This window comes from Euphorbia lathyris, chromosome 6 (genome assembly GCF_963576675.1).
Source record: "Euphorbia lathyris chromosome 6, ddEupLath1.1, whole genome shotgun sequence".
NCBI classification, from domain to species: domain Eukaryota; kingdom Viridiplantae; phylum Streptophyta; class Magnoliopsida; order Malpighiales; family Euphorbiaceae; genus Euphorbia; species Euphorbia lathyris.
Genome location: NC_088915.1, coordinates 30115481 through 30187569, shown reverse-complemented (window position 1 = coordinate 30187569; position 72089 = coordinate 30115481). Strand labels below are relative to the sequence as shown.

General features: G+C 35.8%; 3 protein-coding genes and 1 long non-coding RNA gene across 5 annotated transcripts in view; 3 read left to right on the top strand and 1 right to left on the bottom strand.

The window, feature by feature from the left end:
* The window catches only part of LOC136233389 (protein DGS1, mitochondrial), a 7502-nt gene extending 3390 nt beyond the window's left edge, over positions 1 to 4112 (top strand). The window contains exons 8-14 of one of the 2 annotated variants that reach the window (XM_066023029.1): positions 123 to 212; positions 901 to 973; positions 1059 to 1087; positions 1166 to 1289; positions 3122 to 3232; positions 3478 to 3578; positions 3672 to 4112. In XM_066023029.1, the coding sequence (XP_065879101.1) occupies positions 123 to 212; positions 901 to 973; positions 1059 to 1087; positions 1166 to 1289; positions 3122 to 3232; positions 3478 to 3578; positions 3672 to 3795 (652 nt within the window). In that variant the 3' untranslated portion in view covers positions 3796 to 4112. Of the gene's footprint in view, positions 1 to 122; positions 213 to 900; positions 974 to 1040; positions 1088 to 1165; positions 1290 to 3121; positions 3233 to 3477; positions 3579 to 3671 lie in introns of both variants that reach the window. The other variant, XM_066023028.1, reaches the window with a different exon arrangement.
* Positions 4113 to 22587: 18475 nt separating this feature from the next.
* Positions 22588 to 26967, top strand: LOC136232873 (uncharacterized). The gene is made up of 5 exons (XR_010690636.1): positions 22588 to 22754; positions 23812 to 23889; positions 23978 to 24063; positions 24203 to 24256; positions 26427 to 26967. It is a non-coding gene; the product is annotated as an uncharacterized lncRNA (long non-coding RNA).
* A 19344-nt stretch (positions 26968 to 46311) lies between these two features.
* Positions 46312 to 49647, bottom strand: LOC136233975 (pentatricopeptide repeat-containing protein At4g14170). Its single transcript, XM_066023715.1, has 2 exons — positions 47612 to 49647; positions 46312 to 47490 (listed from the first exon to the last, which is right to left on the bottom strand). The coding sequence occupies exon 1, from the start codon at positions 49171 to 49173 to the stop codon at positions 47704 to 47706; it is 1470 nt and encodes a 489-aa protein (XP_065879787.1). The 5' UTR covers positions 49174 to 49647; the 3' UTR covers positions 46312 to 47490; positions 47612 to 47703.
* A 212-nt stretch (positions 49648 to 49859) lies between these two features.
* Positions 49860 to 53542, top strand: LOC136233976 (cysteine proteinase inhibitor-like). Its single transcript, XM_066023716.1, has 3 exons — positions 49860 to 50135; positions 50215 to 50390; positions 53344 to 53542. Exons 1-3 carry the CDS (start codon positions 50034 to 50036, stop codon positions 53345 to 53347), a joined length of 282 nt encoding a protein of 93 aa, XP_065879788.1. The 5' UTR covers positions 49860 to 50033; the 3' UTR covers positions 53348 to 53542.
* The last annotated feature ends 18547 nt before the right edge of the window (positions 53543 to 72089 follow it).

Below are 72089 nucleotides of genomic sequence, written 5' to 3'. Positions count from 1 at the left end.
GAACTTTTATGTTCGATTAATATTATTTATTTTTCAAATTTGCAATCTTTTAGCAAATATTTCATCTCAACTCCTTGATGAGCTCATTTTCCATATTTGCCTATTTATTTTCTTGGCTACAGAATGCTATTGGAATTTAGTGAGCAGACAAAAGGTCAAAAGTTCCCAGAGAATGCATCAGACCATGAAATGCTTGAAATGGTTATGGCCAGGTAAGTCCTTTTTGTTTTTAAGCATCTGGTTTTACTTTTATTGTGTTTAATGAGGAGGCTGTAAGATGGCACAAGCATTGGAACGTGAAGAATGGTCAAAGTTACTAATAGTTTCAGTCTCTGTATTTTTCATGCCTTTTCTTTACCTTTCTCACCAATTACATACTACTACGAACAATAAAATGACTTGAATCCTGTACTTCATAGGCATGTCAGTGTACTAGAGTCATATATATATATATATATATATCATTAAAGGTATTTAGCAGGCAGTTGTACATAGAAAAGTACTAGCAAAAAAACAGGTATGTCTGGGTGAAAGGTTCACTCGCTCATGTGCTACTACTCTCAGTATATCTAGATTACAGCCCCAATGTGAGTTTGTGAGTGTGTATATAGTATTCGGTGTTATTAAAGATATACCTGGATTACAGCCCCAACCTGTTTTCTCTCCTTTTTACTCTGTTTGTGTATGTATGGGGTGTTCGGTATTATTAAAAATATTCCTGGCAAGTTAGTTGTACGCAGAAAATTACCAACAAAAAAAGCACTCTTTATGGAAGGGTGCAAAGTCCACTCATGTGGTACTTCTCTTAGTAAATCTAGAAATCAGCCCCCAACCTGTTTTCTTTCTCTCTTTTTTTTTTTGGTCTTGAATGAATACAATTTGTTGGTTTTCTAAATCTAGGTATGAGAAGGAACTTGTGCATCCCATTCAAAATCTTGTAAGTGGAGAGCTTGGTCGTGCGTTGCTCATCCAGGTACCACAGTGCAAAAGCTAGTTAATTTGTGATTGGTTGGTGCTAGTGATTTTACTCATTTTGACAGGATTTCTCATCATTTCAGGTCCAGAAACTAAAATTGGATATTAAGACGTGAGTTTTAGGATTGGAACCCTGGATAATAAAATCTTAACTTATATTTTAGTTTGTCTCATTTCCTTACTTGAACAGGGCAATGCTTGAGCTGGATCAGATTGTGAGGGCAAATCAAATCAACTTTGCTGTGCTTGCTGCCTTGCCGGCCTTTTTCCTCTCAGTTATTCTGTTTATGGTCACTCGTGCATGGTTTAAAAGGGTACAAAATTCTAAATTTCTGTTTATTGTTTCTCTGCTAGTTCTGGAATCAAAATATGTGTTGCTTTGGTGAAGGACACTGGATGTTGTTGTATCCTGCATTTGTATTGCATATATTTACTTTCTATTTGGTTCCGTCCACCTGTAACTCAGTTCATTCTTCTCTAACTTTAGTTATTATTAAGTTACTTGTATGATTTTGGATGTTCATAATATAAATTTCTGGTTATGTTGCTTGATTTTAATTGTCATGCTCACTTTATCAACAAAAAGGTTACAATATGCTTATTCATGGTTTAGTTGTGTGACAAGGATTCATCATTGCTTGTGAGTTTGTGACTTAACTAGTTCTAGTGTATGCAGCAAACTTTAATTGAGAGGAGAGCTACCTAAAAGGTGTCTAACTAAACCTCGAACCGATCAATTGGATTAACTTGCCAAAAATGCTATTGTTTTGACATAAACATTTTGCTCTTTCACAGCCAGGCAAACAAGGTTCACGCCTATCCTACCAACTTAGACAATATTATTTTAGGAAAGTAATAACATCAAGATGGTGGAAATTATGTGAATTTAAAATTATTTGGTTTGATTATATTAACATTAAGAGAGTCCACTGGCATTTTCTTTGATGAGTTTGTGTGGTCTATTTTATATGCTTTATTTATTTATTTATTTATTTATTGTTCCTTTCTAATACTTTCCGAAGAATGGCTCAATGGTTGACATGTTTAAGTCCATATGCAAGGATGCCTAATTTTTGTTTCTAACCCTCTTGGATCCTTTTTTTTTTCTATGCTTAATCGAAAATTTTCTCCGTTTCTACCTTGAAATATTTGAATGTTATGTAGTTTCAACTAATTTCTGGAGATAATTGTAGTAACAGCATTTATATCCAATGTAATTAAAGTATTGTATTTAAGGGGGACCAAAGGTTAAATCTGCATGTCCTTGCCAACCTTTAATAGATATTATTGAATAAAAGATAACAAAATGCTTATTATCAAGATATAACAAGTTCTTGTTATAGGCAATATCTTAACTGATGTGATTGAGAAATTTCTATTTTACTAATTCATGTTATGAAGGTTTGTTGAATTACATAATGGCTCCTAGAGACGGACTAAAGTAGATATCTGATTCTTTCTGGCAAAGAGATGATATCTATGAGTATTCTTTTGTGCGGAATAGAATGAAATAAAAAGGACAGTCCACACTACTTGTTTTTTTGGGAGCGATTCAAGTGTTTTTACTTTGATAATCTATATCATATGAACAGGCTTAAAATACTTCCAGTTTAGAACAGTGAATAGAGATAAATTTCATGTGTATATGAGAACTTTTCTGAAGAAAAATGAAAAGCACCTAGATTGGGGTTTATTAGCAGCTCTTGATGCAAGATTTAAGTTGCTTTCTCTTTTATTGAAAAGACTACTTTCTTTTTCTTCAGCTTGAACATGAGTCCAAGATACTGAAGAAAAGGAGTAATTATCTTTTCTAGGACACAGTTGGTAAACACAAAATCAAATCTTAGGTTTTTGAAAATGTATGTGTTTGTAATTTACTTGAGAGCTCTTTTATTGTGTTGCTTTCATTTCTTTCCTGATTCAAGTTACCTTTTTCTTTAAATAATTGAGACATTTAAAGGGCAATACTCTTCTAGAATTGGATTTTGTGGACCTTATTTCTATAACCAAGATTCCTATTAGATTTCAGCACTGTCAATATTTCTCTGTTACAGACAGTACCATTTTTTAAAACTTTTTCTGATGGAAGGTCTTTAATGTTTTTTATTGTGTTTATATACCATCTCATTTTTCTTGCATCAATCAGGATACTAGAGCACAAGGAAGAGGGAGAATTGCTCGGCACCAAAGGAGGTTGCTCTTAGGGGACATTGACAGACAAATTGTGCAGTACCAAATATCTATTGACAATGGATTGGTAAGAAACTAGATTTGGGATTTGGTTGTTCCTAGTTTTATTCCTATATCTTAACTGCACCATTTTTTTCGAAATCCAATGGTCGTAGGGTTAGTAGAATAGAATTATTTATCATACTGTCTTTTTGTTATTCTTATTCGTCTCTCTAGTCATCTCCTCACTTCAGTGGTATAGGGTAGGTAAACAATAGATGTATTAGTGGAATTAAGTGCATAATTTTTATTTTTATTTTTGTAATTTTTCAGGAAAAAGAATCACATTTCTGGTTTGGGTTGATGTTATACTATATAGATCGCCTGTCTCATGCTGTCAAGTGGCATGCACAAGAAACCGGTGAATGGCCACGGTTAGTATAGCGTACAAAACTGACATAAAACTTGTTGCGGTTGCATAAGCTATAAATATATTTGGAGCTAACCAGTAGTATTATATGGAACAGTGTGAGGCAGGATATTATTGGTCTTGGAAAACCCAGCCTTCAAACTACTTACAAACTTACGGCGACATCGCGAATGAGGAAAGACTACGCGTGCCTTGCTCGCCCTTCATTAAAACGACACTAGTTTTTCTGAAATTCAGGACAAAAGAGAAAAACTGCCGCTTGATGTTGCTGGATAATTTAATTTTGCAAAGAGCATACCTACAACATGCATTACCACCATAATCATTTTTCCGTCTGTATACTTGAATATTGTTGATTCATAGGACTGTTAAAAGTAAGTGGAAACATACACAGGATGAACTGATCGGATTAAAAGTATCAATCAATCACTTAAATCCGAAGAAAGTTTAATGAAGATTTTTAAACTTTATTGTGTCAATAAAATAACTCAATTTCTATATTGTTTGAATAAAGTAATTTTGCCTGTTTTCTAGCTAATTTTGCACAGTAAATAAACATGACGTGGCTGTCGCAGGCATGCATTTATTGGTTCTATATGGCTTAATGATTTCTAGAGGGGGAGAGGAATAGTTTTCTTAATTTTATTTATGAAATTACTAAATTATAATATAGACCCTAAAATCAGTAAGAAAAACCTACTAAGATTATGCAGAAGCTTGCTTTCTCAGGACATTATGTAATGTGGGTACACTAGCTGTAATTTGTAACGAGCTCATATGTGAACTGTTATGAAAAGAACACTTATATTGGAAAATACAAATAGTTTAATCAAATCAAGCCGACAAGATTATTTGTACAGGCTTATTTTACCTCAATACAAACAAGCTCGTTACAAGCACATTACCCCCTCAACTCTTTTTTATAAGTTTCTCGATATTGAACGCACTTCTAAAACTTATTCCACTTTTGGAAGACCTTGTATTGTATCGCCAGATCTCGATTTTTCATATATAAATGTAACTAATGTATCTCCTTCGTAAAGGATTTCCCCATAATAGCCATGAACGGTTGCTCCTGGAGTGGCCAAATAAGGCTTAACCGATCTTATTACTACAGAGTCAATGTGAACAATTATAACTTGATCCGATTTTAGACCCGATGCATATTTGGCTGAGTATTAGTAACAGTTTTAGTCTAGGGCCTTTACAAAGCCAAATTAGCATAGTAAGTATTTATTTTAAATTTTAAAATTTCTTAAATTTCGTCAATACATTATATACTTTTATTCATTACATTAACAGTTCATTTTTCTCCGTTCTAAGCAAAATTTTCAAACTTTTACAGTTTAGAATTCCTATATATATATACTCTAGATTGCACGATTTGTTTGTTTTTATGGAGAAAAATAAGAATACTTGAGGCATAGCAAAGAGAAAACTGATTAGTCTTGAAGATCAATACTCATTTTTAGAATCATTCTCAACGAAAATTGCGTTTGTAAGTTTCCATTTTTCCTTTGTCTCTTTTTGTCTAGGGTTTTCATGTTTTTCTTTTAGGATTGTATCTTTGTCGGTTGATGCATACGAAATCATCATATATTTCTTTTTTCTTTGCAATTGTCTATTGAAAAAAAATACCGGTCTTTGTTTTTTTTGGGTTCGGTTACTTCTACAAATTTTTGGGATCATTTGTTAATTTTGATTTGAATGTTTTCAAGATTATTGGAAAAATTCTAAGGTTCTTGCAGATGCAATTTTCGATAAGGATAATTCGAAAGTGAGTATTAAACCGTTCATAATTCATTTTTTTTGTGTTTGTATTTGTTTAAATGTAATTTCTTTTGTCCTTTGATGAAGTATGGTATTTTTTACGTGTTTTTCTATATATATGAACAAAGATCGTTGAGGTGCGTGCTGAACCTAAGCAGCCATTGAAACGATCTTGATCAAGAAGTACATCATGATGATATTGTTATCGAAAGATATGCAGAATCTAACTCAGTTTAAAGGGAAAACTCAAACTCTTCATTTATGAAATGAGATTAAATGCAACATTCTACAGTTTGACAGATATTGAAGTCTTGCAAAGAAGATGGTTCAAATGTAGTTGATTTAGGAACAAGATGCTTAAATTTTTTAGTTGATTTTGATTTTACCGTTGCAACAACTTCTGTTGAAAGATATTCAGATGGTTTGGTGTGTTACATTGAGAAAAAAAAATTTATGGTTATAAAAAATGAAGTGATTTTTTAACATTTTCACAATATGACATCTCCGAGGGGTAATTGCCACATGTTCAGTGGCGGAACCAGAACCCAAACTAAGCTGGGGCTTAAATATTTAATAATAAATTTTTATAACGTTAAAAATATTATATCACGTAAAATTCAATAATTTTTAACACAATAATTTGGGGGGCTAATTTTAACCGTGCGGGTGACGACAAATTTTCAAAGTCCAGCCCGTTAGGGCTAGGCAAAATTTTTTAGCCTCCAATGCATAAAAACTGTAAAAATGTTATCATTTTTTAGAAACTAGCATTTAACTAATAGAAAATTAAACATGGGGAGTTGAATATAGAACCTCTCAAATAGAAGTAAGCATCCTTAACCATCTCATCTACTTTTAAACATTAAAATAATACTACATAGAGTCAATATAATTTTCTCCAAAATATTATCAGACGTTATTACTAAATTTTTTTTTCTCAATTCTCCGGCGGCAGGGCCGGCTCTAGGGGCAGGTCACATAGGCGGCCGCCTAGGGCCTCCAATTTACGGGGGCCTCTTATCGGAATTTGTTTCAAATTGATAATTATTAAAATTTATGTGGTTAAAAAGTATATAGACTTAGATTTATAACAAAAAATAGTGCTAGACTGAATGGTAAAGATATAGTGGAGGTGTTTGTAAGGGTGAGAGGTTTGATTCCCTGGATTAGCATTTTTTTGTTCACTTTTTCTCTTATTTTTTATTTCTTTCTTTTGACAACACCTGTATTAATTTTTGTTGAACTTTTTTTTATTTCGAAACAATGTATAAACTATTATTTTGCCATTGTAGTGATTTTTAAATTTTTTATTTTTTATAAATTACAAAGACGAAATTCACTTATGAATTATAATTTGTAATTTGGTGTAAAATGTTATTTAGACTCTGATTTATTTAAAATTTTAATATTTTGCTACTAATTTATTATTTGGTCACATTTAGACCATAAACTATTTAAATTCCAGAATCTGGAAATTCCGAAAATCTGGAATTTCCAGAAATCTGGAAATTCCAGAATTAAAAAAAAAATTAGAAAAAAAAAGAAGAAAAATAGGAAGAAGAAGAGAAGAGAGGAAGAAGAAGAAAAAAGATGAGGAGGAGGAGGAGGAGGAGGAGGAGGAGGAGGAGGAGAAAGAAGAAGAAGAAAAGATTCTAGGTGAAGGTGAAGAAGAAGAAAATCGTCGAAGAAGAGAATCAACGATGAAGGAGAGAGGAGGAGAGGGAAAAAAATAAAAAAATCGAATTTCCTAAATTGCCCCTGTTCCACGTCAGATTTTTAACAGATTTTTTGCCGTTTCCTTGATTTGTATAACGGCGACAACCACAGGGAGGTGTTTGTAACAAAAAAAACCACAGGTACCACATCGCAAATCGGCGAAACCACATGGTAGTTTTTTGTAATTAACCCTTTATTTAATTGGGGTAATTAAATTTAATCTAATTATAACTAATTGCATAGAATAAATACTATTGGTATTTATTTAAGTGATTATGTTAGGATTAGATTAGTTTTATAATTAACCAATTAACCCTAAACCAATTAGGTTTAGAAATAACTACACTATATATAATAAAAGCCTAAAACCTAAAACTATCTAATTAACACATTAGCATATTCGGCCAACCTATTTTCTTTGCAAAAGCAACAATGAAATTGGCGGCCATCAACTTTAAATTGTGAAGGATTTCTTGGCTAATTACGAATTCTCTCCAGTTCTTCGTCTTTCTTCGGCTAGCACCGGTTCTGGCTCAATAGCTGTTCGTGCACCTGACTACGGAGATCTTACTACCTTGTGGATTCTTCAGCCGTCTCTAGAAGAGGCAGTCCGGGTATGTTTATATCCTTAAACGGATCAAAAGGTTTTATTCAATCAATGGTTAACGGACAAAGATCAAGCTATAAGGGATTAGAAATAAATTTTAAACCGCAATTCCGCTGCGCTACAGTTGATTAACTGGCTTTAATCCCTAACACTAAGAGTATTAAGGGGCCCAAATTTTATTTATTGTCATTATACAATATCTAATTTAATTATGTAATTATATTTATAATGCTAAAAATCAATATTTTGGTGTTTCATTTTGTTGAAACATTGTTATTATATGAAAATATTAATTTTTTTTAATGAATATGGACCAATTTTTTTTCATTTAGCACAAGGCTCCAAAAATATTTAAGACGGCCCTGACTATCATGTATGCAAAAAGAAGGTAAATGTGTTACAATGGTTGAGTTTAGAGGGTTGAAATATTGGCCACTAAACTATATGAGTATAAATAATAAAAAAATGATAAGTTCATAGTGCTGGAAGGTATTGATTTTTTTTTATATAAAAATGCTTATATAATCTGGTTAGATGAAAAAATAGGTGTTTGGTTACTGCTTTTTATGTTCACTAGTTTTTGGCCCGTGCGATGCACGGATTCATCTTAATATATAAATATTAATAAAAATATAATCTAATAATTACAATTAATGACATAAATGTGTTATATAAATTAAATATTATTATTTGATTTTCACATTTACTTTAAATAATATTTTTATAGATAAATATAATAATAAAATAAAAACTAATATATGATATATTATATTATATTTTTTATCAGTAAAAAAGGAGGAAGTGACACCCCAGTTATATTATATATAGATATGTAGAGAATTAGAGAGATTTTAGGGTTTAATTTAAATTCTATAGTACTCTTAGATATATGGGATAAAATAAACTTTTTATAGATAAATATACATAATAAAATTAAAATTAATATATTAAATTTTTTATCACTAAAAAATGAGGAAGTGACACATCAGTTCCATCGTTACTGTTTTATATTATATATAGATGTGTAGAGAATTAGAGAGATTTTAGGGATTAATTTAAATTCTGTAGAACTCTTAGATATAGTACGGATAAAATAATCTTTTTATAGATAAATATATATAATAAAATTAAAATTAATATATTAAATTTTTTATCACTAAAAAAGGAGGAAGTGACACCTCAGTTCCATCGTTACTGTTTTATATTATATATAGATATAGATGTGTAGAGAATTAGAGAGATTTTAGGGATTAATTTAAATTCTGTAGTACTCTTAGATATATGGGATAAAATAATCTTTTTATAGATAAATATACATAATAAAATTAAAATTCATATATTAAATTTTTTATCACTAAAAAAGGAGGAAGTGACACCTCAGTTCCATCGTTACTGTTTTATATTATATATAGATGTGTAGAGAATTAGAGAGATTTTATGGATTAATTTAAATTCTGTAGTACTCTTAGATATATGGGATAAAATAATCTTTTTATAGATAAATATACATAATAAAATTAAAATTCATATATTAAATTTTTTATCACTAAAAAAGGAGGAAGTGACACCTCAGTTCCATCGTTACTGTTTTATATTATATATAGATGTGTAGAGAATTAGAGAGATTTTAGGGATTAATTTAAATTCTGTAGTACTCTTAGATATATGGGATAAAATAATCTTTTTATAGATAAATATACATAATAAAATTAAAATTCATATATTAAATTTTTTATCACTAAAAAAGGAGGAAGTGACACCTCAGTTCCATCGTTACTGTTTTATATTATATATAGATGTGTAGAGAATTAGAGAGATTTTAGGGATTAATTTAAATTCTGTAGAACTCTTAGATATAGTACGGATACAATAATCTTATCGTTACTGTTTTATATTATATATAGATGTGTAGAGAATTAGAGAGATTTTAGGGATTAATTTAAATTCTGTAGTACTCTTAGATATATGGGATAAAATAATCTTTTTATAGATAAATATACATAATAAAATTAAAATTCATATATTAAATTTTTTATCACTAAAAAAGGAGGAAGTGACACCTCAGTTCCATCGTTACTGTTTTATATTATATATAGATGTCCTATTTGCCTTTTCACTTCAAAATGAAGAATTTTATGTGTTTGGTTAGGGAGCTGTTATTTGACTTTTACACCTGAAAAATAGCATTTTACAAAAGCAATTCATGCTTTTTGGAAAAGCACATTTTCCCAACAGCAAACAGTAGATAAAACAAACGGGCTCAAAGTATAAGTACGACATGAAATAGTAAGGAATAAAACCTCACAAGCTAAAACCAATATAAGATTCACAAATAGAAGAAAAAGACTACAAAAGGCAAAAAAATCATAAAAGGTACAACATACACAAACAAAAGATAAAACAAATACTTCTCGTAAATCCAAATCTACAGAGAATCGGTTGCAATCTCATCTTCATCATTTAGATTCTTCTGAACATTCGGATTTGAATCCTTGCTTTTGCAACCATGTAGATTTGGTAATCTACGGACAAAGATCTACAATTTTCTCTCTTGCTAAATCCAAAAAGAGTATAAATGAAAAGATTACAGAGAACATATGCAGTTCAAATGGATTAAGAAATCTGAAAAATATATGAACTCTAACTAAAATAAAGTTAACAAACAAAGAAAACAATAAGGAGGCAAAATTAGTTGGAGGAGGGAGGAAGGAGGACGTAGATAAGTTTCCTTCTTCCTGCTCAAAGTAGATAGCAGTAACCTGAAGTTTGACGTCCGCGAGGAAGGAAAATTGAAAAAGTCGAAAGATGGAGGGTTGGGGTTATGATCTCAATGAAAATGGACTAGATTTAAGTTAGCAAAGAGATGGTAAATCAAATGAGAGGCAATGAATGGTGAGGAGGAGAGAAGGAAAGAGATGCGGTGGGCGGAGATAAGTTTTTCTTTCTTTATAAAAATGCATTTCAAAAATATCTTTTAACTTCAAGTGAGCAATTGAAATAACATAAGAACATCATAATTATTTTAATGTAATTGTTTTTTTTAATTTTTTATTTTAAGAGAAAATAGATTAATGAGTCTCAAAGGAGCAAACAATCAATATTACATGAGTAACAAAATTTGGAATATCACAATAAATTATGGGACAAGTAATAGAATGTGAAGACTGAACAAACACGTGAACCAACTTGTTAGCTTATCATCGGATGAAACAAACCGATAAAGATTCGTTGTGATGTAAGATCGACTTACATTGATCCAAACGACTTGGAGAGGCATAATGGCCATGACGATGATCCTTAAAAACCACCGGCAATTTCGCTATTCGCAAATCCTCATCACAAAGCAGCTTTTTCACCTAAGAAGGGTGCGGTTGCAACAAGCTGCCAACACGTAACTTTAACACATCTTTTCCAACTGGTAACAATCTAGAAGACCCGAAGTCTTTTTCGGTGGAAGACCACCAACTAGATACAACCTCACATGAATCACTGCGAGAACCAAGAAGTCACGAAGAAGTACTATTGTGAGCGCCCGAACCCTTTTTGAAAAAGTCTCTTTTTATATTAAACCATCACTTAACATTTTTAAGGACAATACGAGGTGTTTCCCTTCTAGTGCATTCACTACTTAGCCTTTTATCATGTTTTTAGGCTAATTAGATATATCAGAGTCGCCACCTGGGATAATATCCGGGAACATAAAAATTAGATGACATACAGGCTCACACTATGCCATCCCTTCAAAGACAGGTTCGTGAATTAAACATTTTAAAGGGTTTGATTAATAAAATCGTAAAATACCAAATATTTCAAATCTATTAAATCTGCAAAATAGACAACTTTTAGCTGCGGGACATTGGGACCCGTCTTTCAGATTTATTCTACAACACCGAACTCAATCAAATAGGACTTAAATAGATCCTAGAAATCTAGCACATCAGCATGGCAACGCGATCCGTGAAGTATGTCTATCTATTCTAATAGATTAATTTAATTTTTTTCGAGAATACCCCTTAACCCATAATTAACCAGATTTTACGTGCTGAGTAATTACATGCCTAAATATGCCTACTGGAACATAATTTTACCGAAATTAGAATTTAAGGCGTTATGTGAAGGAAAACTCTATCTTGTTTACTGTAGGTCTAAGATTTAGGTTCGAATGGACTACCTAATTGCATAAACCTTGTGTGGTTACTGTGAGGTTTATACCCAAATCCATTCCTACGATGTAAATAGAGATATAAAAATGGGAAAAGGTTAAGCTATGCTTTTAGTGATACATTGTGCGATAATATTCTTAGCAATACAAATCACCTATGTGAGAGTGAACTGGGATCGCTTCGAAGAAGACTAATGAGACTTAGTTCTCTAAAACTCTTGCAGAACTATAAGATGTCCATGACCATAGCGAGCATAACCATGAGAACCAATACCATGTTATGTTGGTATTTGCGTAAAGTATATCATCATTTACACGAACGAGAGATTAGTTCAAGGATATCACATCTACTAGTCAGTCAGTAAAGTAAATATACTTTCATAAGGGAAGGTTCAAAGATTGTTGCATACTTATCATATGCAAATATCGACTATAGAAAGTTATCACCATATTGCATTCTTTTCGCTTTCAATTTCATTCATGTGGGGGATTGTTGGAAATATGTCTTAAGAAAACTGCTAATGCAACCCTCAAATTTGTCTAATTTTATTCTTTTAATTCTGATTTTATTAGTTTTTACACTTTTTTATATTCGCTTTATTTTTTGGATTAATCACAAACAACACCCTGTACTTTATACATCGGATAAATAATTTATTAATTCTCCAATTTTTATCTAATACTTTAGTCATTCTCGTATTAGTAAATATAGCACAAGGTGATTAATTTTGTCTTATTCAATAACTAAATGTCTTTCACTATTTAGATTTTGATTAGATGTTAGGTAGCAAATGTTCGGGAGAGATAATAATAATTTTTATGAAATACAATTAATTTTGTTTAGCTTTATCTAACATTTCCTTTATTAACAACCCCCCTCCCCCTTCCCACCTTTCAAAACCTTTCATCTACTCTTATTTGTGAGGAATAAATTATATATATTATATCTGAACTTTAACATATTTTACATTTTAATACCTAACCAAAAATTTATAAATAAAAATATCATTATTTAAAAATAAAAAATTCACTTTATATATTTTATTTTATTTTATTTTTCATCTTGTTTTATCTTCTCTTTTCCTTTTCTATCATATTGTTATTAATAATTATTAAGAACTATCAATATCAGGGTAAATTTCATCTATCGTGTACAACCTTTGCTCCATTTCACACTTTGGTGTACGATCTTCATTTTGTCTCAGTAATATATACGACTTTATAGGTGACCTCCCAATATGGTATACAGCGGGTAAAAATGACCGGTCAACACAAAGTCAACATGCCACATCGGCAGTTTGACCGGTCAAAAAGTAAAAAATAGACCCACCACCTATACAATTACTAAAATACCCTAAATAATTACCCTATATTCATTTACCCATTTATTTACCATTTTACTTTATCTTTTTTCCTATTCTCCCATTCTCTCTCCTCTTCCCTTCTCTTATCTTGGTTTTGAACAATGGATACTGACCGAAAAATATTTGAGAGCCTGGATACGAATCGGCAAGGCCCGAGATCTGAACTATGGGAAACCCTGGTCTAATCATCGTCTTTCTTCCGTAGGTCAGCATGTTCTTAATTCTCTAACTGGCCCTTCTTTCAAAAACCAGTGGATTAAATGAATTACTGAGTCAATTGTTCCGATTATTATCAGGGGGGAATCAGATTTCAGTAGTGGAAATGTGAATAAATTGTCTATGAATGTTTTAGATGTGATTAAGGGTTTAGGGTTTTATAAAAAAATGTGATTTGGCAATGAGTGTGTTTGATTGGGTTAGGAATAGGGAGGGTTTTGAATTGTTCTGTTGTGGCAGTTGTTATTAGTATGCTTGGTAAGGAGGGGAAAGTTTCTGCTGCAGCTTCTTTGTTGAATAATCTGCGAAAAGACGGGTTTGAGATTGATGTTTATGCTTATACTTCGTTAATAACTGCTTATGTTAGTAATGGGAGGTACATGGATGCTGTTATGCTATTCAAGAAGATGGAGGAAGAGGGCTGCAGACCGAATTTGCGAACTTACAATGTTAGTTTGAACGGGATTTGCAGTACCAAATGACCCTAAATAGGTGAAAATGGAAAGAGATTTGCAGTACCAAAGAAAGAGATTTTTATGAAAATTATGGTGAAAATTCGCTACTGAGTTAGAGAGAGAAAGGAGTTAGAGAGGGGGAAGAGTTAGAGAGAGAAATGAGTTAGAGAGGGAGAAGAGTTAGAGAGAGAAATGAGCCATGGGAGAGAGAGTTTAATGATGGAGAGAGTTTTTTTTTTTTGGATAAATGGTATTTTGGTAATTGCATAAGTATTGTGTTTAATTAAAGTTGAAAAATGGTGAGGTGGCGCGTTGACTAGCGTTGACCGGTCATTTTCAGCGGCTATACACTATAGTGGGAGGTCACTCCTAAGTTTGTACATATTAGTAAGACAAATTGAAGGTTGTACACCAAAGTGTGAAATAAGGCAAAAGTTGTACACCATAGATGAAATTTACCCATCAATATCAATATTATTATTTTATCGATAACTAACCCCTATCACTCAGGTGCCTTCTATAGTTACTTTGTTTTTGACAAAGTAATCATTACTTTGTGTTTTTCACCATTGGATGATGGGGTGTAAAATTCATCTAATGATAAAAACACACAAAGTAAAACTTACTTTGTTAAAAACAAAGTAGGTATAGCCTAACCCCTATCACTCATATTAACATAAAATATTTTGTTCATAATTTATCTATATTAATGTGAATATTTACACCACGTCAATATTAACATCCAAATATGAGGTAATAAAATCTAATATTTTATTTACTCGTATTTGAGTTTTAATATTGATATCGTGTAAAACATTAATATTAATAGTTATCAAATATTTTATTAAAATAAAAATATCAGATTTCTGTTTTCAAAATATTTAAAATATTAGAATTATATCACTACAAGAAATTTGGTCTTTTATAACGCACATAAATTGTCATGAAAACATGATTTTTTGTCACAATATATAATAGGTGACAAATTTTTGTCGTTACAGAGATCGTCATGGCAGGAGCGTGGTATTATGTATATATGACGAATTTTTTATTTGTCATAAGTAATTTACTTTTATATGACAAATAATAACATGTGTCACTATTCTATTTTTATATAGTGATGTTTCTTTTGTCACGTAATATTTCATATTGTCATGAATTCTAAAAAATTAAATGACATCATTCAAATTTCGTCATCTAAAAATATCGCTAAAGTGACGAATACCAATATTAGATTGATATTATAAAGCTCATGTGACATTCGAACTATCATAATTTTTGTCACATTATATTTAATTTCGTCATAAAATATAAAAACTAAACTGACAATTAATATTTTGTCAAATATGTTAAGGTGATGAAACATGATAGTTGTGACCGAAATTTTGATGGCTAACTTCTATTAGTGACCAACTTTTAATCCCAAAATTGGATTACCGAAAATTAATTTGTTTTGTAATTTACTGGAAATTACAATATATTTTAATAGATTTTTATTTTTCTTATTTTTATTAGTAATTTTAGAAAAAATTAAATATGTATTATTATTCACCATTTAACTGTATAATCAATTCAGCAGTGCAATAATATTAATTTAACAAAAAAACATATATATTTATAAAATAATAATTAGAATTAACAATACGATACAATATGATACATAATTACATGAAAATGTTATCAAAATTTAAAGAAATAATTCTCTATGAAAAGACGTATGTAAGAAAAACAAAGTTATACATTGTTACTAACATACGAAGGCAAAGCACCACAAGTTAAGCATCCAATAGTTTTGGGGCATTGATTTGAGCCTTTTTAAGTTTTTCTTCAAGCCTCTTGCCTGCAATCTACCATAAAAACAAGCACATTAATCTTCCAACAAGTAATAAATCTTATGTTGTTATACAAGAGAAGAGATGGCAGTAAACCATTCAAAAGCCTATAACATAAAAACTTGAACTTCATTTATTCCATAGAAGAAGCAGAGACAGAGAGATAGGTGTGACCGTATTTAGAGAACTTTCTGATTCCAAATAGAAAATGTGAATTCCTAATTCCTGCATCCCAGTTGAATAAAATAACAAAAAAAACCAAAAAACACAATAGAATCGCAAATTAGAATTACATTGAAGGAATTAGAATCGAACTTACAGTAGAAACTCCGACGTAGAAAAAATCTTAGAAATTTGGCAGAGTAGCAAATGATAGAAGTGAGATGAATGTGAAAGCGAAAGGGAGAGGGAGGGAGAGGGGTAAGGGAGAGTGGATTCATGTGGGTAGTGGGTTGTTATATTTTGGACTGATTTTGTAGGTGTTAGTGGAAATTGGAAGGATAAAACAATAGGTTCCTGATTTAAAATTGAGGGAGAAGTGAGTAATTTCTTCACTCTTTTTTTATATAGTATTAGAGAAATAATGTACAAAAATATCCCAAATATTTACATTCAAGAATAATTTTACCATAACGTCTAAAATGATGTAATTTTACTTCTAACATTGGCATCCAAGAGCAATTTTACCTTTAACATTGACAAGGTAGGTCAGTTTGAGAAATAATTTACGAAAATGTCTTTTCGGTTATGAATCTTGTCATGTGCACTTCACATGTGCGTTATTTTATCACTAATTAGTAACAAATCATAAACATATGATCAGACGTGAATAAAAAAAATATAATTTTATATTATACGAGTTGGATAAAAAAATCAGATATTTTACCGGATTTAAATTCTATTATTAAATAACAAAATATATGGATCTTTTTTTAAGAACCAATTGTTATGCAATTTGTGTATAATAAGAAATAAAATATCTGTGTTTTATAATGATAACTGAAATTAATCTAACTTGTCAACGTTAAGGATAAAATTGCTCTTGACTGCTACCTTTAAGAGTAAAATTGTACAATTTTAGACGTTAAACGTAAAATTACTCCTGTCTATATACGTTAGGGGTATTTTTATACTTTATTCCAATATTGAGTGAATATTGGAATATATTGTATAATAATTAGAGAAAATTCTTATAATCAGTTCTAAATATTTGTTGTTTATATTAGGATTTAAATTTGATATCTAATTAAGTGACTTGAGATATCTAACTTAAGGAGATAAGATTTTTAACCATTCAAGTAATTTTTTTATTGGTAGACATAATAAAGCCCTGTCCATGAAAAAATATAATTATTTCTTATTAAAAAAAAATCTTATTATATAGTATAATTAATTATTAAATTTTTACTTTCAATCAAAAAATTTATTAAATCTTTACATAAAAATTATTTCAAATATTATAAATATTATAATATATAATCAATATGAGATATGTGCAATGTAAATAAAGTTAACTTCATCCACATATATGCCAATATATTAAATCGTCACGATAATAAAAAATTATGACCTAATTTAATTAATCAAATATTTTACACTTTTTTCTTGACAAAATCAATATTTTACACTTGATTGGTATAAATTATCATAGGAAATATTATATTTTATAGACATAAAAAAATTATCAACTAATATGATTTCATGGGCATTTACACATTGTAACAAAAATATTCAAATACACAACAATATCTTAAATATAGTCGCAAAATATAAATGACGTTATATATTTTGTCACTGTTTTTAATTATTTTATGACTTATTACAATCGTCATTAATATATTTTGTCCCATGCTGAAAAAATTAAATTGCCATCTATTAAAAAAATCTCTAATTTTAAATTACTAAATTAATAGTAAATTTCATGGTGACAATCATGCATAAATCGTCACAATAATATCCAAATATGTGACGATATTTAAATAATATCACAAAAGATAATAACATATGACGAAATCTAGTTTGTTGCTGTTTGTTCAAATTAGATTATCACGAATACAAATTGTCATAAAAAAATATTTGTAACCATGAAAATAATTTTGTCACTAATTATCATTATTTCGTCAAGAAATTTGTATCTCTCCAAATTTATAATACTAAATTTTACCTCCATAACTATATATTACACTATTTTGTTTGTCGTCACAAAATGTATTTAATGGTGACGAAATGGAAGATCAATAGAGACGCACTTAAACATTGTCACGAAATAATTTACAACTATGACAAAAAATAAAATTCGTCATTTTTAAATGATCATCGGTGACAAAATTATGTTTGTAGATAATAAAATCGTCATAAAATGTTATATTTCTTGTAGTGTATTTTATTGAAATTAGGAGATAGAAAGAAATGAGGGAGAAAAAATCAAATATACAAAAATGTATTTTCAATATTAAAAACAAGTCTTTTTATATATAAAATTAAAATTCAACTGTCTTAATGAACAACACACTAGAGTTCGGGTAACATAAATGTAATTTATTCATAATGAGGAAGTCCAAATTAGTATTTTAAATGGACAAATGGACTAAACTGTTGAATAAACTAAAATTTAATGACCTTATAATGTATTGTTGTTAATACGAGATACGAGAATTTAGTAGTGTATTAGATACAAAGCAAAAGACTAATAAATTATTTACCCTGTTATTAATATATTTTTTTGTTGCATAAAGTTTAGGAGGAGGAGAAGTAACCCCAGTCTAGAGCAAGAGAAAAACCTCGAAGTCACCGAGAGTCTTGCGAGAGGATTTACATAGAGCTTCACCAATGGAAACTTCAAGTCTCCAATAACAGCAGCGAAAATCGAAATTCAAATAGATGACACAAGTATTGTTTCTTACTACTGAGCCTATAAGCACTATCATTAATATTAATCCATGTGACAATCGGCCTCACTTGTCGCTTTAAGTCTTTGTTAAGCCCAAAATATACTTAAAATATCATCAATGTTTACATCAGTTCTGCTACGAATTTCTGTTGTTTATATCTATTTAGAGTACTTTTACGTCCGAATATGTTTCTTTCATGCAAGGTACCTAAATATTTGGTAAAATCCAAATAGGAACGAAAAGAGGTCAGAAACGAAGGAAAAACCCTACAAAAGGAGTCGAAGACGACAAAAATCAAACGCACCGAAACGAAGACGAGAAACGAAGTCGGAGACGGGAAAACCTCCCGTGTCGTGACCGAGATTCCCCATTCTCGGTCGCGACACGCGTCGCCCATGCACTTCTCTCCTCCGTTTCGAAGACTGAAATTTACCCCCCTAATCTCGGTAGAGATTTTCTATTCTCGGCAAGATCAAATTTTCAGGCAGCACAATTTACACATGTTCGATTTCAAAGATACGCGTCCGTTTGATTGGATAGAAATGTCTTTTCGCAGCAGACACGTCCCTAGACTCGACTCTTCAACAACTATAAATAGAGAGTTGATTTCAGAGTTGATATAATAATTTGAGAGTTAAGATTTAGTACAGAATTAATGCAGAAATTCTGAGTCAAACGATTCAGAGTTAGAAGTTCGATTTTGTAAAAACGATATGATGTACACACATTGTTTATCAAATAATTACATACACAGTAGCATTTAGATTTAGATTAAGATCTGTTTTTATTAGTTTACATTTTGGTAGTAGACGAACCGTCTCTATTCCGAAGATTCAGCGAGAAGACTAAGTAGCAGATTCGACCCCGGAGCCTGACAAACTCTAACGAGGTTTGAGGAAAGGATTGACGACCCGGAACTCTCATGTCGTTTTGAATGCTTCCATGCTTTTTATTCTCTGTAAACTTGTATCAAATTCATACTTCATCTAATAAAGTTCATGCAATTCAATATAATTTTATGCAGCACTTCTGTAATTGATCCGAAGTGAGTTCTGGTGTTTTCATTAAAACGTATTTAAATTCAATATCTTTACAAGGAAACTTTGTTGAACACTTAGGCAAATTCATTCTTCGAGAATTAATTTGGTTAAGGTAGCAATCTATCCCGACCGTAGGAAGATTGTCTGCGATTCAAAGCCTTTTAATTGAAAGAGTTTATGTTATTACACTTTTATAATTTATACAAAGTTTAAAGTTATTTTCTTTGCTTAATGCAAACGAATACAATTATTCTCTTATTTTAAACACTAAACGTTTCTGTTTTGTAATTCATATTCAAAACAGAATTGATTTCTAACATTCTACATATTCTAACCTAATTCTTATTCAATCAATATCAAAACCAATTTCAAATAACGATTATCTATTTTTATAAACTTTAACTCGTATTTAATCTACACGTAAATAAGTTTTTGTTGAAAAAACGTTTCCTGTGGATCAATATCTTTTTATTACTACAAGCGAAACCGTGCACTTGCGGAAATCGCTCAACAGTCTTTATCAGTGGTTGGTCTATTCAGGGGCGGAGCTAGGGGGGTAGGGGAGGGTCTCCCGACCCTCCAACCCTCCGGAACACCCTTGACGAACAATGGTTCAGTCCTGAGCAGCCCCTCCAAAATAGTTAAAATTAGTACTTATAGTGTAGAATGTGATTATATGACATAAAACTAAGTTTGTATAGTTGGTTGTAGTGATAATTAAAGGAATGTCTACATCCAACTGGTCCTATGTTCGAATCTCCCTCTCTTCACTTTTTAATCTCATTTTAATTTTTTACCTTAAACCTCATTCTCCTTTATTATTTTTACTTGTATTTTTTTAGTTACAAAATTCATGACCGAGAAGACAATTTGATGAATAATTTCTCCAATTGACCAAACTTGTCGACGTTACGAATAAAATTGCTCTTGGCTGCCAACGTTAAGGGTAAAATTGCACAATTTTAGACGTTAGAGGTCAAATTGTTCTTAGGTGCAAACATTAGAGTATTTTTGCACCTTATCCTTACTCTATATTAAATTTCAGTTGTTTTGTATCTTAATGTTTTCAACTATGATCAAATTTATCCTTATATTATCAAAAATTTGAAAATTTTGATTTGACTACTATGAATCAAAGCCTTAAGTCGTTATTAAGAAAAAAAATGTTCATACAATAGAGCCCCTCCTGACTTTGAGCTCTGGCTCCGCCACTGGATCTATTCTCTATAGAACTTTGTCCAAAGTCCTTCAAAAGTAGGATGAAGGAAGCATTGCAGGATTATAAGGGCCAGCATGAAGCACGACCAAGTTACTCACTCATCTTGTGACTTCACCACGCCAAATGCCTTGACTTTCCAAGAAAGTCTATCAATCTTGTGATACGGATAAATGAAAAGTGATAATTTTCAATCGTAAATTATCAAAGATTCACAAGCTAAACTCGTAGAAATTGTAAAACTCCATTGTTACCTCATTGTCAAAGGAATAAACCCTGATAAGCTTTCAAAGAGAAATATATTTTAGATTGATAAGCATTAATCATTACAAAGAAAGAGATGGATTTATATCATTTTCAAAACCCTAAAGAATAAATTACATAAAAACCAAATTACATAAGTAATTGAAGGGATAAGGTTAAGTGTAAAATGGGATAAGTATAAGGGGTGGCAAGCTTGTAAATAAGCTAACGGGGCGTTTGGTATTCTATTGGGATAGGGATAAGGATAAAGGTTGGGATATGGATAAGGATAAATAGTTGGGATAAGGATAAAAATATAATTCGAGAATTATTATTCAATGTTTGGTACGTGGGATAGGGATATGGATAAAATAATACATTTTACTATTTTAACCTTATTTAAACTACATAACATTAATTTGAGGGATAAGATGGACTTTTCCATCCTATTAACATCGCAGGAGCTTATCACACCTCCTTATACCACCCCCCTACTGGGTATAGGATTTGAGGGATAAGCTTATCCCTCATCTGTCTCACTCTTCTATCTCACAAACAAACACGGGATAACTTATCTCGTGTTTTTTATCCCTATCCCACCTCATATATCCCTCCTAACAAACACCCCGTAAGGGTAGGAGTTGTAAATAAGAAGTGACAAACTTGTAATTAGGAGAAAGCTGGAGAACGGGGAGGGTTGACTGATGCGCCTCGTGGCATTCGGTACCGCAAGGCTCACTAAGGGATAAGGGTACCTCGTCGTTATCAAGTAATAAAATTCTGGAAAAGTCCAGGTATCGTCCACAGGATTTATTTCTGCAAGTATCAAGCTACTTGGTCTCAGGTGTTATCTAGGCTTTGGGGGTTTTGAGTTTGGTTTTGTTTAAGTTAATCTACTCCTAGTTGAATTATACTACTCCTAGCTAAGTTATTCTAATTCTAGCTAAGTTATTCTACGCCTAATTAAGTTACTCTACCCCTAATTAAGTTAAACTACTAGGTGATATTTCACTAATGTAATTACCCGAAGGAAGATGGTATGAACAATAATAATGAAGATAGATTATTAGGTCTATTGATTAAAAACCTAATCTAAGTCACTTGTACTCAAAGCGATTAACCCTACTTACCACTAGTACATAAATGCTCTATAGCTACGCCTTATTAGCAACGGTTGTAATAAGAACCGTAATTAAAGGTCATTAGAGTCGGTTATTTAAATAACCGACTTCAATAAGGCTTTATTAGCATCGGTTAATTGTTAAAACCGACTCTAAATGTCAAATTTTAGGGAGGCGCACGTTTTATAGGATTATTAGTGTCGGTTTTTGCAAAAAAAACTACGCCAATGACCCAAACAATAGGGTCGTTTTTAACTAAACCGGCACCAATTAGATTCATAGCATCGGTTTAGTCACAACTGATGCCAATAAAGTCATTGGCGTTGGTTTATTATGTAACCGACCCCAATTACCCTTTTAGAGTCGGTTATTGACCTGATATAAGAAAGAAGAATTTAGTCTTTCTTTTTTCTTCTCCTTTGCGCGAACACATATCTCCTTTCTTCTAGACCTATTTCCATGCTTTGAGTTCGAGCTTGAAGTTCGTCTGTGTACTGAGGGTGTGTATTGTTCGTGTTCCGAGTCTAAAACAGGCACCGGAAAAGAGGTAAGTGATTAATATGGGTTTTCTACATTTGTAAAATTGTTTGAGTTTAGGTTTCATTTGTAAAATCGTTTATGCGATGCGATCTGATGCTCTGTTTGTTGGGTTTCGTTTGAAAGATCGTGGTGGATTTCGTTTGCTCGCGTTTTGGGTTTCGTTTGAAAGATTGTGGGTTTTGTTTGTTTCGTTCCTATTATGGGTTTCGATCGTTCATTCTGGGTTTCGTTCCTTTGTTTCTGTTCTGGGTTTTTGGGTTTCGTTCGTTTGGGTCTTCGTTCGTTCTGGGTTTCATTCGTTCTAGGTTTGTTCTGGGTTTTGTTCGTTCTGGGTTATAATTATTGAATCTATGTTGACTATTGAATCTATGTTAATTGTTGATTAAACATGTTGCAATATAAAATTAACTAAGATACGCACTCGTTTTAGATAGACTTCTAATTGTCTGTTTGAAGTAGAAGATACACACTCGTTTGAAGTAGAAGATAGACTTCCTAATTGTCTGTTTGAAGTATAAAATTAACTTGGTCCTTATTATTTTTGATATTCTGGTAAATGTGTTCATTAGTACAAGAAAACCCATTAAACGATGCATAGTACATCCAGAGTAAGAGCAGTATTTACTCTGTTCTTCCTTGTTATTATTCTTACAATAGGGTATGGTGATTTTAAGATAGTTTATTATGCTCATACTATGTTAATAAAACACTAGAAATTCACTAATTAATAGGGTTTTTGACCAACATAGTTTCACGGAGAATCATAGTTGCAAGTGATAAACCACCGGCCATTGTTACATTGAACTCATGCCCTTATTTCCGGGTTCATTATTATCCAAATATTTTGAGTTATAAACAGGTCTTAAAAGCCATAGAGGACACATGATTGAAACAATAATAATCAGGATTTGACACAGCACAAGAATAAATTATTTCTAGAGAATGTTATGTTTTCCCCTTATGGATATTATGCTTAATTAGATATGAAGGTGGACAATAGGCTTGTATTAATTTATAAGTGACCTTAAAATCCCATGAAATCTTATCTCTGTTTCTAATTGCAGATTTTTTCTTTTTAAATATTAAAGTCTTTGAAATTCCACGAATTGCTGCATTTTTGGAAGTAATACATGGAGGCCTAGGTAAGTTTTTCTTTTGATTTTTGATAACATCTTGGATAATTTTTTATTAGGCTAAGCTAATTTTGTTTTTAATTATTCAAAATCTAAGGCATTGTTCCAAGTGGATTGTTGTTTCCATTTATGCAATGGGGTGGAAGAACCCATTTTGTGTTCATTATCTGTAACCTTGTTGAGGTAGGTTTGTACTTTATTCCTTTCTAAATTTCTTATTTTATTTAAGTAAATAGATACCTTTGGTGTTTAGCTAATTCATCATATCTTCAATGGCTAATTGATGGTTATATTGATTCAATTATTCCCTTAATTTTTGTAGGTTCAGGAATTGCCATCAGTTTTTATAACCTTTCTTTTTTGGTCTCTAGCTAAGGTGACTCTCCTAACATTCAATTTAATACCTCTTACAATTAACTAATCATATATGATTGAATAATTTTTAGCTAGTGAAAAGTGTACTTCATTTTGTATAGACTGTCTTCTAGATTGTATCACTTTAGTCTACTATACTGTTATCCTAAAAAATATGTCCATTTGGTTTCTGAAATGGCACCTATTTAGTAACCTATAATCCAATTTCCCTGATTCTCTTATTCTTTCATCATAAAAATTATTCTAAAACACCTCTTGATCCACCATAACTTTCTGTTATAACTTTCTGAAATGGCACCTATTTAGTAACCTATAATCCAATTTCCCTGATTCTCTTATTCTTTCATCATAAAAATTATTCTAAAACACCTCTTGATCCACCATAACTTTCTGTTTTATATATAAGTTCTTGAGAAATATGGGTTTGAGCTGCCGCATGAGCAGAAGTATGAACCAAGAAGTGGTTACTTGCTTGGGTTTTAATTCATAGCAGTTATTCAATGGTTTGGTTGAGATTAGCTGTTATAAAAATCATGGGCTTGCTTGTCCAACATTTCTTGATTCTTACATGTGTTGCCTAATCAATTCAGGCGAAGTGGTATGAATGCCAATTGTGGACTTGGGTGCTTTTGTGCTGCCATATCTCAATTTGATTTCTGGAGAGTGCAGACATGCATCTGATTACGTTTGCTTTGTGAACCATACTGATGATTCCTGGTCTGAATCAAGATATATGTGCCAACCTTTTGAGTTACTTTAACATTATTTGCAGATGGGATTTATTTTTATCGTTTCGTCTTGCTTTTTAAATTAGCCAAATCTGATAATCATTCGCAACTTATCATTCCTTACAGAGTTATAGTTCTTCACATCATCACATGAATTGAAGTCTGGAATTGTGTGTGTTTTGCAGCAGTTGATTTTTCTCATATGTACTTCCTTCTTGGTGCTGTAGTATTAATAATATACAGTGTAGTGAAAATAATTATATGCTTATGGTGGCAGTAGGTAGCTGGTGTTTTCGATCAGAGTAGCTACAAGAAGTGATGTTATTTAGTATGTCTTTATTTGATTGTTACATTCTTAAATTGCATATGATATTGTTGCACTCGCTTTGGTCTTGGCAATGTATTGAATTGCTTTTCCCTTTATTTTTTAGCTCAAATATCTTCCCCGTAGTGGTTGGCATTTAGGAAGCAAGTTTTAGGAGTGTCAAAATGGATTATCGTGTCATAATCGTATTATGTGATATATATTGTTCTGTGGTTATATATGATGTAAATTTAATGTTAACTGTAGCTTCTAACAAACTTTCTACTGGTTCTTTTAGCTATAGTTCACAATTTCATTAAAAAATCAAATTGTCCAGCCCTTTTCTTGAATCAATTTGAGAAGTCACCTTCTAACAGTGAATATTATATGCTTAATTTGTTTCTTCCTGCTTATGTTTGTAGTAGAAGCTGTTCTGTCAATGTGAGATATACATTTTCCTGTTATGTTAAGATTTTCTTAATTAATGTTATCATGCTTTTAACTGTAATTAGTCCATTTTCAGGGAAATTACAATAGTGATAATTAATGTCATCTGAGAATATGTCGAAGGTCGGGATAACAGAGAAGATGGCAGGATTTCAACACTAGTTTTTTTTTTGTGTTCGCAGTTAATTTCAGTAATATACAGCAGGTTAAATACTGTGAATTTGAATGTCTTTTGTTGCGGATGCTAGTGGTTACATAGCCGGCCGATTTATGATTGGATTTACGCTTGCAACACTTGTGTCATGCCAGTAATATGTTTAATACTCAAATTATAGGACTTGTTAACAGAACAGTGGCCGGATGGGGAAATATGGGTGAAGGTGCAATTCAGCTGATAATGCCATTTGTGTATGACTTGATTCAGAGAGCTGGTTCTCTTCATGTCATAATGGGTATTTTGGTCTTGACTCTAGGCCAAGACTTGCTTATGTGATATGCGATTACAAACTATAGAACATGGATCTTTGTGCTTCTGTATGGATACTCTATGGGTGTTGAGCTATCCATAGATAATGTGATAGCAGAATATTTCTTTGACATGTACTTTATAATTAGCACTTAGTTTGATGATTAAATATATAAGATTAATTAAGACATATAAATAACATGGTGTTCATGAAATGAATGTGCAGGTTCAAGATGAAGCTACAGACAACAGGAATGATAGCAGCAGCATTTGGAATGGCAAACCTTCTAGCTTGACTGTTCGGAGGATATTCATCTGATTTAGCAGCAAGATACTTTGAAATGAGAGGAAGACTTTGGGTTCTATGGACTCTTCAAACAATGGGACGATATGCATATGGTTAGGATGTGCCAATTCACTTCCACTAGCTATACTAGCTATGATGCTTTTCTCAGTAGGAGTGCTATTCTCAGGAATAGCTATTCTGTAGATGGCTCGTGTCCCTTAGCATCTTCATAAGGTGTTCAGGCAGGATTTTGATTATTGATCAACTTTTGAAGCTCATTGAAATTTATTTTGATTAGGCCTAGTTATGTTTAACATCCTGTTGTAGAGAGTAGTAATAGAGTATATCTCAATTTTTTTTTTGTGTTCACAGTAATATACAGTTGGTTAAATACTTGAAAATACTGTGAATTTGTGAATATTGAATCAAAGATTTGTATATATATATAGCAGGTTAATTAATTACCTTATATTTGTGCACATTTTTATTGATTTTGTATTTAATTTTAGTAATACACCAGGATCAATTTCGATTACGGTAAACGACTGAAGATAACAAATCTTGTTTACTGTTAATTATAGTAATACAAAAAAATTGAGCAGTTTTAATTTGAACCGACTCTAATATAATTGACATTAGTCACGGTTGCAGAACAACCGACTCCAATGCTCTTATCATTAGCCACGGTTCTTCTACAACCGACTCTAATGATCAGAGCATTAGAGTCGGTTGTTACGAAAGACCGTGGCTAAAGACCCCTTTTAGCCATGGTTTTTCGTAACAACCGTGGCTAAAACACAGGGCAATAGAGTTGGTTATACGTAAAAACAGACTCCAATGCCCCTTTGGCCACGGTCGAACAATCGTGGCTAAATATGTCAAGCATTTGCCACGCCCCCTTTTGGTCACGGTCGAACAACCGTGGCTAATGACGGTAAACGACCGTGGCTATAGGCCATTTCTGTACTAGTGTACCCTCTTGAAGTTCCTAGTGCGTGATTCCCTTGTAAGTCCGAAACTAGGTCTAAGGCTCAGCAATTTGGGCTTAATCAACTGAGAGGTCGTCAATCTCCTAGGCTCTGACTAGGTCAGATTCAGCTCGCAATATGTGCCTACTAGATTTTGGGGCTTTTGAATGAGTTAAACCAATTGAATAAAGCGTAAGACAAATATTAAACAATAATCATAGAACAAAATAAGAGCTAAAATATTATTAAAGGCGAAGAACAATGTCACAGGATACAATTAGCCTAGGATTCATAGACTGTATCAAAGAGTACAAACAAGGAAAGATAAAAGGAGATACGAAAATCCCTTTCAGGGAACCTGTCTACTCTGCAGCCGGCTTCCTAGGTCTTAAGGACGGACCTTGAATATTCCTCGGTGAGCGGAGCTTCGAAGGTGCTTCAATGGAGGTTGAAGGAGATGTAGGAGGTGGAGAGGAATCTTCAAGGGTGAAGGCTAAGGTAAATTTACAATAATGAAAGATATCTAATTTACAATGGAAAAGTTCTATTTATAGATGTAGCTTGGGCCCTCTTTCTGACCTATTTCGTGTCCTTATGCAGGTAGGAAGTCGTGGGACCGGTCGTGGAGTCGTGGGGGCAAAATTGGGATTTTTGACCAATTCCCGCAGGTCAGCTCACCGAGCAGGGCGCGCTGCTCGGCGAGCTGGCCCCCAGCTCGTGGCGAGCTGGCCTACAAAGGCCAGCTCGCCGCGAGCTGGCATAGCCAGATCGGCGAGCTGGCCTAAAAAGGCCAGTCCGACGAGCGGTTTTGCCCTGCACGCCTCCGCGCAGTTGCTCGATGTCCCATGATGTAACTTTCGCCCAAACTTATCCCCGCGCATGCACGAAAACTCCAAATAGCATTAGTCTCAAGGCTAAATTGACCCGCCAATCGCTCATTTTGAGCAAACGCTCCGTTTGGTGTGACTTTTGGTGGATCAATTAGCTATAAAAGATAACGGAATTATAACATACATGCCATTTTGGCCATATTTGCCTAAAATGATCAGAAAACGAGCCCAAACAACGAAAAGTTAATAAAACATTTCCAATTTCTAACTAACTCACACAAAAGCATATAAATGCGAGAAACCCTAGTCAGACACGGATTCAGCTTGCGCCGACTCGATCAATTCGTGTTCGGAGCTTCGTGGCGGGGAGACATTAGGACTGCTTTGAAGCCTTTGATCGCTTATTCACGAAATAACACTAAAAAACGTCCTAAAACCGTAGCCAAAGATAGGGGTTTTTGACCCTTATCAAACCTCCTCGCACTTAAAACTTTACTTATCCCCAAGTAAACTAAAAAACTAAACCCGCAATCACAAGCAAGCTAGAAAACCTCCTGGTTTGACTAGGTGCTTGACACAATTTCGAGCATCTGTAATTACATGCATTCGGAAATACAAAGTAGAGACACGATATCCAAAAGCCGCATTTCATTTATCACAGGTCATATGTTTAAGAAAAAGGACACATGTTCAATTAAATGAGCTTAAGGGGATAGCTAAGTAAAACACCTCACCATAGGTAGTTCACTCAATTCACACAATTTTGGTGGCTAAAGTGTTTACTCTCGGCTTATGTTCTTGCTTAGGATTACGTTGATTTTGTACGTTCATCCGAGTTCCTCTACTATGCCATATGACTCCGATGATATCAAAAACAGCCTCGAATTGGGGTTGTAATGTGGTTAGGAGGTTAAAGGTACAACAAGGGTTATGAGTTCTAGCGCTAGAAAAACGAAGTTTAAAATGGCTTTAGCAAATTGTGAAGTGATTGGGCTTTTTATTCATTATTTTTTTTTCTGAGACGTTCTAATTTTAGAACTGGGGAATAGAGTTCTCCCTCTTTTGTTCGTCTCTTTTTTTCCTTTTCTGTTTTTCTCTTTTTTTTTCTTTTGGGTAGTGATGCTCAGTCACTTCTTAGCCTTTTGGCTTGCTACTATGGTGCCATAAACAAGGATAAAGCGCTAGAAGAAAATAAAGGCTTGATACGGGCTTTGTAAAAACTCGAGTCAAGCAACAAACCAAGTGATGGTTTGCGAAAATATGGGTTAGAACGAAAGAAAAATCTATAAACTACAAAAATACCGGCTCAAAGGGGCTTCCTAGAGTAGATGAAAAAGAGAAAATGTTAATTCTAATGAGGCTGATTCATCGTTTAACATCTCAAATCAATGCATGTAGGTTCAACTCAGTATTAGGTGCAAAATCTGTAATCTTTCCACAAGTCAAAGCATTCACACAAAAATGTCAAGAAAAAGAGCTTTTTGATGTTCGCTCTTGGGCTCAAATTCAACTCACAGTTCTTGGGTTTCAATTTTGTGCTTACTAGTTCTCCCCAAACTCAAGTTTAATATCACATGCCTTCAATTCTTAAGTTATCTACCTAAGTAATGATTTTGGCATTTCTTCAAAAGTAGGGTCTAAATGCAAACTTTAGCTCATGCTTTTACAGATACAAGGATTGTGTCCTACACCTAAACTAGTTGTCATGCAATCTTAGATTCGGTTCTCAGCCCTTAAAGATAAATAACGAAGTTTAGATTCGAAGGAGGTTCACGGTTTTAGGTCCTAAACATGCAAAAACATAAATAAAACCCGAAAACGCTAAACTAAACTAGACACGACGCAACAAAAATTTTAAAAATATACAATTTTTGTAAGTTCGTCTACCCCTCCTCCTCACACTAAAAATGTGCAATAAGTTCCAACATTGCATCACAAACCATAAAGTACAAGTGCAAAAAGTCAGGGTGGAGAAGACAATTTACTGATCGATCGGGGGGTATGTCCAAGGCATGTTGTAGCGGTCACAGTAGTCCGCCGCCACATATTCGAGACCTGTGAGTCTCCGGACCATGTTCTGCTCGAAGTTGGCGAACCGTTGGTCCATTTGTTGAACAGTGTTGAAAGTCCGAAGGTTAAGGTCTCTCATCTCTGCCATCATGGTGTTAATGGCTTGGAACTGGGCCTCCGTCCCTGGCTCTTGGTGTTCCGCGTGGTCTCCTGCAGCTGCAGCTGCAGCTCCTTCCTCTTCAGCTCCTTCTTGCTCTTCCTCTCTCCGTTGTGGTGGGTTTCGTGCTCGTTTCCGCGCTCTTCCGCTTGAGCTTGCTCCTCCAGATGGGTCCCTATTTAAAACTGCATGAAAAGTAGATCTTCCCAAAAATTTGGAGTCAAGCAAAGTAGGGTGGAAACCATCTTCCTCAATTTCCAAATCTTTGAATTGGCTACTAAGGAAGTTGGTTACCAAATATCCAAGACCAATCGACCCGCGTTTCCTACTTGTTTGGCTTTGAAAGCCTTCAAAGATAGCTTTGACATTATCAACGGGTTTATGATTGACCACACACCACAATATGAGCAATTCTGTGCTCGAGACCTTATTGCTCTCGTTTTTGCCTAGCAAGTTGTGTGCTACAAACTTGTGTATAAGGTTTATCATTGGGTCTAGGAGAGAGACAGGGCTAGCAGTGCGGGAGTCATAATCTGATGACCCTATTAATTAGAGCCAAGCATCAGACAATGTCACGGGTTCCTCAAAACCCGAGACTGCCCCTGGTGAGTTACGGACTCCCATCAAAGCTGCTATCGTAGTATCACTGAGACGATAAGGTGTACCGTTCAGTCTGAAGGAGTATTTATCAGTTCCTATGGGCCCTTCCTTTTTCAAGGTGGTCAGAAATTCTATGGTGTATGCATAATAGGCTAGGGTCCTTTTTGTGGCTAGTTTATACCATCCCTGGAATTTCAGGATTTCGATGAAATCCTTTTCCCAACCTAGAGATGCTAGACACCTCGGATCAATGACGATTCGTGTGGCAAGGTCTTGCTTAGAAAGACGATCATATAACAATCCCTCATGCTCATTGACTAATCCAAAAGGAGGATTATACTTAGCTTGCAGGGCATCGTTGAACTCGATGTTAGAATCGGCTTCATTGTCAGTCGTGACCTTGGCCTTGCCTTTTCTGCCCATAGTACCTGAGAGATAGACCAAACGGACTAATTAGAATTTCTTCATAAAATATAAACATAAACCCCCCAAACAACCAACAATTAGGCATAAACCATAGCTTAGAAACTTAGGGACCAAAACCATAAGCTTTCAGTCCCTAAGTAATTTACCCGTAATTCCAAATTCGTGCAAAATCAAAGATGCCCAGTGACCAAAATGCATTAAGAATGTGATATAGAACCCCATTGGCAAGTTTTCAACTATAAACTGAATAGTTGAACTTTGAGCTAAAATGGAGATTTTACCCAAATTGAGTAATTTCTCCAAATATTCACAAATTAAGAACTAAAATCATACCCAAAGCACATATTGATCATAATGTTAACATATATTGCAAGAAGATCAAGAATTAAAAGCAAATAAGAGATTATTTGAGAAAAAAGATAAAAGCCCCAAAACCTAGGTTTATCTCAAATCTCAAAAATCAACACCCTAAACTAAAATCTAAGCCTAGAAACATGTTAGAAATAAAAAAATAGGTAAGAATCCATACCTTGTTTGTTGAATTCGGGTTAGTATGGTGGATTTGGGGGGTTAGGTTGTGAAAGAAAAAGAAAGGAGAGAAAGAAAGAAAGAAAGAAGAAGAAGGTAAGGAAGGGGATGAAGAGTCATCCCCTAATTTTATATATTTATATATATATATATATATATATATATATATATATATATATATATATATATATTTTCAATTCGAGATTTTAAAAATCCCAAACAGTCCCGTGTCGGCCGAGCTGGTTGGCTCGGCCGACCAGCTCGGCGAGCAGGGCGTCAGCGCCTTGCTCGCCCGAGCTGGGGTGCTGGGCGATTTTTTTTTGTATGGGGTTCAAAACTTGACAATGTAATGACGAAAATGAGAATTATAAAAATAACAACCAAAATTAACACAAAAGGAAAAGAAAATTGCAGAAATAATTGTTCAAGTTTTGGATTTAAACCGAGGAGAACCCGATTTCTCCCCCTTACTCAATCCTTTCTCAAGATCTTTGGATTCTTCTCCGTTGTGCTCGGGAGAGAACCCTGTGGCCTTTCCTGCCTGTCCCTATTGATCTGGGCTACCTGATTGCTCAGATCTTTGCAGAAAGCTTCATTATTGGCAAGCCTAGCCGAAATCTCTTTTAAGAGAGTAACCACCTCGTCAGATTCCTTAGGAGGTTTCATTGGCCCTTGGTTCTGCTGTTGATATGGGGGCATGCCAAGCCCCTGCTCTCTGTGTTCCTGAACAAAACCGCTGGGAGGTCTAAGCATATTCTGATTCGAATTTCCGTAAGATAGGTTCGGATGCTGAGGCCTTCTATAGTTGTTGTTGTTGTTGTTGTTGTTGTAGGAGTTGTGGTTGTTGGGGTTGTAGTTGTTATAGTTCTGGTTGTATCTCGGTTGCCCCACAACATAATTGACCATCTCCACCCTATCTCCAGCGAAAGGGCTACCTGCCTGACAGTCCTTTCCATGGTGGTTGCGGCCACAGTGCACACAGGTAGGAAGTTGGCTGAATTTAGCCAACAGGACGTCCATCTTCCTACTCAAATCCGCAACAACTGGATTTTGTTCTTGTTCTTCCACAGCAAACACCCGCTGCCTTGTGGGGCCAGCGAGTTTCTCCTCTTGCCACTGCACACTCTTCCTAGCCAACTCATTAATCATGTCATACGCCTCTGTTGCTGTCTTTCTGAACAAATCTCCACCCACTGCGGAGTCTACAATAGCTCTGTTAGTGGGTGTCAATCCGTGATCGAAGACGCTCACCAATTGATGTTTGGGTATGTCATCATGAGGGCACATGCGCAGCATTTTTCTGAATCGGGTCCAAGATGTGTGGAGCGCTGATGGGCGTGGCGTCTAGGTAGAGTTTTCTAATGACGACTAAATGTATATTGCGGTGAATGTGCTATGAGTATGGATGTGATCTTTTAAATGTTCTAACTCCACTAGACACTACGACTACTTAGGGGCAAGTGTACCCTGTCGTATCAAGTAATAATCCGGTTAAGACCGGGTATCGAATCCACGAGATTTATAATTACAAGTATTAGACGACTCGGTTTCGTATGTTATTTAAGCGATGATTACTTTGGGGTAAAGTAAGACACAACTACACACTATTCCTAACTATTAGCGACACAGATTTATGTAGCTAAAACCCTATGAAGTGGGATGAATTATGATAAGTTATAACCACGATAAATAACGACTCTAAATGTATACGGATAATAATTTACTCTTGCAAAGATGACTAAGTGTAGTAGGACCGACCCGTGAAGTACTTAGACTACGTGATTCCTAGTCAAGGCGTGTCTAATGCGGGGGAATTAGAAACTAGGGCCCGTAAGTTCCGTGGCTTGTCAATTCCTACGGTTTCCGGTTTGTCACTTCCGGTAGGGCAACACCTATATAACTCCCTAAGGATAGCCCGAATGGCGTCGGAAATCGCGTTCTCCTACACAATAATCAATTATCAATATCAAAACAAGTAGCAAACACTAACACGTAAAGAGAAATAGAGATTATAAATCATGAAATTATAAATATGAAATGTATATAAATGGAATACAACCAAGCCTAGTACATAGGAAGAGTACAAGCTAATTAGCACGTAAAAGGGGAGAATCCGCCCTTGAAACTGGCTAACCGGACTCAAAGTCATCTCCTAGGTCGTGGAGGTGGAACTCTCGAGCTTGGTGACGAATGGTGGAGCGGAACTTCGATGGAATGCCGAAAACAACCGAACAAGCTCTCGAGGTGGAGAGTTTAGCTACAAAAACTGAATCTATACTACAACAAGTAACAAAACAAGTATAGTTTGCTCTCTAGTGTGTAATTATTTCTTGGATGATTTCAATGAAGTTCAAGAGGTTCCTATTTATAGACATCAAGCAAAGGGCAAGTTTGTAACTTCACAAAGTACAAGTATGGAGCAACATTATTTGGTGCAGAAATCCCATGATACGCCCCGCGTAAATTGGTCTACGCCCCGCGTAAATGCCCATTCCGTCAGAAATCTCCTGCATGTGGACCAATTCGTTGTCTTGTTGTCTCAAGAACGCCCTGCGTAAAGGATTGTACGCCCCGCGTATTTGAGTCTCTGAAGTTTTATTGCTTGAATTGGGGCTTTTACGCCGTGCGTAGCTGGAGTACGCCCCACGTAAAAGAGTCTCTGAGTCTTTATCATTGAAGAATTGCTTGGTACGCCTCGCTTGTATGGTTATACGCCCCGCGTACTAAGAGTTGACTCAGGGAGACAGTGCAGTCTGACTTTCAGGATTAGGCCAATTATTGCCGACATGTGTCATACGCCCCGCGTAGAATGGCATATGCCCCGCGTATGCTGAGTCAATTCCACATGGCTCCTGTGGATAAGGCAATTATTGCTGACACATGTTTCACGCCCCGCGTAAAGGATTATACGCCCCGCGTATTTGAGTAGATTTTTGCTCCTTGCTCGTACCTGAAATACAAAACTTGCGAGCCGAGTTAGCTTGACGTTTTTATTTCCTAAACTAATCAAAAGCATGGAAAATTAACAGAAAGTACGAGATTTATTTTTATTTCTTTATTTTATCAAAACACTTTATTTTTGTAATTAAACTTATTTATTTTATCCAAAATCAACCTGTAAATCACGCTAAAAGATAGGGGTAAAATACCCCTATCAAACCTCCTCGGACTTTAAAGTTTTACTTGTCCTCAAGTAAAAGAAATCGAAAGACAAGGGATTGAGAAAATTAAGAAACAAACCAAAGGTTGGTTTTACCAAGTGCGTGATTTCAAAGTTATGGTTTTGTGCAAAGGTTTCGGTAAGTACCTACGCAAACAATTGAGTACGAAACTTGTTTGAAACCTCCATGATCAAGATTTAATACGCAATATTAACGGGGGTTGATTATCTTTTGAGAACCCGATAGTACCTCACCAAGGGATTTCGCTCTTACGCTCAATTTTAGGTGGGTTGGTGTTTTAGCACTCTTCTTTGCACTTACTCGAGATCATGTTGAATTTGCATTTTCATCCGGGTTTTTCCTCCTAAAATATGGTTAGGCAATATTAAAAATGAACCCGGAGGGGGGTTGCAATGTGGGTGGCTTCTTTAGTGGTTAGTTTAAAGAAACTCGAGTTCAAAAATACCGTTTTGTGATTGCACCGTATCATTGTTTATTTCGGCCTTGGCGAATTTTACAAAATATACTTCAAAATTGCTCGGGTGGAGCTTGAGAATGCCTTTTTATTTTTATTGTATCCTTTGTTTTGATAGAGACACAAAAACAATATTTTGAGAACTTACGGTGCTCATTTGCTAAGGCCGTGACTTATTTTGGGTAATTCGGGTGCAACTTGATTATGTCGGTAATTAAACAAGAGGAAAAAGGGTTAAATGTTAAGAGGGTATTAACAAAAAAAGTTGGTTAATAGGCTCGAAGGGGTTTCCTAATGTTCAATGAAAACGAGAAAAATAAATTAAGAAAGATTAGCCTAAGTGGGTTCGGTTTATCATCTATTGCCTTTTTACTATGCAAATTCTATGAGTCGAGTGAAGTCAAAGCTCTCGAAAAATTGTGAAAGAATTAGAGTTCTCGTACGAACTCTTTTAGGCTCAAGAATACCTCACAAAGATTCGGGTTTAAATTGTGTACTATCAAGTCTTCGCTAAATTCTCAACTATCCCGTTTTTATTGCCTTTTTAAAGTTTATTATGGAGATAACATTTGGGTTAAGACTCAATGTCTTAGTTTAGTACTAATCCTAAGTTTTGCACAAATTCCCTAACTTTAAGATCAAGACTAAAATCTCTTAATTGAACCATTCCTTTATGTTCCGACGCTTTTAATTTTTTTTTATGACAAATAACGGAACTTTAATTAATTTCCGAAGGAGGGATAACGTGTTGGGAAAATTTTAAAGAGTAATAAGTGAGTTTAATTATTCTGTTATTATTAAATTTTTATTTTTGTTTTTGGTAGTGCAAACCAAACTAAAAGTGCGGGATTGCACGACCCTCCGCGTTATTTAAAATGATGCCTATTCCAAGGGCGTCGCAAAAAGAAGTGAAAACAAAAACAAAAATAAAATAAAGGTAAAGAAGAAAAAGAAGACCCTTAGTGGTCAGGTGCCCTACGCGAGGCGTGCCCAGGGGGGCGCCCCGCGTAGGGTAGCATGTTTAGTGCGTTTTGAGTCAGAGACTCAAATACGCGGGGCGTAATAGTGAGGGCGCCCCGCGTAAGGCGGTGGTTTTATTGTTTTGGGAGTCAGAGACCCAAATACGCGGGGCGCAGGAACAGGGCGTCCCGCGTGTTTGAGTTTCTGAACCTTTTTTAAGCATAAAAATGATGGGCACGCGGGGCGTGCCATGGGGTACGCCCTGCGTGGTGTTATTCTAAACGAAAATAATGAAAGCACAAAACATAAACGGAACTTAACAATTTCACTTAAAAAGAACATTCTACATTAAAAACATAAAAACAACATCAAAAAGAAAATAAAGAAAACATGAAAAGAAAAGAAAGGGAAACTATGGTTGTGGTGGAGGCGGATTGCCATGGATGTTGAAGTGGGTGTAGAAGGCGTTGGTGAAGGCGTCAAAGTTAGCCCTATCCTCTAGCCATTGAGCCTCCAGGGTATCAAAGCGAGAGTCGAAATGAGCCCGATCCCTACGTTGGTTATCCTCCAGAATATCCAACCGAGCATAAAGAGAGTTAAAATCATGGAGGGGTGGAGGACTAAAATTGAGACCCAAGCTTGAGTCCGAGTCACCTTCCGCATTGGAGTGGGCCGCCCCCGAAATTTCACCCGGGCCGGAAGTGGGATGCTTTAAGGATTTAAAAGCGTTTTTGTCCAATGGCCGAGGCACAAGGCGCGGGAGGCGCTCAATAGCGTCGGAACCGAGAGTGGAGAGGGTGAAGATGGTGACGAGGTGGCCGAACCCGAGCTTGGCCCGTTTCCGGATGGGTGTGGCACGGAAATGGACGGCCACGTGGTAGGCGAGGTCGTATGTGAGCCCGTTGGCACAACAGTAGAGGGCCAACAGTTCATGTTTGTTGACCTTGGTGGACTCGGATTTCCCCGTGAAGTAGAAGGAGATGAAGCGGTGAAGGAGCTGGAGAATAGGGTCACAAATACACGCCGGGTGGAGGTTGGATACGTGATAGTCATCGGACCCGGTAATGGAGGTCCAAAATTCGGGAGCGGAGACACCGTCGGGCCAATGGGCGACGCTAGGCTCCGCTTGATGAGTGAAGTGGTTGCGAAGCCATTGGGTGTCAATTGTGAAGGGCCGGTTTTGGAGACGGAAGTTAAAAAGTGCGGCTCCGGGCACATTGTTGGAGGTGAGGGTGGTGTAGAACTCCAGGACCAAGGAGGGGTACACGTGGTATTCTTTGCTATAGATATCGTACCACCCGAGGGCACGAAGACGAGCTTCAAAAGGTGTGCCGAGATCGTGTTGATCAAGCACGCTACGTGGGGATATAGGGAAGCTCCATGACAGTGGCGGCACAAAGGTCTTCGTACCAGGTGGCCTCCTTGATAGGGGTCAAAAACCCCTATCTTTGGGTACGGTTTTAGGACGGTTTTTAGGTTTATTTGGCTAATAAGCGAGCAATTCTCGCATTTAAATGCTTTTGTGTGAGTTAGTTAGAAATTGGAAGCATTCTATTTACTTTTCGTCGTTTAGGCTCGTTTTGTGATCAATTTAGGCAAATACGGCCGAAATAACACGCATAATAGAATTCCGTTATCTTTTGAAGCTAATTGGTCCGTCAAAAGTCGCACCAAACGAAGCGTTTGCTCAAAATAAGCGATTGACGGATCAATTCGGCTTTTGGACTAATGTTTTCTGGAGTTTTTATGCGTGTGCAGGTGTAAGTTCAGACGAAAAAGGGTTTGGAAGTCATCCGGTACGGATCGAACGCGCTTCGGGCGAAAACGCTCGGCGAGCAGGGCCCCCGGGGCCATTTCTGCTCGTCGAGCAGGCCTCTGGAGGCCTGCTCGGCGAGCAGGAGACTGCTCGCCGAGCAGGCCACCAGGCGCCTGCTCGGCGAGCAGGGGCTGCTCGTCGCAATCCTGCTCGGCGAGCAGCCTTTCCTGCTCGGCGAGCAGACCTGCGGGAATTGGTCAAAAAGACCAATTCCGCCCCCACGAAGCCACGTTCGGCCCCACGTCTTCCTACACCAACAAGGACACGAAATTAGGTCAAAACGAGGCCCGAGACGCGTCTATAAATAGAAATTTTCAATTGTAAATTAGATATCTTTTGTTTTTGTAATTTTCTTATCTTCCACCTCGAGAAATCCTCTCCACCTCCTCCAAAAACCTTCAAACCTCCATTGAAGACGCCTCCGAAGCTCCATTCACCGAGGATTGCTCGAGCTCCATCCTTAAGTCCTAGGAAGACGCCTGCATTGGTTGACAGGTTCCCTGAAAGGGATTTTTCTTCTTTTATATCTTGTTTATCCTATGATACATGCTATGAATCTTAGGCTTATTGTAACTTCGTGACAATGTTCTCCATCTTTGATTAATATATAATAGTTTTGTTTCTTCAATTGTTTTAATGCTTTGAATCTTTGTCTTACGCTTTGTTTGATTGGTTTAACTCATTCGATAATCCCAAAATCAAGTTGGCACATATTGCGAGCTGAATCTGACCTAGTCAGTGCCTATAGGATTGACGACCCTATAGAAGATTAAGCCCAAATTACTGAGCCTTAGAGCTAGTTTCGGCCTTACAAGGGAATCACGAACTAGGAACTTTAGGAGGATAGGTCGGGTTAATCGCCTCGAACACAAGTGACTTAGATTTTAATTCAATTGTTTAAACAATCTATTTCCATTATCATCGTATCCCTCCATGATCCTTTAGATGATTGCATTGACAAAAGATCACTTAGGAGTAGTTTAACTTAATTAGGGGTAGAGTAATTTAGTTAGGGTTAGAATAACTTAGTCAGAATTAGATAATCTAGTTAGGATTAGTGCAAACCAACCTAGGAGTAGATTAATTAAACAAAACCAACTCAAACCCCTTAAGCCTAGATAACATCCGAGACTTAGTAATTCGGTACTTGCAGAAATAAATCCTGTGGACGATAACCTGGACTTAAACCCAGAAATTTATTACTTGATAACGACGGGGTACACTTATCCCTCAGATCGGGTTCTTCACGGAATCCGCATCACTCCTCCTCGGTGAGAAGGTGAAAAGGGGCCCGGTAAAGGCGGGTGAGAGGGGGCGTGCTTTCCCGCTCGGGTGGCTGTTGTGGTTGGTTTTGGGTGCATGAGGAGCGAGTGGTGCGAGCTCGACGAGCTTGCATTTGTTGGTCGAGGGGAGTTTTAACGACTGCTCGTTTGCTTCGGGTCATGATTGGATGAGGGAGAAGGGAGAAGGAATGAAGAGGGAGTGGGAGATGAGTGTTGTGAAGAGTTGGGGTAGTTGTGAGGATGGAAAGGGAGAAAAAGGGAAGATATATATAGGGGAGAAGTGGGGAATCCAAGCAAAGATCGGATTCCCAGAGGGGTACGCGGGGCGTAAAGGGGCCACGCCACGCGTATCCCTCCCCCTGATGTTATTTTGCGCAAGAATGGTGAGATACGCGCGGCGTAAAGAGGGTTACGCCACGCGTATCGGACCTCCTGCTCCTTTTTTTATGACAAAAAGGGCGGAGACGCGGGGCGTAAATGGGGTTACGCCCCGCGTATAGGACGGAAGATGAAGGTTTTTTGTGGTTTTTGGTAATTTTCTGATTTTTTGACTTTTGGATTTATGAGTGTTTAATGATTTTTAATTGATTTTATGATTTTTATGTTTTATTTATGACTCTTTTTAATTTTTATTAATTTGTAATTAAGGAGGTAGTTAATGAAAATTTATTATGGAGGGAAGTTGAAAAATTGAATTTGAAAGGATGAAAATTGATTGGGTGGAAGAGGAGGTGGAGTGTGGAAGTGGAAAAGTTGTATAGGGAAGAGGAGTGATGGGAAGTTTGAGAGAGAGGGAGTTGCCATGGGGAGTTGTGATTCACAACTCCCCGAGGATACGCGCAGCGTACCCTAGGGTACGCCCCGCGTGTCCTCTACGTGGCACTTATTAAACAAGAGCGTCAATGAGTAACGTGTACGCGGGGCGCAAATTCAGGTACGCCGCGCGTAGTATGTCCTTTATTAAGTAAAAGGGGCAGACACACAACTACGCGGGGCGCAAGGGGTTGTACACCCCGCGTATTTTAAGGGTTTTGGATTAATGTGGGATTTTTTTTCTTTTGATTTTATGAAAATAAAAGAAAATGGGAGAAAATAAAATAAAGTAAAAATGAAGATGAAAATAAAATAAAATAACAATAATGCAAAATAAAGAAAAGAGATAACGTTTATAATACATATAGACAAGTGGTTCGAGGAATTCAAACCGATGCTACGTTTTGAGTCGAAGTAGCTCGACTTTCTTATATGGCGGCTTATTGCAAGACGTCCGCGTTGGAGCTTGACGGGTCCGAACTCCTATTGTTGAGGAGCATTATCACCTGTCCGGATTCCCGATTCTTACCCCACGGGTTTTGTTCAGTGTTCGCCGGGAGGGTCCCTAGTGGCCTTTCTTGTTGTTGACGGTTTAGGTGGGCCACCTGACGGCTAAGATCCCTGCAAAACACTTCGCTATCGGAAAGACGGGTTAATATGTCCTTCAACAAGGACGTGACAGATTGGTCGTGTACATTGTTAGAAGGTGGAGCGTTTCGATTACCGGGCGCGGCTTGTGATTGCCCGAGCCCATTTTCCTGAAATTCTTGCTCAAAGCCGGATGGGGGTCTCAACACGTTATTATTATTGCCATATGATAAGTTCGGGTGTTGGTACCGAGGCCTCCATACGCCGTTATTATTATTGTGGTGAGAGTAGGAGTTCGGATGGGAATTATACCTTTGGTTGCCTCCTATATAACTTACGTTTTCGGCATCGCCGGCGAAGGGGCTACCGGTTTGGCAATTAAACGCATCATGGTCTCCACCACAGTGAGTGCACATCAGGACCTGCACACCTTTATTGAGGCTCAATTGGGCGATCAACGAGTCAAGCTTCTTATTCATTTCTGCTATGGAGCTTTTCGGAGCCTCTTTCTCCACAGCGAATGTCTGGTGTCGCGACGGGCCGGCAAGCCGATCCTCTTGCCATTGCACACTTTTCCTTGCGAGCTCATGAATGAGCTCGTAGGCCTCACTAGCTGACTTTCGAAATAGATCCCCACCTGCAGTGGAATCAACAGTCACACGGTTAGTGGGGGTTAACCCGTGGTAAAAAGAGCTTACCAAGTCGTGCTTTGGGATGTCATGCTGGGGGCAGTTTCGGAGCAACTTCCGGAACCTAGCCCAAGCTGCGTGAAGGGCCTCGCATTCCAACTGCCTGAAAGATGTGATATCGATTCGTAACTTGACTGTTTTGGACGGCGGAAAATCGTAGGAAAGGAACTCCTTTTCGAGCTCTTCCCATGACGTGATGGATCCCGCCTCCAATGAGTGTAGCCATTCCAATGCCTGTCCTGTCAATGAAAAAGGAAACAATTTCAGTCTCACAGCCTCAACGTGAACACCATTTTGCCGAGAGGTATCGGCACACATAAGAATTTTATCCAAATGTTCGTTGGGGTTCTCATGGAGTTCCCCTCCGAATTGACCACATTGTTGTATCAGTTGGATCATGCCGGTCTTGATCTCGTATGTGTTGGCCGGGATCGTGGGAGCGATAATGCCATTACGATTCTGGGGGCGATGCGGAGCGAGGATTTCCATCATCGAATGCGTATCATTTCCCCCTCGGATGTTGTTCATGTGTGGCCTTTGGTTTCCGTCGGGTTGGTTGACCTCGGCGTTGGGGTTTGCCATTCTCTCTTTTCGAATCCTACAAAGAGTACGTTCAATTTCGAGATCAATAGGAATAAGAGAATCACTTTTCGATCGGGTGTGCATAAAGCAAAAAGGAAGTATAAAAGGTTATCAACAAGAAAGAATAATGTTAGTCAAAGTATATATAAACAATTTATACAAAAAGAATGCTTAAACTAACAATGAAACGTTTTTGTCTAATATTGTAGGAGATTATAAATCCCTGGCAATGGCGCCAAAAACTTGATGGGCGTGGCGTCTAGGTAGAGTTTTCTAATGACGACTAAATGTATATTGCGGTGAATGTGCTATGAGTATGGATGTGATCTTTTAAATGTTCTAACTCCACTAGACACTACGACTACTTAGGGGCAAGTGTACCCCGTCGTATCAAGTAATAATCCGGTTAAGACCGGGTATCGAATCCACGGGATTTATAATTACAAGTATTAGACGACTCAGTTTCGTATGTTATTTAAGCGATGATTACTTTTGGGTAAAGTAAGACACAACTACACACTATTCCTAACTATTAGCGACACAAATTTATGTAGCTAAAACCCTATGAAGTGGGATGAATTATGATAAGTTATAACCACGATAAATAACGACTCTAAATGTATACGGATAATAATTTACTCTTGCAAAGATGACTAAGTGTAGTAGGACCAACCCGTGAAGTACTTAGACTACGTGATTCCTAGTCAAGGTGTGTCTAATGCGGGGGAATTAGAAACTAGGGCCCGTAAGTTCCGTGGCTTGTGAATTTCTACGGTTTCCGGTTTGTCACTTCCGGTAGGGCAACACCTATATAACTCCCTAAGGATAGCCCGAATGGCGTCGGAAATCTCGTTCTCCTACACAATAATCAATTATCAATATCAAAACAAGTAGCAAACACTAACACGTAAAGAGAAATAGAGATTATAAATCATGAAATTATAAATATGAAATGTATATAAATGGAATACAACCAAGCCTAGTACATAGGAAGAGTACAAGCTAATTAGCACGTAAAAGGGGAGAATCCGCCCTTGAAACTGGCTAACCGGACTCAAAGCCGTCTCCTAGGTCGTGGAGGTGGAACTCTCGAGCTTGGTGACGAATGGTGGAGCGGAACTTCGATGGAATGCCGAAAACAACCGAACAAGCTCTCGAGGTGGAGAGTTTAGCTACAAAAACTGAATCTATACTATAACAAGTAACAAAACAAGTATAGTTTGCTCTCTAGTGTGTAATTATTTCTTGGATGATTTCAATGAAGTTCAAGAGGTTCCTATTTATAGACATCAAGCAAAGGGCAAGTTTGTAACTTCACAAAGTACAAGTATGGAGCAACATTATTTGGTGCAGAAATCCCATGATACGCCCCGCGTAAATTGGTCTACGCCCCGCGTAAATGCCCATTCCGTCAGAAATCTCCTGCATGTGGACCAATTCGTTGTCTTGTTGTCTCAAGCACGCCCTGCGTAAAGAATTGTACGCCCCGCGTGTTTGAGTCTCTGAAGTTTTATTGCTTGAATTGGGGCTTTTACGCCGTGCGTAGCTGGAGTACGCCCCGCGTAAAAGAGTCTCTGAGTTTTTATCATTGAAGAATTGCTTGGTACGCCTCGCTTGTATGGTTATACGCCCCGCGTACTAAGAGTTGACTCAGGGAGACAGTGCAGTCTGACTTTCAGGATTAGGCCAATTATTGCCGACATGTGTCATACACCCCGCGTAGAATGGCATACGCCCCGCGTATGCTGAGTCAATTCCATATGGCTCCTGCGGATAAGGCAATTATTGCTGACACATGTTTCACGCCCCGCGTAAAGGATTATACGCCCCGCGTATTTGAGTAGATTTTTACTCCTTGCTCGTACCTGAAATACAAAACTTGTGAGCCGAGTTAGCTTGACGTTTTTATTTTCTAAACTAATCAAAAGCATGGAAAATTAACAGAAAGTACGAGATTTATTTTTATTTCTTTATTTTATCAAAACACTTTATTTTTGTAATTAAACTTATTTATTTTATCCAAAATCAACCCGTAAATCACGCTAAAAGATAGGGGTAAAATACCCCTATCAAGCGCTTCGTGCTCGGGTTGGTGGAATGAGGTAATCTCACCCCTGAGCATTTCTGTCTTCGAGGGAGGAAAGTAGTAGGACAAGAATTCCTTCTCCAATCCTGCCCAAGTTGTGATTGATCCGGGCTCTAGTGTTCTTAGCCATTCCAAAGCTTGCCTAGTTAGAGAAAATGGGAACAACTTCAGCCTAGCAGCATCTTGGGGAACCCCATTTGTTCTCGCAGTGTCTGCGCACATTAGGAAGCGATCCAGATGATCATTCGGGCTCTCATGTGCTTCCCCTCCAAACAGTCCGGTCTGTTGAATCAAGTGAATTATGCCTAACTTGATTTCGTATGTGATGGCCGAAATATTCAGAGCAGCAATGCCGGACAGATGCTGGTGTCGGTGTGGTGCCAGAATCTCACTCATCAGACGAGTGTCAGTTTCCGATCCGGTGTTCTCAGTGTTCCGGTTATTGTTAGGAGGATTAGTCTCAGCCATTTTGATAGGCTCGATGATCTCGTCTTGCTTCAGCGTTCCAATCTGTTTGCTCCTACGAAGAGTACGTTCAAGTTCAAGGTTAAGAGGGACACACGGTATTCCCGCTGATCGCGTAGGCATATGCTGAGAAGAAATAAATACAAGAAATAAATGAAAGCAGAAATTTTTCCCATGGAAGGAAAGTATAAACATCTAAAACATTTTACAGTGTTATCATACAGGGTCACACAGTTTTATACAAGTATTCTTATCGGTTTATATTGACAGATATAGATTGGTGTACATGGTACAAACTAGTAGAGATAAACAAGTATGTACAAGTATGAGTCAGAATATGAACAAGTATAAGCATAAGAATGAACAAGTATAAACGATATAAACAAGTAGATGTATAAACGGGTATGAATATAAACAAGTATAAAAGATATAAACAAGTATAGATAGACAAGTATAGATGATATTAACACGTATAAACAAGTATAAACGAGTATAGGTATGAACAACTACACATGTTATGAATAAACACGATAGATATGAACAAGTATAGAAGAATCATATATACTTAGGTATAAACGATATAAACAAAGGATATTCACAAACGAGTCGTATATAAACAAGTGTATGTATAAACAAGTATATATATAAACAGGTATAAATGATGTAAACAAAGGATATTCACAAACGAATGTCTAAACTAACAAATCGACCTTTGGTTCGATATTGCAGAAGAAATAAATCCCCGGCAACGGTGCCAAAAACTTGATGCGCCTCGCGGCGTTCGGTACCGCAAGGCTCACTAAGGGATAAGTGTACCCCGTCGTTATCAAGTAATAAAATTCTGGAAAAGTCCAGGTATCGTCCACAGGATTTATTTCTGCAAGTATCAAGCTACTTGGTCTCAGGTGTTATTTAGGCTTTGGGGGTTTTGAGTTTGGTTTTGTTTAAGTTAATCTACTCCTAGTTGAATTATACTACTCCTAGCTAAGTTATTCTAATTCTAGCTAAGTTACTCTACCCCTAATTAAGTTAAACTACTCCTAGGTGATCTTTCACTAATGTAATTACCCGAAGGAACATGGTATGAACAATAATAATGAAGATAGATTATTAGGTCTATTGATTAAAAACCTAATCTAAGTCACTTGTACTCAAGGCGATTAACCCTACTTACCCTCATGAAGTTCCTAGTACGTGATTCCCTTGTAAGGCCGAAACTAGGTTTAAGGCTCAGCAATTTGGGCTTAATCAACTAAGAGGTCGTCAATCTCCTAGGCTCTGACTAGGTCAGATTCAGCTCGCAATATGTGCCTACTAGATTTTGGGGCTTTTGAATGAGTTAAACCAATTGAATAAAGCGTAAGACAAAGATTAAACAAATAATCATAGAACAAAATAAGAGCTAAAATATTATTAAAGGCGAAGAACAATGTCACATGATACAATTAGCCTAGGATTCATAGACTGTATCAAAGAGTACAAACAAGGAAAGATAAAAGGAGATACGAAAATCCCTTTCAGGGAACCTGTCTACTCTGCAGCCGGCTTCCTAGGTCTTAAGGACGGACCTTGAATATTCCTCGGTGAGCGGAGCTTCGAAGGTGCTTCAATGGAGGTTGAAGGAGATGGAGGAGGTGGAGAGGAATCTTCAAGGGTGAAGGCTAAGGTAAATTTACAATAATGAAAGATATCTAATTTACAATGGAAAAGTTCTATTTATAGATGTAGCTCGGGCCCTTTTTCTGACCTATTTCGTGTTCTTATGCAGGTAGGAAGTCGTGGGACCGGTCGTGGAGTCGTGGGGGCAAAATTGGGATTTTTGACCAATTCCCGCAAGTCAACTCGTCGAGCAGGGCGCGCTGCTCGGCGAGCTGGCCTAAAAAGGCCAGTCCGACGAGCGGTTTTGCCCTGCACGCCTCCACGCGGTTGCTCGATGTCCCATGATGTAACTTTCGCCCAAACTTATCCCTGCGCATGCACGAAAACTCCAAAATAGGATTAGTCTCAAGGCTAAATTGACCCGCCAATCGCTCATTTTGAGCAAACGCTCCGTTTGGTGCGACTTTTGGTGGATCAATTAGCTATAAAAGATAACGGAATTATAACATACATGCCATTTTGGCCATATTTGCCTAAAATGATCAGAAAACGAGCCCAAACAACGAAAAGTTAATAAAACATTTCCAATTTCTAACTAACTCACACAAAAGCATATAAATGCGAGAATTGATCGCTTATTCACGAAATAACACTAAAAACCGTCCTAAAACTATACCCAAAGATAGGGGTTTTTGACCCCTATATATAGTCTTTTTAAAAAGTCCTCACGCCGTGTGAGATTTGTGTTGAAACTTTTATGTGGCATGTGAATTGCAAAGCTTATTCTTTTTTTTTTCTTTTTTTTTTTGATGGAGCAAAGCTTTTCTTTAGATCCACAAGAGTGTGCGCTCTCTTTTGTAAATAAATAGCATTCTCTTTGCTTTGGTGTGTTGCCCCTTTGACCCGGCTTCTTTCACTACTCGTCTACTCTCATTTAGTTGACTGGATGCCCGCATCACCTTGCACCACTGCTATGCAATCAAACATTAAAACATTGTACTATACTCAGCTTACTAGCACTTGTCTACACACGTTGAAATGGAATTAAATGACCATATCAATCAACAATATAATCATAGTCATACTTACCTTGTTCCAAAGAACTGGTACAGTCTGTGTAATTATCAGCACCCCTAGCCTAGGCTGTAGATTTTATCACCTGAAACCCTTTAAATGAAACATCAACAATGTTTACTTTTGTTCGATTCAATCAAGCTACAACCAGGTGCCTTACACACATTTTTTTCTTTCATAAGGCTCCTAACTATTTCAGCTTCACTGAACCTCCCCACTTGTGCATAAAAGTTTGAAAGGAGCACATAATAACCAGCTTTCTCTGGCTTCAACCCAATTAATTTCTTTGCAATTCGATCTCCTACCTCCACATTATTATGAACTCTGCATCCTGCCAATATGGAACCTAGCACTGCTTCATCAGCCTCCATAGGCATATCCTCAACAAACTTCTCTGCTTCTTCCAAAAGTCCAGCTCTTCCCAAACAATCAACCACACTGGCATAATGTTTCAATTCAGGCACTACCCTGTAATCTTGCATCAATTTCAAGTAGGAACGAGATTGCTCCACCAAGCCACCATGAGCACAGGCTGATAAGACACCTAGAAATGTTACATTATTTGGTTTAATCCCAATAGAATGCATCTGATCAAACAGCCCCAAAGCAACACTCACATTCCCAATCAGTCCATATCCCAAAATCAAACAGCTCCAAGAAAACACATCTCTTTCCAGCATTTTATCAAAAAATCTATGTGCATAAATCAGCATACCACATTTAACATACATATCAACAATAGCATTTGCTAAGCTTAATTCAAAAACCGAGCAATTTCTCATAGACCACCCATGAACACTCTTGCCCTGCTTTAACCATCCCAACTGCCCACACACCAAAAGCAAGCTCACCATTACAGCCCCATCAAGCTTAATCCCCGCATTAATCATCTCCCTGAATACTTGTAAACCCAATAATGGTTCCCCATGTTGAGCATACCCAGCCAACATAGCAGTCCATAACACAGAATCTCTTTCAGGCATTTCATCAAACAATACTCTGGCATGAAACACATGTCCAAACGTCACATAGATAAACACCAAAGAAGAGGCAACAAACAAACTCACCGCCCAACCCAATTTAACACACAATCCATGAAGTGAAATCCCAAATTCCACCAAACCAGAACCAGCAGAGGCTCGCAGAACAAGAGGAAACGAGAAATCATCAGGTCGTTCATCAGATTCCGTCCACATACGAAGAAATAACTTGACAGAAATGTGGGGGGAATTGGAGCGAGAAAATTCGCCAATTATAATATTCCAAGAGTAGATATTACGGCAGGGCATGTGAAAGAAAACAGAAAGAGAGTAAGGAAAGAGTTTGCTGCGACGGGAGTACATCAAAACAAGCTTGGAACTGAGGATTACATTGCTGTAAAGAGAGGTGCGGAGTAAGCGAGCATGGAGATGGCGCAAATGGGTAAAGTTAGGGGAAGAATGGAGAAGCGAAAAATAGTGGGAAATCAGATTACTATCATGTGAAATTGAAATTGAACAAGTGCTGGTGGAGAAGAAGAATTTGCCCAATACAATAGCTTTTCTTTTTCTTGCTAAACATCGCAATCTTGTATACATAGTCGCTCGAGTGGACTGGAAAATCAATCAAGTTAGCTTGAAGAAGATTATCTATTTCTTCTTCCAAAGCTTGTTTTCTTTCTTATTCTCTTTAATTGGCTTGATGTTTTTATCAACATTCAAATGATGAGAAGCTCCATTTACGACTTGCTACATAACATCTACGAGGCTCAAGTATAGGTGTGTAGTTTTTAGACGTTAACTTTGGTGGGTGTTTTGTTTCATTCCCTTTTCCATTCTTCTTTCATCCTTCTTCTTCTTCCTCTTTTTATCTAGATCTCCTCTTCTAGCTATATTCCTCATGATGTTCTAAAGTATAAATTTATTAGTTCGGCTAGACATTTTCTTAAATTGTGCGAATGATCATAAGAATTTCTTAAATTGTGCGATCTTGTTCCTTGAAGAACTCCTACAACCTGAAGATCTTGAATCTCTAAGGTTGCAACATGAAATCTTTCCATATAATCTTTAAGCTTTCTCTCTTATTTTGTTTGATGGTAAAGAGATAAATAGCATCCTTATTTGTTGTGAATGGTGAGAGTAGCGAGTATAGAAATAATTTGTTGGGTTTTAGGCAGTGAATGGTGAGAGTGGCGAGTATAGAAATAATAAAAAGTGAACGGCTGTAGACGATTGATTCATCTAAAAAAGGCGTCAATTTTGACAATCAATCAATCAATCAGGATACTATTCCGTTCAAAATAAAAAATCAATCAGGAAACTATGTGCGGAAGGAATCAAAATTGACACAAAGATTGGATTGGGATTGGATTCTGCTCTGCTCTATTAATATCTAGATTACGTCTCTCTCTTTCATTTCTCCATTAATAATATCCTTTTTCTCACCAAAAACCACAAAAATGGCAACCGTAGGCGGCATTAAGGAAGCTGAGGGATCGGCCAACAGCCTTGAAATCGATTCCCTCGCTCGTTTTGCTGTTGAAGATCACAACAAAAAACAGGTCCTTTCTCCATTTCTATTCTAAATCATCCATTTTATCTAGGTTTCTTAATTTTAATTATTCTTTTCTATTTTACCAGAATGCGCTGCTGGAGTTTAAGAGAGTGGTCAATGTGAAGCAGCAGGTGGTGGCTGGGACCGTGTACTATATTACCTTGGAGGTAACTGAAGGCGGTCATACCAAAGTTTATGAAGCTAAGGTTTGGGAAAAACCATGGATCAACTTTAAGGAGGTGCAGGAGTTCAAGCTCATTGGGTAATTTTTCTTCATTCTAAATCTTCTCAACGCCTGAATTCGCCCTACAATTTGGTCTATTTTGTGTCCAAATATATTGATACTGATAAATTTGTTTGCAATTTTGAAGGAAAATATCACTGGATTAACAATTGAATAGCATAGATTAATTCATTGACTCAGCTAGGAATGAGGCTTTTATAACCGAGCTCTGATTTTGTATGAGGTTTCTGATTTCTTTTAATTGTTTGGGAGGAAGTTAAACGGTGGTAAAGGGGAGTAATGGAATATAAAATATCACACTAGCCTTGTTTGGTAGTATTTTCTTAGAGAGTGAACGAAGGTAAATCAAAATTAAACTTTTACTTACTTAACCTTCAAACTCTTTAAACTCTAACCTCCTAAGGAACAGAAATTTCATTAAAAAATTTGTAAGAGTAAATTTAACTTTACTTCAGTTCATATTTAAACTCATAAATAAAGTTAATTTTTAACTCTCATTTATATTTTATAATCTCCAAATAAGGTTAATTTTTAACTTTCACTTTCATCACTTCCCCTACTTTCCATTAACCTCCAAACTAAGGAATCAATATTTTGTTTTTTCTTTCTTAAACATGGTTTCTTCTTTTTTTTTCCCCTTGTAAAGAGATGGATTTGAACCCTGGACCCTTCATATCCACTTCATGTAGATGTATGTGTATCAATTGAGCTACACCCAATTTGTCTGGTATGCTAATTTTATATCAAGCTATACCCAATTGGTTTGGTATGTTAAATCTTATGTTTAGAAATAAATAGCTGATTCACTAAGGAAGGAGAGGGAAGGTGAGGTGAAGGGGTGAGGTTAAAATTTGAGGTGAGGTGAGGTTTTTCTTTATAAAATTCTATAAAAAAAAACCTCCAATTTGGTGGAACTCAAACTAACCTTTCCTTTAACCTCTGTTAACTTTCATTTAATCTCTACAAAATTTCTCAAGCAAGGTTAGCTATCTAACCTTCCATTATTTAATCTCCATTAACATTCATTTAACCTCAATCCAAGTGGACCCTAAAGTAGCAAGGAAGAACAGAAATATTAGAAATAGCTTATCAATTTCTTTTATTCAAACCATCCAAGGAGACCTATAATTGAATTTCTAGATTAAGATACTTGAAATGTAAACATCCATTTCCATTCTATTTTAATTTGAAGATGAACAAAACCTGCTCAAGCTTCAAACATGTAAAGGCAAAGAGTTTATATAAGCTAGGAAATGCAATAACTTAAATATCTTGCATCCTACACAGTTTAATAATTGTATACTATGGAATCAACTGCCACTTCATCTAAAGTTTTTTCAATGCATAGCCCTAGTATCTATTTTGTGTATACTACTACTGCCTTTGCTTATTTGATGAACTTGTGATGTGCCTTAATATGATGATAAAATTTGGTTAGTTGAAATCATCTTGATTTGAATCGAATAAGCTACCATCCTATTTTTAAACTGCCAAAGGAAAGAAAGAAAAAACTTTGCAGAGTTCTGATGAGTGTTCTAACTCTAATTGAGGTTTTGAAAATGTCTTACTAGCGAAGGGGTTTTATATGTCGTTTGACTATTTATTGGTAAATTTGCTGTATGGCTGGCTGAGTTATTCGTTAAACTTCTGAATTGACCTGAAAATTATTCCCTTCACAATCCTGCTTGTCTGCCACATACATTTACTATATGGTTCTAACTTGTAAGTTTGTGATGAGAAGAGTCTGGTAGGGCTGATAAAGGAATGATCTTGGCCAAATCGTCTCATGGACCCAAAATGTGGAAGGTTTACTCTAGAAAACACTATGGGACACATGGCAAAAAGTGATAGGAGGAGTTTAATTATAACCTCGGGTGTGATGACTAGTGAGGAGGGATGGTAGTTATATGTACAAGGAGTGAGTTCTGTGGTAACACCTTCTAGAATGGCTGTCCGTTATGGTTATGCTGTTGGGTGTATTAGCTCAAGCCGGAGAAGGGGAATATATTCTGGCTATGCTTCCGAAGTTCCTCCTTTAATTAGTTTATCTATTGCAATATTTTGCTGTTTGGCTATCTATTGCAATATTTTGCTGTTGGACTTATTACCACATATCTGTTTCTTTAGATTCTATGATCTCTTATTTTGCGAGTGTGATTCTGAAGTTTCCATTAGTTTGTAACTGACATTGTTGATTTAGGCAACTGTGAACTGTCATCTTAAGGGTATATAATTACAACATCTAGTGATGCAGCATGCACAACCTCAAATACCACCAAACAACAACAAAAAATGAATAAAAAAACACGCAGCAGCTAGAAAAAAGGTATTTTGTTAATGAGTTCTCTACTGCAAAAGTAATAACAGATGATCAGAGATATTATAAGATGCACTAAAGACAAGTTGCCTATGCAAGTGCACAATGCCAAAACATTCCCAAAAGCTGACACAGACGGCTACATCTCCCCAATATAACTGCCAGCCCTTCCTCCCTGCAAAGCATAACCAACTCCAGTATTTCTCTAGGCCTGTCCCTTCCCTTCTAGAATAAACATGCTAGAGGTTGGGCCAATTGGACAGCTGATCTAAAACTTCCCCTCTATTTCCCCTTGAGGCTCTATCATGTAGTTTCTTACTTGTAAGTTTAGAGCTCAAAGTGTTTTATTTTGATAAGCCCCCTTTTTGCAGATATTATTACTATGTTTATACTTCATAGCAACTTGTGCCATCTTTTCCACCTGTTTTGTTTCCTAAGATATGAAAAATTGTAAAGAAAAGCTTAACAGAATCTTATTTCATCTTAATCTGTCAAGTGTACAATTGTTCATGTGGCATTTTCTAACTAACTGCCTAACAAACATAGCAAGCATTGCTGCGCTTTCCTTCATCTTATTAGTAGATTGAGGCAGTAGCGGTGCTTTGGCCTTGTCGGGATGCCTTTCTTTTTGGTGCTGATGACATCTTTTGACAGGTAACTGAAGACTGTGGCTGTGGCTGTGGCTGTGGCTGGACTGGAATTGATTCTCCAAATAAAAGTATATAATATAATGATGTTGCTTTCTAATTTGTTTCTATTTTCAAGTTTGAATTCTAACTCTGTTACTTGGTACCTTGTGTAAAATACTTGGGTTTACACCTATCTATGCATGAACTCATACTTTTGTTGTAAATTATCTTATCAATGGTACAGGTATTTGTTTGGACTTGTTCAATAAAATCAGACTTGGTATTCTAATAGAGAAATCAGCAGATTATAAAAAAATTTAATAAGTTAAATTGTTTTCTTGACTTGTGAAGACTAGAGTAAGGTAAAAAAGAAGACACTTGTCTCAGTCATAATATAAATATTTGAAGTATATAATTGGAATATTAATAGAATTGTTTATTGACAAATGCGCCTATTTATTTTCTACAGTTTCGGGTTTGCCATTGCCTTATTCTTTTCAAATTTCTCCATTTTTTCGTACATAAATTACATTGTGCATGCTAAAATTTAACCCCCAAAAGTTACCTTTACTCCTAATTGTATAAATTTATATCAAGCTATACCCATTTATAGTTGTTGTGCATGTTAATAATTGACAAAAGTGAAATATTAACTTATTAGAATAGCATAAAAATATCCCAAAACCCGTATTAAAAGATAGAGGGTTTTCACCCCTATGAATCACTCATTTCTTGAAAATCCAATAAACAAACTACAGTAAGTAAAAGTTCAGCAGAAGCTGAATATCGTATCATGGCCACAACAACTTGTGAGCTCAAGTGATTATCTTAATTACTTCTAAAATTCCAAACCCCAACTCAATTGCCAATTTCTTTGTATTGTGATAGTTAGCCATAGATTCATATTATAGTGAATCATGTTTTCCATAAGAAGATGAAGCATGTTAACATTGATTGTCATATAGTTCGAGAATTTTTAACACATTGCTTTATTTTTACTCCTTATATAGCTTATGCATATCAACTAGTAGAGTTGTTTACGAAACCTCTTCCTTTTATTCATATGTCTTAAGCTCTGAGCAAGATGAAATTGTTTCCTTGTTTGCCACTTTCATCTTAAGGAGACGGTATTAGAAATAAATGATATAGCCGTTATGTTTAGGGGTATTTTAGACATTTTAGCTTTTATATTTTCTGTTCTTTCTCTTGTGTTCAGTGTATATATATAAACAACTTCTTTTGTATTTTTCTTAACTGGTGGTGAATAGAATCAAGCATTTGCTTGTTTTTCAATTATTAATACAAAAATTCAATCAAACTATAATACAATAATTAAAATATAAATATGAAATTACAAGAAATTACTTAATTTTCTTAAACATATTGACAAACTGAAGTGAACGGAGTAATCTGAGGTATGATAATATTAGTTTCCTTAAGGCATTTTTAGCCGCAATTGGCTATCGTCTCCCATGATATAATAGAAACATTGATGAACCCAAACCGTGTGTAAAAGTTATCACCGGATTAAAAACACATATTTCAACAAAGGCCAATGGCGAAAATACATCTCTTGACTGAACCTTTAAGAGACAAAATATAAAAGTTGCAAGGACCAAAATACCAATTGAACTTAAAATGAGAAAGAAATAAATTAAGGAAATAATTTATCCTATTTGTTTCAATATTTAAAGAAAGACTAAAACTGATTTAAAAATAAAATGAATGACACATCTTTTTTTGTTTCAACAAAACAAGATTATATATATAAAGTCATAACGTTTCACAAAATGTTGCAGTTAAAATTAAAACGGTTTTTTTTTTTAAGAAATGGTTTTATCGTTTTAAGTTTCAAATCATTTCTTGAAACTGTTTTTTTTATATAGGGTTCTGATATTTCAGCTCTAAGGGCTGTAAATAAAAACCCACAAATTTCTATTTTTAATATTAATTTAGTTTTTTAATACATAAAATTTGTTGACGTTTCCATATTTAAATACTTAAATATACTATTAAAAAAATACTTACATATATAGTCATAATATATTATTATATTTTCAATATAAATAAATACTTATTTTAGAAATAATATTTTTTTATTAAAATATAAAAATAATTAATGCTTATATACAGTCCTAAGGTTGTATATATCATTTGTCTTTTTTATATAATAAAAATATAATTAAATAAATTTTATTCAGTGTTATTCAACATTTATAAAATTTCACCAATACATTTCTTCAAGAAAATAATAATGTACTGTAGTAAATATGTATACACATTGGTTTTTGTAAGAATGTTTCATCATTTAAAAATGGGTAATTAATTTATTAGTCCCTATATTTTGACAAAACACACTGTTTAGTCCCTGTATTTTTAAAAACACATGGTAAGATCCCTAACCTTTTTCTCAGTGAACTGTTTAGTCCTTCCGTCTGTTTGTTAGATTTTTTACCGTTTATGACTTCGGAAATGACTAAATTACCCTTTACTATTTACCTTCAAACTTCAGAAAAGGAAATCCAATTTAGAAGAAGAAGCTATTTATATGGAGAACAAGAAAAAGAACAGACCAAATGCTTACGAATTTGAACGATTAAGAAAAAAATCAAGAAGAAGAACACTCAAAGTTGATTTCAGATGCATTAGAGTTTAAAGGAAAGGAAAATAAAGAAAAGAAGAACGCAAATCCAAATTGACTAACAGAATCTTCATGAGAGTCTAACGGCAGGGACTAAACAGTTCACCGAGAAAAACGTTAGGGACTAAACAGTTCATCGAGAAAAAGGTTAGGGACTTTACCATGTGTTTTTGAAAATACAGGGACTAAACAGTGTGTTTTGTCAAAATATAGGGACTAATAAATTAATTACCCTTTACAAATTAATATATACTTTACAAAAAGTTAATATATGTTTTTTAATTTATTTTCTGGTTTCCCTTTAATAAAACTAGTATAAAATATAAACTAAAAAGGTATAATTTCAATATATATATATATATATATATATATATATATATATATATATATATATATATATTTAAATAATAGTAAATTAGTTTATAATAGTAATAAAAATTTGTTCATAGAGAATTAATTAACTAAGATTTTATCCTACCTATTTTTTTTCGGTTTTCTCTCTCAAGGAAAAGAAGAAAAATAGGGTTAGGGTTTTATGGTAAAGAGAAAGGGGGCGACGACGGCTTTGGGGGATGGGGAGACGGCGGCGGCGGCGGGTGTTGGGGAGGTGAGGACGGGAAGCTGTGTAGGGGAGGCTGGATGTGGCGGATCGGTGGCGGATGGAGTGATAGGAGAAGCGTGTGGTGTCGGATCTGTTGCGGCGGGATGTAGAGGAGTCGCGTTGGGTGGTGGCGGTCGAGTATCGACGGCGGAGACGGCAGGGGCCCGTGAGGTCAGTAGCGGCCGATTATCGACGGCGACAAGAGGAGGCGACCCTGAGGTGAAATCTGATGGGGTGGATTGGCGGCAAGGGTGTGGGAAAGGTATGGAGGCGGCTTTCGCGGTGGAAGGGGGGTTTCGACGCCGTTCTGGAATTAGGGATGGTGGTGGAGAGAAAAAAGCCTTTAGATCCGATGATTGAAGGTGATTTGAATAGGTTAGGGAATGGTTGTGTTGGGGATTCTCGGGAAGTTATGGAGGCCTCCAATACTCGGGCCAGTATAGTTGATTCTATCAATCATATTGGAGAATTGGCAAACAAATTTAATTCTAACTTAGGAATAGGTCGCTTTTCATGGAAAGATAAGGTGATGGGTGTGGTAGAGGAGGAACCTTGTTTGGAGGAAGATGTTATGGAGGACGAGTCGGAAGAATTTCTTTCAGATTCAGATGAAGAGGACAGTGATCATGATGATCCGCTTTGTCCTGTGATCCGCCTTTCCTCGGAAGAGAAGCGTGCTCTTAGAGCCAAATGGAAATTACTTGCTCTAATTGTTACAGTGATGGGCAAAAGAATTAGTTTCAACTATTTCGCTCAGAGAATTCAGGCACAATGGGCAAAGAAAGGTAAAATCAGTATTACTGATCTAGAAAATGATTACTATGTAATTAAGTTTACAAGGTCTGAGGATTTTAATACCGTAATTAATGGGGGTCCTTACATTATTTCTAACCAAGTTCTGGCTTTAACGCCATGGGTTCCAAATTTTAATCCACATGATTGCTCGGTGAACGGAATTCTAACATGGGTTAGATTCCCAGGGCTTCCAATTGAATATTACAATGAAAGTTTTCTTAACAAAATAGGTGGTTTGGTTGGCAAGGTCCACCATGTGGATAAAACTACCACAGGGGCTATTAGAGGTAAGTTTGCGAGAGTTTGTATTGACATTGACCTTGCTAAACCCTTCTTGTCCAAGTTTTGTGTCCATAATAAAGTTTACTTTATAGAGTATGAAGGCCTATATAATATTTGCTTTGAATGTGGCATGTATGGCCATACTTACGATGGGTGCCCGAAGAGGGAAAAGGTGCTGAAAGAGGTTGGTGAGGTGGTTGAAAGTAGAGTTGAAAGTATACAAAAGGAGGAGGGAAATTTTGGCCCCTGGATGGTTGCTAAGAGATCTGCCAAACGTAGGACTCGCCCTTCTGTTGCTCAGAATCGCCCTCCGGATATTAATATCCAGAATTCTCCGTGGCATTTGATAGGGGTCAAAAACCCCTATCTTTGGGTACGGTTTTAGGACGGTTTTTAGCGTTATTTAGTTAATAAGCGAGCAATTCTCGCATTTAAATGCTTTTGTGTGAGTTAGTTAGAAATTGGAAATGTTTTATTTACTTTTCGTTGTTTAGGCTCGTTTTACGATCAATTTAGGCAAATACGGCCAAAATGGCATGCATATTATAATTCCGTTATCTTTTGAAGCTAATTGATCCGTCAAAAGTCGCACCAAACGAAGCGTTTGCTCAAAATGAGCGATTGGCGGGTCAATTTAGCCTTTGGACTAATGCTAGCTGGAGTTTTGTGCATGCGCAGGGATAAGTTCGGGCGGAAAAACACACTTTTGGCATTCAGCGACCGCGCAGAGGCGTGCCGGGCAAGACTGCTCGACGAACTGGCCTATTTAGGCCAGCTCGCCGAGCAGGCCCTCAGGGGCCTGCTCGGCCGAGCAGGCCCTCAAAGGCTTGCTCGGCCGAGCAGGACATGCCTGCTCGCCGAGCAGGCCCTTAGAGGCCTGCTCGGGCGAGCAGTGCCTGCTCGGGCGAGCAGTGCCTGCTCGCCGAGCAGCTTGCCCTGCTCGGCGAGCAGACCTGCGGGAATTGGTCAAAAAGACCAATTCCGCCCCCACGACTCCACGACCGGCCCCACGACTTCCTACCTGCATAAGGACACGAAATAGGTCAAGAAAAGGGCCCGAGCCGCGCCTATAAATAGGATTTTTCCAATGTAAATTAGACATCTTTCATTAATTGTAAATTACTTTAGCTTTCCCCTTGAATTTCCTCTCCATCTCCTCCATCTTCATCGACCTCCATTGAAGCTCCTTCAAAGCTGTTCTTCGAGGAATATTCAAGGTCCGTCCTTAAGACCTAGGAAGCCGATTGCAGAGTAGACAGGTTCCTTGAAAGGGATTTTCGTATCTCCTTTTACCTTTCTTTGTTTGTACTCTTTGATACAATCTATGAATCCTAGGCTAATTGTATCCTGTGACATTATTCTTCATCTTTAATAATATTTTAGCTCTTGTTTTGTTCTATGATTATCTGTTTAATCTTTGTCTTACGCTTTATTCAATTGGTTTAACTCATTCAAAATCCCCAAAATCGAGTAGGCACATATTGCGAGCTAAATCTGACCTAGTCAGAGCCTAGGAGATTGACGACCTCTTAGTTGATTAAGCCTAAATTGTTGAGCCTTAGACCTAGTTTCGGCCTTACAAGGGAATCACGCACTAGGAACTTCAGGAGGGTAAGTAGGGTTAATCGCCTTGAATACAAGTGACTTAGATTAGGTTTTTAATCAATAGACCTAATAACCTAACTTCATTATTATCGTTCATACCATGTTCCTTCGGGTAATTGCATTAGTGAAAGATCACCTAGGAGTAGTATAACTTAATTAGGAGTAGTTTAACTTAATTAGGCGTAGAATAACTTAGTTAGAATTAGTATAACTTAGCTAGGAGTAGCACAATTCAACCTAGGAGTAGATTAACTTAAACAAACAAACTCAAAACCCACAAAGCCTAGATAACACCTGAGACCAAGTAACTCGATACTTGTAGTAAATAAGTCCTGTGGATTCGATACCTGGACTTTCCAGATTTATTACTTGATAACGACGGGGTACACTTATCCCTTAGTGAGCCTTGCGGTACCGAACGCCGTGAGGCGCATCAAGTTTTTGGTGCCGTTGCCGGGGATTTATTTCTTCTGTAATATCGAACCAAAGGTCGATTTGTTAGTTTAGGCATTCATTGTGAATATCCTTGTTTATACTTATACTTGTTTATATATATACTTGTTTATACATACACTTATTTATACTTATTCATATTTATACATGTTTATACATATACTTATTTATACATACACTTGTTTATATACGATTCTTTTTGTGAATATCTTTGTTTATATCGTTCATACTTATACTTGTTTATATTTATACTTGTTCATATTTATACATGTTTATACATATACCTGTTTATACATACACTTGTTTATATACGATTCTTTTTGTGAATATCCTTGTTTATATCGTCTATACTTGTTTATACATAATTCATCATACCTGTTTACCGATACTTATAATCGTATACTTGTTTATATTATTTATACTTGTGTATACATAATTCTTTATACTTCTTCCCTATACTTGTTGATATATAATCTTTTATACTTCTCTATACTTGTTCATATCTTTTGTATTTGTTCATAACTGTATACTTTTACTTATCAACTTTTGTGCTAGAACTTCACTTTTTCTCAGCATTCTCTGATCAATGAATTGGCAAGAAAGAGTCGAGTGGCAAGCTCAAAAGTTTACTATCCTATCAAGACAATACATTCACGCCCTGGAGAATGAGGCTCCCAATCCCTCCATGGCCGACTTAAATAAGAAAATGGATATCTTGATGGCGAAACTGAGCCTCAACACCAATGAAAGTGTAAGTTTTGTGGGTAATCACCAAAGGTATAATTCTAACCCCAATTCTTACAGCTTTTATGGTAGTGATTGGAGGAGACCTCAACACTCAAATCTGTCCTACGAGAACCCTAACATGTTGAGGCCTCCAAATAGGTTTATTAATGAGCACAGGGAAAACGAATTGGGAATGTTCCCTTACGAACAAGCAAGCCATGTTCCTCCATAACCCTCTAGCTCACGAGATGAGGTGCTGTCCCTTTTGAAAGGAATATCAGTCCGACTTACAATCAACGAGGAGGTTTGCAAGGACTTGAGCAACCAATTGGCTCAAATAAACCATGAGATGTAAGAGCAATCCCGAGATGCTCTCCCAGGCATAAAGGAAAACATAGAAATCCCACAAAGGGAATCAGCTCAAGCCATCTCCTTGAGGAATGACAAAAAGGTAGAACCAAGTCCACTATCACATGCATCACTCGAGGTAAGTGAGGAACCGGAAACGGTAAGCAACCCCGGTTCAAAACCTGAAATTCTAAATCATGTGATAGAGATAAAAGATCAAATCAAAACTTGTGTATCTCAACTACCTTTTCCTCAAAAATTAGAAAAATTTAGGTTTGCTTCATGCTCAGAAGTTTTCATTCTCTTCGACCTACCAAGAGAATCCAAAAGGGAGCAAACCAAACTTTTTCATAATATGTTTAAATTCGACCTCCTTCTTTCATTAAACTTATTAGAGGCTCTTAATCCGTTTTGTAGGTACGGGTTATTTCTCAAGGAGTTCGAGTTCCTAACGCGTGTAGAAGCTTACACCTAGGAAGGAACTCCATGTCGAGCTAACCGACTATAAAGTAGCGCTTCTTGGGAGGCAACCCAAGTTTGGATTAAACTTTTTCTAGGTTTGTTTTTCTTTTTAATTCAATTATAGATTTCTATTTTTAACTTTGGTTAGTAAGTTGTCTTCTCCATCCTAACTTCTTTCACATGTGTTTTATTGTTTTATATGCAATGTTGGAACTTATTGCATGATTTAAGTGCGAGGAGGAGGGGTAGACAAACTTACAAAAATTTGTATAATTTTTAAATTTTTGTTGCGTCGTGTCTAGTTTAGTTTAGCGTTTTCGGGTTTTATTTATGTTTTTGCATGTTTAGGACCTAAAACGGTGAACCTCCTTCGAATCTAAACTTCGTTATTTGTCTTTAAGGGCTGAGAACCGAATCTAAGATTGCAGGACAACTAGTTTAGGTGTAGGACACAACCCTTGTATCTGTAAAAGCATGAGCTAAAGTTTGCATTTATACCCTACTTTTGAAGGAATGCTAAAATCATTACTTAGGTAGATAACTTAAGAATTGAAGGCATGTGATATTAAACTTGAGTTTGAGGAGAACTAGTAAACACAAAATTGAAACCCAAAGAATTGTGAGTTGAATTTGAGCCTAAGAGCGAACATCAAAAAGCTCTTTTTCTTGACATTTTTGTGTGAATGCTTTGACTTGTGGAAAGATTACAGATTTTGCACCTAATACCGTGTTGAACCTACATGCAATGATTTGAGATGGTAGACGATGAATCAGCCTCATTAGAATTAACCCTTTTCTTTACCTTATTTTCTCTTTTTTCATCTACTCTAGGAAGCCCATTTGAGCCTGTATTTTTATAGTTTGTAGATTTTTTCTTTCGTTCTGACCCAATTTTTGCAAACCATCACTTGGTTTGTTACTTAACCCAAGTTTTTGCAAAGCTCACATTGAGCCTTTATTTTCCTCTAGCGCTTTATCTTTGTTTATGGCATCATAGTAGCAAGCAAAAGGCTAAGAAGTGATTGAGCATTACTATCCAAAAAAAAGAGAAAAAGAAAAAGGAAAAACAGAAAAGAAAAAGAAAAGAGACGAACAAAAGAAGGAGAACCATATCTCCCAAGTCTTAAAATTAGAACGTCTCAGAAAAATATGTGAATAAAAAACTCAATCACTTCAAAATTTGCTAAAGCCATTTTAACTTTGTTTTTCTAGCGCTAGAACTATTAACCCTTGTTGTACCTTCAACCCTCTAACCACATTACAACCCCAATTCAAGGCTGTTTTTGATATCATCGGAGTCATATAGCATAGTAGAGGAACTCGGATGAACGTGCAAAATCAACGTAATCCTAAGCAAGAACATAAGCCGAGAGTAAACACTTTAGCCACCAAAATTGTGTGAAATGAGTGAACTACCTATGGTGAGGTGTTTTACTTAGCGATCCCCTCAAGCTCGTTTAATTGAACATGTGTCCTTTTTCTTAAAACATATGACCTATGATAATTGAAATGCGGCTTTTGGATATTGTGTCTCTACTTTGTATTTCCGAATGCATGTAATTACAGATGCTCAAAATTGTGTCAAGCACCTAGTCAAACCGGGAGGTTTTCTAGCTTGCTTGTGATTGCGGGGTTAGTTTTTTAGTTTACTTGGGGACAAGTAAAGTTTTAAGTGCGAGGAGGTTTGATAGGGTCAAAAAACCCTATCTTTGGGTACGGTTTTAGGATGGTTTTTAGTGTTATTTAGTTAATAAGCGAGCAATTCTCGCATTTAAATGCTTTTGTGTGAGTTAGTTAGAAATTGGAAATGTTTTATTTACTTTTCGTTGTTTAGGCTCGTTTTACGATCAATTTAGGCAAATACGGCCAAAATAGCATGCATATTATAATTCCGTTATCTTTTGAAGCTAATTGATCCATCAAAAGTCGCACCAAACGAAGCGTTTGCTCAAAATAAGCGATTGGCGGGTCAATTTAGCCTTTGGACTAATGCTATCTGGAGTTTTGTGCATGCGCAGGGATAAGTTCGGGCGAAAAAACACACTTTTGGCATTCAGCGACCGCGCAGAGGCGTGCCGGGCAAGACTGCTCGATGAACTGGCCTATTTAGGCCAGCTCGCCGAGCAGGCCCTCAGAGGCCTGCTCGGGCGAGCAGGGTGCCTGCTCGCCGAGCAGCTTGCCCTGCTCGGCGAGCATACCTGCGGGAATTGGTCAAAAAGACCAATTCCGCCCCCACGACTCCACGACCGGCCCCACGACTTCCTACCTGCATAAGGACACGAAATAGGTCAAGAAAAGGGCCCGAGCCGCGCCTATAAATAGGATTTTTCCAATGTAAATTAGACATCTTTCATTAATTGTAAATTACTTTAGCTTTCCCCTTGAATTTCCTCTCCATCTCCTCCATCTTCATCGACCTCCATTGAAGCTCCTTCAAAGCTGTTCTTCGAGGAATATTCAAGGTTCGTTCTTAAGACCTAAGAAGCCGATTGCAGAGTAGACAGGTTCCTTGAAAGGGATTTTTGTATCTCCTTTTACCTTTTTTTGTTTGTACTCTTTGATACAATCTATGAATCCTAGGCTAATTGTATCCTGTGACATTATTCTTCATCTTTAATAATATTTTAGCTCTTGTTTTGTTCTATGATTATCTGTTTAATCTTTGTCTTACGCTTTATTCAATTGGTTTAACTCATTCAAAAGCCCCAAAATCGAGTAGGCACATATTGCGAGCTGAATCTGACCTAGTCAGAGCCTAGGAGATTGACGACCTCTTAGTTGATTAAGCCCAAATTGCTGAGCCTTAGACCTAGTTTCGGCCTTACAAGGGAATCACGCACTAGGAACTTCAGGAGGGTAAGTAGGGTTAATCGCCTTGAATACAAGTGACTTAGATTAGGTTTTTAATCAATAGACCTAATAACCTAACTTCATTATTATCGTTCATACCATGTTCCTTCGGGTAATTGCATTAGTGAAAGATCACCTAGGAGTAGTATAACTTAATTAGGAGTAGTTTAACTTAATTAGGCATAGAATAACTTAGTTAGAATTAGTATAACTTAGCTAGGAGTAGCACAATTCAACCTAGGAGTAAATTAACTTAAACAAACAAACTCAAAACCCACAAAGCCTAGATAACACCTGAGACCAAGTAACTCGATACTTGTAGTAAATAAGTCCTGTGGATTCGATACCTGGACTTTCCAGATTTATTACTTGATAACGACGGGGTACACTTATCCCTTAGTAAGCCTTGCGGTACCGAACACCGTGAGGCGCATCAGCATTCGAATTCAACCTCGTCTGATAAAGGGAAATTTAGCCCAAAAGTTGATAAAGGTTCTGGGGGGGGGGGTTCGAGCTTAAATTCGGGGTCTAGATTTGGAGCTCTGAATAGTGTGGAGGCTCAAGATTCAGACCAGTTAGAGAAGCATATTGGGCTAAGCAGACCAGATTTAGATTCTGCTGAAACTTCTGACAAAGGGATTGAGACTGTCAACTCCCTCCTTATTTCCAAAGGTGATAGCCAGAATGTTTCAAATAGCTATGCTACAAATACGAAAGACAAGAATAAAGAGTTTAGTATCCCTAAATCCTATGTTGAACAGAATGTTGGAAAGATTATGGGTGTTAATAAAATTAGTATGAAAAAGCCTAAAGGCAAGCAGAAAAGTATTCAGAATTCTAGGAATTCTGTGAATCTTTTGGATAAGAGGGGGCCTAATGGTACCTCAGGAAGGCTCTTAGGAGCCCCTAATAAATATCTTATGTAAGGTTTGGGTGGTGTCAGTAGTCTTCCTTTCTATGGATTTGTTGGTTTGGAATGTTAGAGGCGCGGCTAGCAAGGCTACCCGGGTCCATGTTAATGATTTAATTAAACAATTTAACCCCTCTTGTTTTGTTTTAATGGAAACCAAGAGTAGTGGAGTTAAGGCAGATGAGGTGGTTAAAAAGTTTAGAAACTAGAATTGCATTAGATTGGAAGCTACTGGTCGTGCTGGGGGGATTTGGCTTTTTTGGAAGCCAGATCGGATTCATTTTGATATTATTAGTATGGATAAGCAGTTTATTTATAGTAAAGTGAGCTTGCCTGGTAATAGTCCTTTCTTTTTTACCATGATCCTGTCTTGGCTAATCGAAAACGGCTTTGGGAGGTTCTCTATTCTATTAGTATTAATATGATTGATTCTTGGTTTGTGGCTGGTGACTTTAATGATATTGCTTTTATGAGTGATCAGAGAGGGGGTGCTAATCACTACGTCAATCGTTGTCTGAATCATAAGCAGAGTATGGATTTATGTGGTCTTTCTGATTTGGGGGCTGCTGGTCATAAGTTTACTTGGAAGCGGAATAGTACTTTTGTTCGTCTGGACAAATTTTATGCCAATGTTTCTGCTCAAGTCAGGTTTCCTGAGGTTTCAGTTTTAAATCTGCCCTTCAGACATTCTGATCATTGTGCTATCTTATTTAGGCTTTGTAGAGCCCAGCAGTCGAAAGGGAATAGACCGTTTAGGTATCAGGTGGCTTGGGAGTCTCATCCTGAGTTTAAAAATTTTGTGAAAGAAAATTGGATTCCTCATTCTAATATCTTACAAGCCTCGGAAGGTTTTAGAAAGAATGTTATGGGTTGGAATAAGAAAATCTTTGGTCATATTATTAGAAGAAAGAACATTTTATTGAAAAGAATTGAGGGTATTCATCGCAGATTGGAGGCTAGATTTGATCACAGTTTGGATGGTCTTCTCAGAACTCTTCAGAAGGAGCTTAAAGCTGTTTTAAGACATGAAGAGCTTCTTTGGTTTCAGAAGTCTAGAAAAACTTGGATTAAAGATGGAGATCGTAATACCAGGTTTTTTCATCTTTCAACTATTATTAGAAGACAGACAAATAGGATTGATGCTATTAAAGATGGTAATGGTGATTGGGTCTATGAGAATGAAGATATTCGCCATCTGGCCCTTAACTTTTACAAAGACTTATTCAAAGAAGAGGTTGTAGATCTGAGTAAAGCTCTGTCTAATACTACTTATTACAGGATTGAGGAGGATAATTTTATGAAAGCTTTCCATCCCTTTAATAAGGAAGAGATTGATCAAGCTATTTTTAGCATGGGGGCCACAAAAGCTCCTAGGATTGATGGCATTCTTGCTGGTTTTTATCATAAGCATTGGGATACGGTGAAAGAAGGTATTTATAAGTTTATTGAAGGGGTGTTTATAAACCCTGAAAATATTAGGTTTGTGAATAAAACCCTTCTAGTTCTGATCCCCAAAGTTGAAAAACCTTCTTCTTTCTTACAAATGAGACCTATTAGCCTTTGTAGTGTTCTCTATAAAGCTATAACCAAAATGGTGGCTAATAGACTCTGTGGTATTCTTCCAGATATTATTAGTCAGAACCAAGGCAGTTTTGTTCCTGGCAGACAAATGATGGATAATGTTGTTATTACACAGGAGATGGTTCATTCTATGAAGATCAAGAAGCGCAAAAGGGGTATTGTGGCTCTTAAGTTGGATCTGGAAAAAGCTTATGATCGTCTCAACTGGAGTTTCTTACTTGATAGTCTTGAAAGAGCTGGAATTTCGGAGAGTTGGAGGAGTTTAATTGAGGTATGCATTTCTTCTCCTACTTTTCAGGTTTTGATCAATGGGGACATGTCTGAGGAGTTCTCATCCTCCAGGGGTGTTAGGCAAGGTGATCCTATGAGCCCCTTTCTTTTTGTTATAGCTATGGAAAGAAGCTTAATATTCAGAAGTCCAGAATGCTTTGTTCTAAGAATATGAGTAGAAGAATGTGCAAGAATTTGAGTGATATTTCAGGTATTCCTTTAACCAACTCTTTGGGTAATTATCTTGGGGTTCCCCTCCATAGTGATAGAGTCTCTAAAGCTTCTTTTAAAGAGATTCTGGATAAAACTTCTAGCAAATGTGCTAATTGGAAGGCTAAAACATTGTCTCTTGCGGGGCGTCTTACTCTTATTCAGTCTATTAATTGTGCGGTTCCCAACCATATTATGCAAGCTTGTAGATTGCCGGAGCCGGTCCTCAAGGATCTGGATAAAATAAACCGTCATTTTCTTTTGGGAATTCAGTAGATAGTAAGAAGATCCATCTTGTTCCTTGGAGGGAGGTTTGTAAACCTAGAGATATAGGAGGTCTGGGGATTAGACAAGCTAAATATAATAACAAAGTTTTATTGATGAAGCTTCTTTGGAGAATGTGGCAGAATCCTTCGGCGCTTTGGGTTCGCTTATTGTGTGGTAAGTATAGAAAAGATAAGATTTTTGGAGGGCCTAAAGATAGAGTTGTTAATTGTTCCTTTCTCTGGAAAGGCCTCAGTTCTATTTTTTCAGAATTTTGTTCTGGGATTGGTTGGGATGTGGGTAATGGTAAGACTATCAGTTTCTGGAATGACAAGTGGATTGGTGACAAGTCTTTGTTAGAGGTTTGTAGCTCCCTTCCCCCTGTTAATTTTCGCCACTGGAAGATTGCTGATGTGGTAGATTCTGAAGGTGATTGGATTTGGTCAAAATTTGATTCTTTCTTTAGCTTAGATACTCTCCTTAGAATTAGAGGAGTGAAGATTAGTAGCATGGAAGAGGATAGGGATAATTATTGTTGGGCTTCTACCAATAATGGTGCTTATACTTGTAAGTCTGCCTTTGAGGCTTTTAGCAACAACGAAGAAGAGCCTCACTCAGATATTTGGAAGTCTGTATGGTCTATGAAAGTGCCCTACAGAATTAGAAGCTTCTTGTGGCTTGGGGTTAAAAACAGACTTCTTACTAATTCATATAGAAAAAGACGCCATCTGGTGGAGTATGGAGATTGTAGCAGATGTGGAGGGTATGAAGAAACCATTTGTCATGCTCTTAGGGATTGTGATAGAAGTAAAGCTATTTGGAGGAAAATTCTCCCTAGTCATATGGTTGATATGTTCTTTTCTCATTCCAATCTTGAGTGGTTTGATGATGGGGTGAGAGGAAAGTTGCTTACTAATCTGGAGCATGGTGAGATCTTCTTTGCTGTAGTCTGTCACCAAATTTGGGATTGGAGAAATAAGGAGATTTTTTGTGCTGATATTATTAATATCCCTAACTTGGTTGACTTTTTTTGCAAAAAAGATATATCATATTATTAATAGTTTCAAGGATGACTCTCTTGCTAGATATACTCAAAGTAAGGCTATTCACCTTCTTTGCTGGAGAAGACCTAGGGAAGGTATGATGAAGCTTAATACAGATGGCTCTTGTCTAGCCAATGGTAATATTGCTGCAGGTGGAGTCTTGAGAGATGATGGGAGTGCTTGGATTTCTGGGTTCTCGCATAATATTGGCATAGGTTCTTCCTTCTTGGCTGAGTTGTGGGATATTTATTCTGGCCTTATCTTGGCCAAGAGATTGGGGGTGGAGAATCTGATTGTTGAATCTGATAATCAGGAAGCTATCAGGATAATCTCCAATAATAAAGCTATTGGGTTGCATAGCAAGAATTTGATTAAAGGGATCAAGAGGCTTTGCCATTCTTTTGTTTCTGTTTCTTTCTGCCATATCTTTAGGGAACAAAACAGAGTGACGGATCGTCTGGCGGCTGCTGGTCATGAAGGAAGTTGGGGAGTCACTACTTACTCTTCTCCTCCGGCGTTTCTTTCCTCGATCCTTTTGGAGGATGTGGTGGGGGTTAGCTTCCCGAGGCTGATCCCGGGTTAAGTTTTTGTTTTTTTTTTTGTTTTTTTTTCTTTTTCCTATCAAAAAAAATAAAAAATTGTTCATGCTTTCCTTCGGTTTTTTTTGGAAGACTTCGGTTTTTATTTTTAATAGTTACTACATATAATTAATAAATGTACCTGCATCCTTTCAAAAAAAAATAAAAATATATAAATGTACATGCATGTGGCTTTAAAACCATTTTAATGCAATGCATGAGTTTTTATATTAGGTATTCCCATTATTCCAACTGAAATTATATTAACTACTATCATTTTAAGATTTTTTTTTGTTAAGAATTACAAATTAATTTTTATTTAAATTATTATAAATATTAAATATATCATTCAACTCGTAAGCATGTAACCATAAAAAAAAATTAATTCAAAAAATGAAAAATTGAGAGAATTTTTTTTGATAAAATTATTATCCATTCCTTAACATTACACGAGATTTAATGATAATATATATATAATCCTAAAACTTTATATTTTTATGAGGTAATTCTGAAATATACATACTATAATGCTGCATCAGTGGTACCTTAAAAACTCCTAAAACTTTATTAGTTTGTTTTTATTACTTAAACATTAAATACCTTTCAAAATATTTTATTCCAAATTGCAGTTTTTGAATTTTTTAGTTGATGGTTATTTTTCCCAATTTGTTTTTCACTACCATGACTATTCTTAATTTTCTAGTTGACTATACAATACCACGTTTTATATTCATTTTCTATTACAAATTAACTATTGATAATTTTAAATTTGAATAGTTCAAGGTAATGCGTATTAAAAAAATAAATTTTTAAAAATTTATTCTTCATTTAAAATTTAACATGTATAAATGCAATATGCAAATCAAATTGAAATTTATCCATAAAATTAATTATTTATCTGAAAATAAAAAAATTAGCGTGAAAAACACATAAATTTATTTAATGAATAATTGAAGGGAGTATTAAGAGTATTAGTTGCATTAATATTAATATTTTTTTATATTAATATTAGTTACATTAATACTATACATGCAAATCAAATTTGAACTTATCCATGAAATTAATTATTTATCCGAAAATAAAAAAAGTTAGCGTGGAAAACACATAAATTTATTTAATGAATAATTGAAAGGAGTATTAAGAGTATTAGTTGCATTAATATTAATATTAATATTTTTTAATATTAATATTAGTTAATTAGTATTAATATTAACATTAGTTGCATTGTCCTAAAAAAATACATTAGTTGCATTAATATTAGTTACATTAATATTAATATTAATATTAGTCCCATTAATTATTCATGATGGATTGATAAGAAATTTAAAAAAGAAAAAAAAGAAATTACAGATCTGACGACTGTTACCAAGAAACGTTTAGATTTAGAGATAAGGTTATAAAAAACTTTTTTTTTGTTATATTATCTCTAATGGCAAGTTGTTACTCATATTGAAAGTAACAACCAAATGTCTGCCATTAGAGATCACCTTTCTATATAAAATTTTGATTAAATTCCAATTTTTTAATTAATTAATCACTAATATGTTATTAAAAAGATATAAATATATGTAATATTGTGATAAAGATATGTTTATTATAATTTATTAAGAAAAACACATTGACAATTATAAATTATAAAACGATAAAAAAAACATGAATTTGTTTTAAACTAAAAAAAATGAATTAGGCATACTACTATATATATATATAGTAGTATACCTAATTATACAATTTTGGTGGAAAGTCGTGTCGAAATTCGGACAACATAACAATTTCAATACAATTTTTACATGATTGACGACAAAGGCAGAGGACCAATGCTGAATATGGATTGAATGGGGTCAAAACAATGAATAGATTAAGAGTTTTTTTAAAAAAACCAGTAGGGCGGGTGAAATTAAATGTAGATGCAACTAACTTTCAAATCTCCTCTCGTTTGGGTAAAGTTTAGCGGTCATGGATATAATTTACCCGGATATTGACAAAGTTTAGTAACAATCCATTAGAGGATTGTTATTTTTAAACTTTTATGGGATCAAATAAAATATTAATTAAAAATAGGGACTAAAACCATAAATTTTAAAGGACTGTAACTGTAATTTTTTTAATTTGAAAATGCAAATTTTAAAATTATAGGAGACGTCTTACCAAGATCTGACGATTGTTACCAAGAAACGTTTAGATTTAGAGATAAGGTTATAAAAAACTTTTTTGTTATATTATCTCTAATAGCAGGTTGTTACTCATATTGGAAGTAACAACCAAATGTCTACCATTAAAGATGATCTTTCTATATAAAATTTTGATTAAATTTCAATTTTTTTAATTAATTAATCACTATTATGTTATTAAAAAGATATAAATATATGTAATATTTTGATAAAGATATGTTTATTATAATTTATTAAAAAAACACATTGACAATTATAAATGATAAAATGATAAAAAAAAACACATGAATTTGTTTAAAACTAAAAAAACAAATGAATTAGGTATATATATATATATATATATAGTGAAAGTAAAACAATAAAAATTATACAATTTTGGTGGAAGTCGTGTCGAAATTCGGACAACATAACAATTTCAATACAATTTTTACATAATTGACGGCAATGATAGAGGACCAATGCTGAATATGGATTGAATGGAGTCAAAACAATGAACAGATGAAAAGTTTTTGCAGAAAACCAATAGAAGGGCGGGTGAAATTAAATGTAGACGCAACTAACTTTCAAATCTCCTCTCGTTAGTTTATAAGTTTAGAGTAATAAAAATTTATTCATGCTTTTCTTCAGGTTTTTTTTTTGGGAAGACTTCGGTTTTTATTTTTAATAGTTACTATATATAATTAATAAATGTACATGCAACCTTTCAAAAAAAATAAAAAAATATAAATGTACATGCATGTGGCTTTAAAACCATTTTAGTGCAATGTGATGGGGCGTCCGGTAGAGCTCTAAAATATATTATGATAAGTGTAGGATTATGGTTATGGATATGATCTTTCTAAGTGCGCTAACTCTACTAGACGCTACTACTTAGGGGCAAGTGTACCCCGTCGTATCAAGTAATAATCCAGTTAAGACCGGGTATCGAATACACGGGATTTATAACAACAAGTATTAAACTACTCGGTTCTATTCGTTATC

What these genes read in the sequence shown, in the direction of transcription:
- LOC136233975 (XM_066023715.1), bottom strand. Translation starts at nt 49,173, where the DNA reads ATGTATACAAGATTGCGATGTTTAGCAAGAAAAAGAAAAGCTATTGTA.
- LOC136233976 (XM_066023716.1), top strand. Translation starts at nt 50,034, where the DNA reads ATGGCAACCGTAGGCGGCATTAAGGAAGCTGAGGGATCGGCCAACAGC. An exon ending in AAGATCACAACAAAAAACAG is followed by an intron (nt 50,136 to 50,214) that starts GTCCTTTCTCCA and finishes CTATTTTACCAG; the next exon opens with AATGCGCTGCTGGAGTTTAA.